Consider the following 72,089-nt stretch of genomic DNA (forward strand, 5'->3'; position numbering starts at 1 on the left):
TGGATCAATCTAGCTACTCACTGGACATGATCCCAGTGCTGGTAAACCATCAAAGCAATGTGCGATGCTCTGTGGCGTGCTAACACCTCAAGCCGTTCAATAGCAAGCTGCAAACAGTCCTGCTCCGAAGTTCCCCCTTGAATGTAGCAGCAGCCCTCAACAGCCCTCTGGGGAAGGGTCTCAGTTCAGAGCACTCCTACCATTGCACAATAACTAATCAAACTCTGCATTAAAACAACATGAACGATTTGGCCTGTGCGTTGCTCAAGCCTCATGCATAAATAATTTTTATTCAAGGCCAGAGGAGCCCTTTCTTCAGACTTGAAATGTGTGAGAATGAATGGCAGTTAATAATTGAAATGTTGAATGCGAGATTTGTTCAAAAACATTAAAATAAATTACCCTCAGAGGCAGTCTGAAGAAGGGTCTCGACCCGAAACATCACCCATTCCTTCTCTCCAGAGATGCTGCCTGTCCCGCTGAGTTACCCCAGCTTTTTGTGTCTATCTTCGGTTTAAACCAGCATCCTTCCTACAGCATTCTGGTAAACCTTTTCTTCACCCTCTTCAAAGTCTCTATATCCTGTGTGTAATGGGGCGACCAGAACTGCATGCAATATTCCAACTGTGGCCGAACCGAAATCTTATAGAGCCGCATCATGACTTCCTGACTTGTACTCAAAGCATGCTGATGGCTGATTCACACAAGGGTACAACTGTTGCCATAATACACCTCATGTGACAAAGACAGCCTCCAAGGGTAATTTAGTTTACAAATAGTAAGATTAAATGAGAACTTACCAGTTCGAAGTTTGATCATTATTTTATGAGGAGTACGCTGAGGGGATACATGAAGAACCCCGCCAGGACACATGCGTGTCATTCTTCAAAGCAGCGGTGTGAAATCACAGATAACTGTAATGACTTAAACATAGTAAGATTAGAGAAAGAAATACCAGTTGAGTATATGATCATGGGTGGGAGCGGAGGGCACGTATTCCCTCAACGTACTCCTCATAAAATAATGATCAAACTTCGAACTGGTAAGTTCTCGTTTAATCTTACTATTTTACTTCGGAGTCACGTGAGTGACTATGTGAAGATTTCAAAGCTCTGCGATTTCATGCCGTGGAAACAAGTCCATGCATCACATCTGCCTTAATGACTGTGGGAGGAATTGTGTCAACATATTTTAGACATGAATCTGACATTGAAATCCATGAATTGATTAACACAAATTATAGCCCCTATTTATGGGGTAATTAAATTACAGAACTTAAATTGTTTCTGCAAATGTTCCAGGTTTAATGACTGGTTTATGATAAAATAGTTGGAATGTTTTTTCCCCTGACCACCCTGCTGCCTTGAGGATTTGGTCCATTGGTACATCCAACTGCATAGCTGCCGATGTAGCTGCAGCCTTGTGGAATGAGATTTAAAATATTAGTATGCACCCCAGCCTGTGTTAGAACCTGTTTCAGCCATCTTGAGATGGTCTGGACCGACACTTTTTTGTGTGGTTGCTTATGGCTGACTAAAAGTGCCTTCTCATTGCCTCTGATGATTTTCGTTTCTCCATATATAATGACAAATGTTTAACTATACAGAGACGATTATCTGTTAGGTAAGACCTAAATTCGATATTGAGGCCCGCTGATCCCTGTCTGTTCTGTTTCACTAATTCATAGATTGAAACGTAATGTTTTCAGATGAAGAAGTCATGTTGTCCAGTCTTAATTTATGTAATGACTGTACCCTTTGTGCCGTGACCAATGCCATTAGCATGACTGCTTTTAATGTCAGTCTATGTAGGGACAGAGCTGTTGCTGGAGACCAATTCCTGAGCATCCTCAGGACAATACTCACATCCCATATTTGGGAGTACCTGGTTCCTGGGGGATTGGTATTAAAAATTCCCCTCATAAGTTTTGTTACCAGTGGGTGAGTCCCAACAGAGTGACGCTCTGTTCCTTGCCATAGATAAGTCGATAAGGCACTTCTGGCGCAGTTGATGGCACTATAACTGACCCCCTCATCATAATGGAGGCCTGCCACGTATTCCAGAACAGACGGGATGTTCATATCTCTGTAGGTGATGCTGTTTTTGTTACAATACATCTCCCACTTCCTGATATAGACCAGATACTGTTTTTTGGTGGACTGTCTTTGGGCCGCCAAAATCATGTTCACTGTTCGGTCCGTCAGTCCCAGCTGTAGTAGTGGTATTTTTAAACTCTACAAATTAATAATTTCAAATAGTTAAAGCATGGGTGGCTATCCCTTGTTACGGGATGAACCAACAAGTCTGGTCTATTCGGGATGGTGATACATGGTTCTAATACCATGTTCATTATCACTGGGAACCAGGGTTGAGTAGGCCAATCTATACTACCAAAATACCAGGTGCAGAGTCCTGCTGTATTTTCCTTAATACCCGACTGATGAGGCAGAAAGGAGGGAATGCATAAATAAACAATTTCCCCCCAATGCAGCAAAAATGCATCTCTCGCCGTTGCCCCAGGGTCTGGTTCCCATGAAACATAATTTGATAACTGGTGATTAAGCCTGGATGCGAATAGATCAATATCTGGTGTTCCATATCATGCTGTAATATCAGCAAATACTTTTTATTCAATATCCATTCGGTGTTTTCATTAAATTTGCGTGACCTGGTGTCTGCCACTAAATTTAGTTTATCTGGTAGGTAAGTAGCTGATATCCAAATATCTCTCTGGATACACCACTGCCAAATTGTATTAGCCAGATTGTCACATGATGTTGATTTGTTTCCACCCATGTGGTTGATATATGCTACCACGGTGGTATTGTCAATCTGTAGTCTAACATGCTGGTGATATGACCCAGTACAATATGACTTTAGGCCATAGAATGCACCCAACATTTCCAGGTAGTTTATGCCCAGTGTTAATAATAATGATGCCTCCTGAGCAGTCCATCTACCTCCACAGCTGGAGATGGAATTGGTGGCACCCCAACCAAGTGCACTGGCATCAGTTTGTAGCACCATAGAAGGGTTGCTGATAATGATTGGATTTAAACAAAGCCAAATGTTATCTATCCACCATTTTAGTTCCATTATAGCTTTGATTGGTAGCTTCATTGGTCTGTCAAAATGACCAGCATTGATTTTGAGTGCTTGTATTTTTGCTCTCTGTAAGTTTTGGTAATGTAGAGGTCCAAATTGTGTGGCTGGAAAAGCAGCCACCATTTTGCCAATTACGTTTGCTACCAATCTGATGGACGGTTTACTGATTCCAATGAGGTTATTGCAAGCCTCTATTAAGTCTATAGCCTTTCCCTTTGGCAAAGTCACCGACATGTGAACTGAGTCAATGGTGAACCCCAAATAGTCCATAGTAGTGGATGGCGTTAATTTAGATTTAACTGGATGGATAATAAACCCCAGTTTTGCAATAACTGTTTTGTGGCTGTTACAGTTTGTTTGGCCAATTCCAAAGTTTTGCCCACAATAAGTATGTCATCTAGATATGCCATGACCAAGTGTTTTCGTTTCCATAGAAACACTAGGGCTGGTTTCAAAATTTTAGTGAACAGCCTGGGGGCTGATGTTAACCCATTTGGCAGCGCTCTATACTGCCAGGGCTGTCCCATCCAGTTGAATTTTAAGTAACATCTGTGGTCACCTCGTAGAGGCACTGAATAGTAAGCATTTTTTAATCGATGCTAGCCATGAAGTAACCTTTGGAAATCAATTGTTTAGCAGTAACAAAGGTTTCCATTTTAAAATGAATATATTGTACAAATGTATTCAATTTGGTCAGATCTATGATGATGCGACAACCACCATCTTTTTTGATTTTGGTAAAGATATTGTACACGAATTCTAGCGGTTCGTGTTGGGATTTTTCAATTACCCCTTTTGCGTAAAGCCGCTCCAGTTCAGCCTGCGCTTCTGATTTTTCTTTACCGGAAAGTACGAACATTCGGTTCGGTATATGTTGAACTGGAGGGCTATACTTGTGTATAATTCTATTGTATATCCCTGGATATTGCTTAAATATAAGTATCGGTAGTTAACATACTCCATGCATCCAGAAAGGAGAGTAATCTCCCCCAAACCTCCATGCTCCCTGCAATTTGTAGGGAACCAGACCCACCTATCTCCATAGTTACCAGTGGCAGGTTTACTTCTTTTTGTAAATCCTTCGTTGATGTTGAGGCGTCGGTGTCTGGGTTTGTGGTTTGGTTGATGTTGGAGGTTTGCGTATCTTCCAAGAAGGCCGGTCTGGGCCATGGCCTAAGAAAGACTCATGTTTGGTGTACTGGACCTTCGAGCTTTCACCAGTCGGTCTTGTTCTACTGGTGGGTGCGTAAGGGTGCTGTCTATGGCCGTGTGTTGCAAAGCAGTGCCAGTGCATCCTGTTGGTCCTGCGACATGTCCTTCTCATCCGCTGTGCGGGTGAAAGCTGTTATCCCCGCTGTTTAGGAGTTTCCATATACAATTATTTATTACAGGAACATTCAGGGATATACAGTTACCCAGTGTCAGGTGTCCTCCAGGTTTTGGCCAGTCTGGTCTGGCTGTATGAAGTTGGACACCATGTCCAGTAGATTTTCACGTTCCTGCACCCCCTGCACACTTGATTTCTGTTCTGCAAACCCCTCTTCAGGATCAGCCCAGAACTGACCCCCAGTACTCCCCTCTGACGAGGGAGAAGCACTGTGCAGCCCTACAAGAGGCTGCTGTGGGTTTTACATAGAGCTCACTGTGACCCAACACCATCTCCCGGAGCCTGTCACATTGGAGCAAATGCTCCACACACCGCTCCATCCGGCTCCAGCGCTCACGGTCGCTGGCCGCCCGCGGCTGCTCAAAGTCGGACTCATCTGAGTCCACGACTTTGATGGTTTTTTGTCTAGCCTTACCGCCCGGCCGCAGAGTGGATCTGGCCGGTGCGGAGGCGACATCGGGCACAGCTGATCCCATTATAAGTGATTCAAGTGCCGCTGGCCGCTGCTGGCCCACCAGCTTTGTTGCAGCCCGTTGGTTTCTCCACCTGTAATCAGCATGGGAAAACACAAAAAGACCGCAGCTCTTACCTGCAGGTCCTGGTTTAAATTGTCGCTACGGGGGAACGTCGTTCCACCCCGCCTCCTGCCGTTTTCGACTTGTCAAAAGTCGACGGCCCCATCTGAATAGTCTCCCGCCCGGCCGTGGTGTTCTGGCCGGCGCGGGACCAAAAGTCGGCACAGCTGATCCCTTACGGGGCTTGTGCCTTCAGTTGCTGCTGGCTCCCGCAACTTCGCGGTCCTCCCCAGCCAGCTTTACTCGCAGTACTTGTGGACACTATTTTGTCCATTTCCCCCCTGTGTAAAAACAGCGCGGGGACAAAAACTACCGCAGAGTAAATCACTTACCTGCAGGTCGCGGTTTCAAACTTACCGCTGCGTGGGAACGCTCCACCCCGCCTGTCGTTTCGCAAGCGTGAAAGCGATATGGCACGCATGCGTCCTGGCGGGGTTCTTCACGTAGTCACTCACGTGACTCCGAAGTAAAATCTCGTATTCACCCTGGCATTCATTCACATTAATTTCAAAAGAATATATGTTTCTATCCACCTGAAAATGACCAGAAACTGAACTGATGTTTGTGCATACCCATTTATCTTCCACACAGAACCATTCCGTCAGCCTAATTATAGCCTTGGTGTAAAGATAATAAAAGACTAAGTTCCTCGGGATACTGTCATGAGAAAAGAAATATGTTACCAAAATTTGAAGACATTTGACCTCCCTAATTATGATCCTCTGACAGGGTTAAAACGGAACTTCTTTCTGCTGTAGATAATCACCGTTGTCTTGTGGAACATCTGACAAAGGGAGGGAATATCTGAGATGCTTAGAAACTGCTGCGGGCTGACAATGCAATGCTTATACCAGCTATTGCTGTAGGCATCTTCATTCTTCATTCTGTCAAGGTCTTTTTCTGGGCAGGTTGCAATCCCTGTAAATTTATATTTACACAATGACAAAATCCTATGTGCAGCAAAAGATGCTTATCCTGTTAGAATTCTGATCTTATCTGGGACTTGAGGGCATATCATGACCTTTCTTCCCACCAATAGCTGCTAAAGGAATTGCAATTTACTATATTCAAACAGAACACAATTTACAAAAGTTTGCAACAGAACATAATTTAGAATACCATGATGACAGTAGAGTTACAGCGCCAGAGACACGGATTCGATCCTGACTACGGATGCTTGTCTGCACGGAGTTTGTACGTTCTCCTCGTGACCTGCGTGGGTTTTTTCTGGGAGCTCCGGTTTCCTTCTACACACCAAAGGCGTACAGGTTTATATGCAAATTGGCTTGGTATAATTGTAAATTGTCCCTGGTGTGCGTAAGATAGCGTTAGTGTGTGGGGACCACTGGTCGGCGCGACTTGGTCGGCTGAAGGGCTTGTTTCCGTGCTGTGTCTCTAAACTAAACTAAACTAAACTAATATTCAAACAGAATGTCTTTTATTGTACTAAATTTGCCACTGTTGGAAACTGTGACCCAAAAAGTTATTTATACGGTTACACAGAATCAAATAGTCAGGCAGCACAATTGAAATTAATTGTATCTATTTTTTTTCATTAAAAAAATATGCCTTGTTGCAGCTTGATGTAGCTTTATTAATATAGTTGCAAATAAATTTACTACTGAAGTAATCTTTATGAGTAAATTAATTACATACTCTTGCTATATGTAACTTGATTTAAAATCGACAAAACTGACGTTGATAAAAAGCATGGAAAAGATTTCTTGGTGTTCACTATTTCGTTTTTCAGTCAGTTCATTATTTTGGGGGCATCAAATGACTTCCAACGTGTCTTCACAAGTGTTGTGTGCCTCAGGAAATGAACACAATCTGAAGGATCAGTGGAATCTTGAAATTTCTGCTGAGGGTGCGGTAGGTGGGACCTGAACTGGGTCACTGCAACGAAAAATAAGAGTAAAAGGTCAACAAAAATATGACTGCACGTGGCTTTAGGAAGAACCCACTTGTGTCTGAAGTTCCCCAATCCTCACTTCCACCTGGATTGTTTGACATTATCAGCATTAAATATATGACATCTCTTCCCTGTTATTTGTATTTGATGCATAAAATATAACATGTCAATGATTTAATTATGCTTTATTGCTACATGTTCCTAGTTACATGTACTAGTTATTTGTTTTTGCATACAATCCGGTAAAATGACACACCAAAGCAGTACGCAAAGAGTCACCATGTTTCTGGCACCGACTAAGTTACATAAAGTTAATCGAACAGTCTTATCTGCCGCATGTGGCGAAAGGCAACACCTCCTCATTCTCGATGGCTCTCCTTACTCCGGCGGCATGGGGCCCTCTGTGCCCTTGGCGATACTGCTCACTCTCAGTGGTCCTCCTCACTCTCGGCGGCACGGGTCCCAATATGGCCTCGGCAACCCTGGTCCACATTCCTCTTGGTGGCCCTTCTCTCTCTCGGCGGCGCGAGTCCCCCTCCGCTCTCAGATAAGGCTGTCAGAGGTTGTGGGATGAAGGCAGTAGAACAGGGTTGAGAGGGAAAGATAGATCAGCCATGATTAAATGGCAGAGTAGACTTGATGGGCCAAATGGCTTAAATCTGCTCAGAGAACCTTTGAATACAACTTATTTTCTATTGTCCTTTACGTATGGATACCTTCTGCTTTTACCTGGACTTACTTACTGTATGTGACTCCATTCCCCATCTGCTATAGAAAGGAAGCTAGTAAACTGGAAAGGATGCATTAAAGATTTGGTTCAGAGATACAGCATGGAAACAGGAGCTTTGACACACAGAGTCTGCACATACCATCAATCACCTATTCACACTAGTTCTATGTTATCCCACTGCAGTTACTCTCATTATATATGAACTGCGGGCACCAGTTTGCACACAGCAAACTGCCACAAACAAAATTTCAATGAGGACTCAGTAAACTGTTTGAGTGATGCTGATCAAAGGAAAAGGGTTGATCTTGATACCAGGGATAATCTGCTTTGCTCTTCTTCAAAATGGTGTATTAAATCTTTCCCAAAGGAGATTCTGGTGAAAGATTGCACAACCAAAAGTACAATACAGTCTTAGTGCTGTACTGGATTGTTTAGTTTAGAGATATAGCATAGAAACAGGTCCTGAAACCACACCAGCAGTTGAACACCAATTCATTCTAGTTCCATGTTATCCCACTTTTGCTTCACTCCCTACACACTAGGGGCAAGTTATAGTGGTCGCACCTCTTTGCGACGTGGGGGGAGATCGGGCCACCTGGAAGAAACCCACATGGTCGCAGATAGAACATCCAAACTCCACATAGACAGCGCCTAAGGCCAGGATGGAACCCGGGTTTCTGACTTGTTATGCAACAGGTCCACCATCTGTGCCACTGTGCCGCCCCTGTCATTTTAGATGTTTAATGCGCAGCTCTGGACTACTAAATTAGCTCCAAACTGTTTACCGTAGAGTTGAGAGAGCTTCAAAGTGAACTATGACTGATAATTTTGGCTAACACTTAACATCTAAGTTTTCCCACAGAGTTCAACGAATGCTGAGCGAGAGAGAGGGAGAGCACGGGCTGGTTTTCTCCTTCCTAATCCGTGGATACTGGCATCAATTGTGGGACCTTGTCTGGAATTTAAAATAATCCCTTTGGAAACTTATCAGTGAACTTGAACAAAAAAATATCACCGGTGGTTCATAAAAGATGGCACCTCTAATTGTCCAGAGGTAATTCTCAGTCTCGTGCATGAATCTGAAAGCCCATGTTTACTCCTAGTAAAATATACTACACCCATCCCTGTACTCATAAACATCTGATAATATCACCGGCCATTTCTTTTAACGAGTTGAGGAAGTCCCAGAACATCCCAGAGACTGCTAGTAATGCTACCACTGTGGCTGTTACAATACCAGAACTTTTAATTGATTTTACTTTGTTCGTGAAACATCTGACCAGATTCCCTGTATATCATTGAAGCCTCAGAGACCTGCTGTGATCTTGGGCACTACCATCCAATGATGTTTCACAACCCAAGTTAGAAACCCCGACGGGAAATGATGTAGCTATGTTCTGATTTTGTTTAGTGGAGTTGAGTTGAGTTGAGTTGGAGCCGAGTTGAGTTGAGCCGAGTTGAGTTGAGCCGAGTTGAGTTGAGTTGAGTTGAGTTGAGCCGAGTTGAGTTGAGTTGAGTTGAGTTGAGGTGTGTTTAGTTCTATTTCTATCCTACACACTAAGAACAATCTACAGGTCAATTAACCTATAAATCTGCACATCTTTAGAATGTGGGAGGAAACGGGAGCAACCAGAGAAAGCACACACGGTCACAGGGAGAACGTACAAACTCCATATAGACAGCACTTGTGGCCAGTATCAAACCCAGGTCCCTGGCGTTGCGAGGCAGCAACTCTACCACTGTGCCAATTCCCTGAATGTTATTGCTGTGATCTTGGGCACTACCCACCATTGAAGTTTCACAACCTAAATTTCCTGCATTAACCCCAGCCTTTTGATTTTCTAATAACAATGCTATCACTTAACCAAGATAATGATAAGCGAGTCTTTAGGATGATTTTTTATGCAAATTCTCTCACTTGGCATGAGTCTACTATTTTAACAATGGAAAACTGAGAATTTGCAAAGATTCAACACTGAGGACTATATCTCCATTTGAAATCTTCACATGAATCTTTCTGCATCCTCTGTTAATCCCATAACTTTTCAAATGGTCTCCCTACTGGGAAAAATAATTAACTTTTATCTACAACTTCAACATTTATAACCAACTATAATTATAACATTTTTTAACTCAGATTCAGATTCAACACACATCAATCAATTACGTTCAAGGTTATAACACTTTATTTGGATCAAAATTAACCCCCTCTTCTCTCTAGCAGGTATAACAACAACCAACAGAGATGAATAGACTTTTGGATACTAGAAAGCCAAGGGAATTATGGCTGGCACGAGTATATTAAAAATTAGTTACAAACTTATTGAGGGCGGACCAGGCATGCACGGGCTGAATGACTCTCTCTTGTTTCCCTTCCTTATATTCCAATAGTCAAGATTCAAGAATGTTTTATTGTCATATGTCCCAAACAGAAAAAATGAAATTCTTACTTGCAGCAGCACAACGGAATATGTAAACATAGTACTCTGCAAACAGTATAATAAATGAAACAATCAAAATGCTGAAGTTACTCAGTGGGACAGGCAGCATCTCTGGAGGGAAAGAATGGGAGACATATCGGGTTGAGACCCTTCTTCAGAAACGTCACCCATTCTTTATAACCATATAACCATATAACCATATAACAATTACAATACTGAAACAAGCCATCTCCGCCCTTCTAGTCCATGCCGAACACTTATTCTCCCCTAGTCCCATCTACCTGCACTCAGACCATAACCATCAATTTCTTTCCCGTCCATATAACTATCCAATTTAGTTTTAAATGATAAAATCTAACCTGCCTCCACCACTTCCACTGGAACCTCATTCCACACAGTTACCACTCTCTGAGTAATGAAGTTCCCCCTCATGTTACCCCCAAACTTCTATCCCTTAATTCTCAAATCATGTCCTCTTGTTTGAATCTTCCCTACTCTCAATGGAAAAAGTTTACCCACGTCAACTCTGTCTATCCCTCTCATCATTTTAAAGATCTCTATCAAGTCCCCCCTTAACCTTCTGCGCTCCAAAGAATAAAGACCTAACTTGTTCAACCTTTCTCTGTAACTTAGGTGCTGAAACCCAGGAAACATTCTAGTAAATCTCCTCTGTACTCTCTCTATGTTGTTGACATCTTTCCTATAATTTGGCGACCAAAATTGTACACCATACTCCACAATTGGCCTCACCAATGTCTTGTACAATTTTAACATTACATTTCAACTTCTATACTCAATGCTCTGATTTATAAAGGCCAGCACACCAAAAGCTTTCTTTACCACCCTATCTACATGAGATTCCACCTTCAGGGAACTATGCACAGTTATTCCTAGATCTCTCTGTTCAACTGCATTCCTCAATTTGCTACCATTTACCATGTACGTCCTATTTTGATTTGTCCTGCCAAGATGTAGCACCTCACACTTATCAGCAATAAACTCCATCTGCCATCTTTCAGCCCACTTTTCCAAATGGCCTAAATCTCTCTGTAGACTTTGAAAATCTACTTCATTATCCATAACACCACCTATCTTAGTATCATCTGCATACTTACTAATCCAATTTACCACACCTTCATCCAGATCACTGATGTATATGACAAACAACAGTGGACCTAACACAGATCCCTGAGGCACCCCACTTGTCAACGACCTCCAACCTGACAAACAACCATCCACCATTACTCTCTGGCATCTCCCATTCAGCCACCGTTTTGCTACTCCACCATTAATACCCAACAATTGAACCTTCTTAACCAACCTTCCATGTGGAACCTTGTTAAAGGGCTTACTGAAGTCCATATAGACAACATTGACTGCTTTACCCTCATCAATTTCCCTAGTAACCTCTTCAAAAAATTCAAGAAGATTAGTCAAACATGACCTTCCAGGCACAAATCCATGTTGACTGTTCCTAATCAGACCCTGTTTATCCAGATGCGTATATATATTATCTCTAAGTATCCTTTCCATTAATTTGTCCACCACTGACGTCAAACTAACCAGTCTATAATTGCCAGGTTTACTCTTAGAACCCTTTTTAAACAATGGAACAACATGCGCAGTACGCCAATCCTCCGGCACCATTCCCATTTCTAATGACATTTGAAATATTTCTGTCATAGCCTCTGCTATTTCTACACTAACTTCCCTCAAAGTCCTAGGGAATATCCTGTCAGGACCTGGAGACTTATCCACTTTTATATTTTTCAAAAGTGTCAGTACTTCCTCTTCTTTGAATCTCATAGTTTCCATAGCTACTCTACTTGTTTCCCTTATCTCACATAATTCAATATCCTTCTCCTTGGTGAATACCGAAGAAAATACATTGTTCAATATCTCCCCCATCTCTTTTGGCTCTGCAGATAGCTGTCCACTCAGACTCTCTAATGGACCAATTTTGTCCCTCGTTATCCTTTTGCTATTAATAGAGCTGTAGAAACCCTTTGGATTTACTTTCACCTTACTTGCCAAAGCAACCTCATATCTTCTTTTAGCTTTTCTAATTTCTTTCTTAAGATTCTTTTTACATTCCTTATACTCCTCAAGCACCTCATGCTGCCTATAATTATTGTAGATCTCTCTCTTTTTCCAAACCAAGTGTCCAATTTCCCTTGTCTATAATACACCCCGATAAATACACCCCTATAATACACCCCGATAAATGCTACAACTTTCCCATTTCTTAGTTCCACCCAAATAGCCTCCCTAGACGGGCCCTCTAATCTATCCTGCCAAAGCACTGCTGTAATATCTTCCCTGACAAGCAATGCAACACCTCTACCTCTTGCCCCTCCAATTCTATCACACCTGAAGCAACAAAATCCTGGAATATTTAGTTTCCAATCACAGCCATCCTGCAACCATGTATCGCTAATCGCCACAGCATCATACTTCCAGGTGTCAATCCAGCTCTAAGCTCATCCACCTTTCTTACAATGCTCCTAGCATTAAATTATACACATTTAAGAAACCCACCACCTCTTATTATCTGTTTATTATCTTTTTCTTCTTTCCCCCCTACATGTTGGGTCAGAGTGCTTCCCTTCTCTCCCTCCTGCCTCACACACTGTCTACTAGCTTTCTCTATTTGAGTCCCTCCCCCCAAACGTTCTAGTGTAAAGTCTCCCCAGTAGCCCTTGCAAATTTCCCCACCAGGATATTGGTACCCTTAAGGTTCAAGTGCAACCCGTGCTTTTTGTACAGGTCACACCTTCCCCAAAAGAGGTCACAATGATCCAGAAACTTGAATCCCTGCCCTCTACACCAGTCGCTCAGCCACGCATTTATCCTCCACCTCACTCCATTCCTATTCTCACTGTCACGTGGCACAGGCAGTAATCCTGAGTTTGTTACTTTTTAGGTAATTCTACTTAACTCTCCTCCTAACTCCCTAAATTTTCCTTTCAGGACCTCTTCTCTTTTTCTACCTATGTCATTGGTACCTATATGAACCATGACCTCAGGCTCCTCTCCCTCCCATTTCAGGATATTTTTCTCTCCAGAGATGCTGCCTGTCCAGCTGAGTTACTCCAGCATTGAAAATATATACATATATACATTGAACTTTTGTTTAGAAAGTACAGGAGCCTGTAATCAGTGTCCACCAGGTTCAGGAATAGTTTCTTCGGAACAATCAACAGGTTTTTGAACAATACTCAGCCTCATGAACTTTGAATTTCTAATGTCTGTCCATGGTTGTACAAAGGATTTTGGTTTTTACACTGGTATCATAAAGTCATAGAGACATACAGCATGGAAACAGGCCCTTTGGCCCATCTCTCATGATCTTATACATTCTATAAGATCACTCCTCATCCACCAAGCACTCAAAGAATTGAAGTCTAAAGGGCCTGTCCCACTTTGGCGAGTTTTCAGCGGACTGCCGGCGACTGTCAAGTTAGCGACACTTGCCTGACAAACCGGGTACTGGAACGGCGACTGTCAGAGTGGAACATTCAAACACACACGCACAAACACATCGCAAAGGCGGGGCCAGTGAAAGCGGGGGAGCACTGTCTAAAATTCACATGGTGCAAAGCCAAGGTGATACAAACACACACCGCGATGAACATGAAGGTTAAAGACGGCTAGCACAGTGTATGGTAAGTCTTTTAAAAGAGGGGGGGGAAGGGGAGAAGGGGGGGAGAAGGGGTAGAGACACTTTTAAGAAGCCATACAACTTTTAATAAGCCAGAGATACACAGCTGTGAAGTTTGTCGGGCATTTAACATTACCAGTCGGTTATCCTTGGTTCTGAAAACTCGTGCTTACGTTTATTTTCCCCAATGAGCCAATGAAAATGCACGGTCAGCAAAGGCGATTAACTAAAACTACCTACGACTACCTCGACTACCCATAACTACATGGCGACCCCACTACAACTGCACCAACGACTACAAGATTATCGATTTTCTCCATGGCGACCAATTTTTGGTTGCAGAAAAATTTTCAACATGTTGAAAACTTTGCGGCGACCATACTGAGGCCGTGACTAGTTCCCAGATTGCGGGAACTCCTCGCGACCATGAAGGAGACTCACCAGAGACCACCAGCGAACATGTGGCGACCAAGTGGCGATCATGTGGCGAGCGCAGAGTCTCCTGCACCCGCCAAAAATGTCGCCTAAGTGGGACAGGACCTTTAGCCTGCTCTACCTCCCACTATAGCTCCGGCTCTTGTTCCTGGCAACATCCCCGTGAAACTTCTCTGCACCCTTTCCAGTTTAACAGCATCTTTCCTATAACAGGGTGACTAAAACTGAACCCTATACTCTAAATGTAGCCTCACGAATGTCTAGTACAACTGTAACATGAACTCCCAACTTCTACACTCAATGCTCTGACTGATGAAGGCCAATGTGTCAAAAGTCTTCTTGACCACAATGGTTATGATTATTAATGTATTGAATCAAAAATATAATAATCTTTGTGTATTGCGTTTACTGGTCTATTAAGCTGCTGCAAGTAGGAATTTAATTATTCATTGTCGATACGTATGACAATTATGCAGTCTTAAGCAGGAAGGGTCTGCCGATGCTGGTTTAAACTGAAGATTGACACAAAATGCTGGAGTAACTCAACGGGACAGGCAGCGTCTCTGGAGAGGAATGGGTGATGTTTCGGGTCGAGACCCTTCTTCAGAAGGAAGAGGGTCTGAAGAAGGGTCTCGACCCGAAATGTCACCCGTTCCTTCTCTACAGAGATGCTGCCTGTCCCGCTGAGTTACTCCAGCATTTTATATCTAATTATGTAGTCTTGTCTCTTGACTTTCTTGGAGCCAAAACCCTTGGGGATTTTCCCTTGCTAATCAGTGGAGCAAAGAATGAAACTGAAACTGGCACCCAAATAGAAAAGACAGTTTGCTGCAAATAGCAGATGCCACGATTTTTCTTGGTCCTCACAGGACACTTGAAAAAAAACCTTCTCCTGCATAACTGCAACACATCATTCACTAAAAAGGCAAAAATGATAAAATGCTATGTACACTGGCCACAAGAATGATGACATAAGAGTAAAAGGAACAGTCAGTAAGTGCAGACAGACATGCTACATGGTAAATCATTTTTAGTTCTGGATTGACCTTAGTGTGGCCCAAGATAACAAGGAAGGTGTTAGACGTGCAATGTATTTATTAATGAACATTAGCTTTATCTTACAACCTACTCCAGATGGTTAAATCCAGCTATTTAGGTGCAAAGCATGAAAGGCAAAGAGATGAAATTAATATATTTTCTTGCACTTTGTAATTTGGAGTCGTCAGTGTCGTGGACCCCAAGTTTGACTCCAGTATGTTTTCAAACTAATGTTTGTGCAGCCTAAATATGCCAGCAGTCAAAGGCATGCCTGTTACAAGGGCTTATCAACATCTTGTACAAAGGTTAAAATGCTCATAACTCTTCACAAGCTTCACCATGAAAGAAAAACATCTGCAGTGAAAGAAATACATTTCATTAACTAGAATGTGTAGGAAGGCGTTGCAGATGCTGGTTTACACCAAAGATAGACATAAAGCTGGAGTAACTCAGCGGGACAGGCAGCATCTCTGGAGAAAAGGAATGGCTGACGTTTCGGGTCGAAACCCTTCTTCAGACTGGAATGATGTCCTCTTGAGTGTTTTGAATCGGAATGCTATATTGAAATAGAATTAGTTTAGATGTAAACTGTGGAGCATTTTTCAATATTCATTGACTTAATATTTAACAGAATCAGATAGGAGCATTTAGGAATAATTTTTAAATGCATTTTGGTTTGTTTAAAGTCAACCGATAAGGTTGCACAAGAGACGGCAGGTGCCAGAATCTGATGTGAAAGATGTGGATGGCGTGAAGATTGCTGGTGAAACCCAGCTATATCACCACTCCTCTATCAGGCCAGATGACCAGTCTCAATCTAAAACATTGACTGCCCATTTCCCTCCACAAATGTTCAAGACTCAAGCATCTTCCATAATGTGTATGTACAGTATTATCTGATTTGATTGGGTAGCAGACCTCCAGCTTTTCACTGTATCTCAGTAATAAACCTGAACCTAAACATAAACAGAAATCTAAAATTCAGAGACCATTAATACAATTTTAATCCTCTGAGAGCTTGTCATACGGTTTATTTGAGTTTATGTGGAAGACTTTGTCCAGATTATGGGAAAGACGGGAGGGTTAAAATGCTGTTATTGGGGTAATGTAAACTGAACATACATATCACCCCCATCATCGCGGTGTCATGAGTTAATACTACAGTTCATGGGATCCATGCAACATCGTGGCAACACTGCAGAAAATGATTTTGCAAGCATATCACACAAGGAGCAGCTTATTAGATCTGACGGGTTGGCCCCATTAATCATTATGCAAAACAATTGCACATTATACATTAACACATCCATTCATACATAGTTTAGTAATAAGTGGCATGCCGGGCTTGAGACGTTCCATTCAGTTGTCATAAGCTTTGTCATTCTTCCATGATAATTTATATTTGGCTCTTTAGACCACATCAAACAACACTGTATAAAACAGTGTTTGATGCAGTCTAAAGAGGAAGACTTTGCATTCCTCAAATTATCAGCCTTTTGTCTAACATATTTTATGGATCTTCATTTACACAGAGAACTTCATCAGTGACCTACTTTACAATGAGATAAAAATAATTCGGCCAATGATAATCAAGATGAATGTATTTGGAGTTGGGATTTAAGGAGGACTTTGGTCCATTTCTCAGGTTTAGGTTTAGATTTATTATTGGCACATGTACTGTGAAAAGCTTTGTTTTGCCTGGTGTCCAAGCAAACCAGACATACCATACAAAAATATGAAGATAGACACAAAATGCTGGAGTAATTCAGTGGAGAGAAGGAATGGGTGACATTTCAGGTCGAGACCCTTCTTCAGACTAGCCAGGGGAAAGGGAAACACTTCTCTTTTATCCTGTCCCCATGTATAAAAGATAGAACAAAGGTGAAGATACAGAGCTCAGAATATAATTCTCAGCATCGTAATAATAATAATAATAATGGATGGGATTTATATAGCGCCTTTCTAGATACTCAAGGCGCTTTACATCGCATTATTCATTCACTCCTCAGTCACACTCGGTGGTGGTGAGCTACTTCTGTAGCCACAGCTGCCCTGGGGCAGACTGACGTAAGCGTGGCTGCTAACCTGCGCCTACGGCCCCTCCGACCACCACCAATCACTCACACACATTCACACACATTCACACGCAGGCAAAGGTGGGTGAAGTGTCTTGCCCAAGGACACAACGACGTAGAGCATCCGTTCCATAGACAAACTCTGATATCCATAATGGGGTAGAGATCAATTGGACAGTATCCTGGCTTGAGGAAGGACCGTTCAGAAACCTAAACCAGAGGAGAACGAACTGTTCCTGAGTCTGGCAATACGTACTTTCAAACTTCTGTACCTTTAACTTTTTTTTAACTTTAGAAATCCAGCACGGAAACAGGTCGTCACAGCCACTGAGTCTTTGCCTAGCGGCAATCACCCCGTACACTAGCACTATCCCATACACGAGAGACAATTTACATATTTTACCAAAGCCAATTAACCAACAAACCTGCACGTCTTTGGAGTGTGAGAGGAAACTGGAACACTGGGACATAACCCACGCGGTCAAAGGGAGAATGTGCATCGGTCGTGAGGATCGAAACCCAGATCTTTGTCGCCGTAAGGCAACAACTCTACCGTTGGAGCAGAATGCTGCAGGTCCAGGATTCGAAGGTATTAGTTATAAGGAGATGTTGGACAAACTTGGATTATTTTCTTCGGAATGTTGGAGGTTGAGGGAAGACTTGAACAAATTTATAAAATGATGAGAAGCATAGATAGAGCAGACAGTCAAAACATCTTTCCCAGGGTGAAAATGTCAAGGACTAGAGGGAACATCTTTAAGCTGAGAGAGGCAAAGTGTAAAGGAGAGGTGTAGGACGAGAGTGTGGTGGGTGGCTGCCAGGGGTGGTGGTGGAGGCGCGGACTCAGTGGGCCGAAAGGCCTGTTTCCGCGCTGTGTCCCTAAAGTCGCAATCTAAAGATATTATTGATTGTCAGATATTTATTTCACAAAATGGGAGATGACTTTCCTATAATACAATGACTTCACGGCAAATTAGTGTCTGCACCGTGTCTGAGGTCTCCTGATTTTGTAAGCCTTTCTTTCTTAGGGCTAATGGAATCAAGGGGTATGGAGAGAAAGCAGGAACTGATTTTGGATGATCAGCCATGATCATATTGAATGGCGGTGCTGGCTCGAAGCACCTATTGTCTATGTTTCTATGTTTCTTTACATAGGTGAAAACGGCTTTTGTTTGATTGTGACACTGTCCGTACACACACACATAGCACGGCCAGCGTGAGCAACACCATGAATTGGAGGAACAGCACTTCATATTCCGCTTGGGGAGTCTGCATCCTGGGGCATGAACATTGAATTCGCACAATTTTGCTAGCCCTTGCTGTCTACTCCCCTTCCTATCTCACCCTCAGCCCTCGGGCTCCTCCTCCTCCTTTTTCCTTTCTTCTCCCCGCCTCCCCCCACCCCCCATCCGTCTGAAGAAGGGTTTCAGCCCGAAACGTCGCCTATTTCCTTCGCTCCATAGATGCTGCTGCACCCGCTGAGTTTCTCCAGCTTTTTTGTGCACCTGAATGAACATTGCTGCAAGCATTTTCCAGTTTTAGCCAGAAAGGTGAAACAAAGACAGCAAATTGGATAAACAAAAGAAAAATCACCACTTGTCAATATTCACAAGGCAGGAATTCAATTGAATAATTGCACTGGGGCAGTGTTGTAACCTATAATGGTATCACATTCTTAGACTCACCCTCAGCTAGTTATTACTCTGAAATGCAAACCATCAAGTTTATTTTAAATAATTAGTAGTGTGTTTTACTATTCATACAACGTGTGATTACACAGTGGAGACAGCATGAGAAAATATGAAATAAAGAACACAGTGATATTAAAATAAGGAAAGTTCCCAGCTCAGCACATTCCTGTTAAATCAACTGCCATTACATATTAAAACACTATATATCATCCCCAAAAGCATCCACCACCCAATGAGCTCACTGCAGTTATCTCGTTCAGGATCAAGACAATCAGACCTTACTTTTACTTTTGCAGTTTAGTTTGAACTAAACTAACCATTCTGGGGTTAGGCATGTGTGTGTGTGTGTGTGTGTGTGTGTGTGTGTGTGTGTGTGTGTGTGTGTGTGTGTGTGTGTGTGTGTGTGTGTGTGTGTGTGTGTGTGTGTGTGTGTGTGTGTGTGTGTGTGTGTGTGTGTGTGTGTGTGTGTGTGTGTGTGTGTGTGTGTGTGTGTGTGTGTGTGTGTGGCTGTGTGTGTGGCTGTGTGTGTGTGTGTGTGTGTGTGTGTGTGTGTGTGTGTGTGTGTGTGTGGCTGTTTGTGTGTGTATGTTTATGTGTTTAGGCACATATGTGTGTGTATGCACATGTTTTTGTGCTTGTGTCTGTGTGTGTGTGTTTTGTGCATCTGTCTGGGGTGTGTTTTGTGCATCTGTCTGGTGTGTGTGTGTTTTGCGCATGTGTATGTGTGTGTGTTTTGTGTGTGTGTGTGTGTGTGATAGAGAGAGAGAGTGCGTATGTGAGTGAGAAGTGTGTGTGTTAGGCATGGGTATGAGGGTATTCGTGCTTGTGTGAATGTGTGTGTGAATGTTTCTGTGGAAGTGCATGTCTGGTGGGTAGAACAAGAATGAATGTGTGTGGGATGGAGAAGGGTTTGGGATGGAGTGAATGATGTGTATATGTAATGTTACTGGGCCTTATCGTCTTTACATTTTCCTCCTCTTCATCACTGGTAGTTCAAGTGAGTTTATTGTCATGTGTCCCTGTATAGGACAATGAAATTCTTGCTTTGCTTAAACACACAGAAAATAGTAGGCATTTACTACAAAACAGAAAATGCATCCATATACCATGATATAAATATATACACACATGAATAAATAAACTGGTAAAGTGCAAATAACAGAAAGTGGTTATTAATAATCAGAGTTTTGTCCGAGCCAGGTTTAATAGCCTGATGGCTGTGGGGAAGTAGCTATTCCTGAACCTGGTTGTTGCAGTCTTCAGGCTCCTGTACCTTCTACCTAAAGGTAGCAGGGAGATGAGTGTATGGCCAGGATGGTGTGGGTCTTTGATGATACTGCCAGCCTTTTTGAGGCAGCGACTGCGATAAATCCCCTCGATAGAAGGAAGGTCAGAGCCGATGATGGACTGGGCAGTGTTTACTACTTTTTGTAGTCTTTTCTTCTCCAGGGCGCTCAAATTGCCGAACCAAGCCACGATGCAACCGGTCAGCATGCTCTCTACTGTGCACATGTAGAAGTTAGAGAGAGTCTTCCTTGACAATCCGACTCTCCGTAATCTTCTCAGGAAGTAGAGGCGCTGATGAACTTTTTTGATAATTGCGTTAGTGTTCTCGGACCAGGAAAGATCTTCAGAGATGTGCACGCCCAGGAATTTGAAGTTCTTGACCCTTTCAACCATCGACCCGTTGATATAAATGTGGCTTTGGGTCCCCATCCTATTCCTTCCAGTCCACAATCAGTTCCTTGGTTTTGCTGGGGTTGAGGGCCAGGTTATTGCGCTGGCACCATATGGACAGCTGCTCGATCTCTCTTCTGTATTCTGACTCATCCCCATCAGTGATACGCCCCACAATAGTGGTGGCATCAGCGAACTTGATGATGGAGTTCGCACTGTGGTTCGCTACGCAGTCATGGGTATAGAGTGAGTACAGCAGGGGGCTGAGCACGCAGCCTTGAGGTGCTCCCGTGCTGATTGTTATCGAGGCTGACACATTTCCACCAATACGAACAGACTGTGGTCTGTGGATGAGGAAGTCGAGGATCCAGCCTTGTAGGAGTATGTGATTGCATTCACGGCCCTGCCACAGCTGCCGAACATCTGTCTCGTCCTCCAGTTGGCATTGCGGAGCTGTTCCTCCAGTTGCTGATTGGAACATCGGAAGGTTTTTGCAGGGATGCAGCCCGCTCCACAGATTTCTTAGAAGGAGGATGCGCAGAGACCCAGTTCTGCGAGTTTGGTAACCAGTTTGGAGGGGATGCTTGTGTTAAATGCCGAGCTGTAATCAATGAATAACAGCCTGACATATGAGTTTTTTTTGTCCAAGTAGTCCAGTGCGGAGTGGAGGGCCAGCGAGATTGCATCCACCGTTGACCTGTTGTGGCGGTACGCAAACTGCAGAGGGTCCAGGTTTTTGTTGAGGTAGGAGTTGATTTGCGCCATGGTCAACCTCTCAAAGCACTTCATCACCACAGGCGTTCGGTGCCACTGGTCGATAGTCATTGAGGCACGTCACCTTACTCTTCTTGGGCACTGGTATAATTGATGCCCTTTTAAAGCAGGTGGGGACCTCAGACCTCAGAAGTGAGAGGTTGAAAATGTCCGTAAAAACTCCCGCCAGTTGGTCCGCACAGGTTTTTAGAACACGACCGGGTATACCATCAAGACCAGATGCTCATCCAAGTAGAGAGGTTAATGCTTATTTTGCTACTCCTCAACATCATTGTTTCCTCTTCCCACATCATCCTTTAGTTCCAGTGGATGAGCAGGCCAAGAGTGTAAGTGCTTTGAAAATTCATTGAAGATTGTGGATGTTTCTGTTGCAATAAATCATTGGGATGATGCTAAGGCTTTGGAGATGGTACAGTTTAGAAATACAGCATTGAAACAGGCCCTTTGGCCCACCGATCCATGCCAACCACCGATCACCAGTTCACACTAGGTCTATGCTATCCCACACGGATCCGCTCCCTACACATGATGGGCAATTTTTACAGAGGCTAATTAACCTACAAGCCTGTACGCTTTTGAGATGTGGGAGGAAACCGGTGGGCCAGAAGGAAACCCATGCAGTCACGGGGAGAACGTGCAAACTCTACACCGACAATGCCCGAGGTCAGGATTGAACCCGAGTCTCTGGTGCCGTGAGGCTGCGGTTCTACCAGCTGTGTCACTGTGGAGGTTTACCCCCACACATGAAGAACTTAACTTATATGAAGAGGATAGAAAGCTGTGCTTCTTCTCCTGATCACAGGGAAATCTAATGGGAGACCAGACAGAATGAGAAGAACGGGCCTCCTCTGCAAAAGGAATTGTAATCAAAGGATTTTAAATAATCAGTAAATATCCCAACAGGGATGAAAGGGAGACTTTGCACAATAAGTCAGCACAGTGACACAGCAGTAGAGTTGCTGCTAACAGCGCCGGAGACCCAGGTTCAATCCTGACTATGGGTGCTGTCTGCACGGAGTTTGTACGCTCTCCCTGAGACCGCATGGGTTTGGGGTTTCACTGGCTTCCTCTCATATTCCAAAGACGTGCAGGTTTGTAGGTTAATTGGCTTCTGTGAAACAAATTGTCCCTAGTGTATGGGATGGAACTAGTGAATGGGTGATCACTGGTCAGCATGGACTCGATTAGCTTGAAGAGCCTGTTTCCATGCTGAATCTCTAAAATCAGGCAGCATCTCTGGAGAAAAAGGATGGTGATGTTTCAGGTCAAGACCCGTCTTCAGACTCAGATGGGTTCAGACCCGTAATGTCACCCATCCTTTCTCTCCAGCGATGTTGTCTGACCCGCTGAGTTACCCCAGCACTTTGTGTCTATCTTCGGTATAGACCAGCATCTGCAGTTCCTTTGGATCTTTCATGGAATGAGTGTGTATATGATGGGCTGATTGCCTCTTCTGAATTGCAAGGTTCCTTAGTTCACTGAAGCTCCCACTGAAGGCAGGATTGACATGGATGGTGATTCTCTGACTCCCACAAGGCAGTTCCCTGTTCTAAGTCTGGCAAATCGGGCTCTGAACTGGAGTGAGACAAACCATTCCGCAACCAGAGTAAATACTATCTTCAAAAAAACCTGCAGAGGAAAACCAAAGTATAGAAAAACAAAAGCTGAATCAACATTACCTGATAGTAACTGTCCCAAAATATAATCACCCATAATGGAACTTAAGCAAAGAAACCACAATTTAACCAAGTGTAGGCGGCATATTTATACCAAATGCATCAAACAGGGAGTTAAAGAAGGCTTGCTTTGTTCACAATGATTCAACAGCGGTCGGTCTTGAGTATTTCTGGCAAAGGTTCAAAATATTTTGTGACTATCAGGAAATCCTTTTACTAATCCATCACAGAAAGCTGAATAAAATTTTTTGCTTCCAGATGAATAAAACGATTTTAAAGTGAGCAGCCTATCAGCTTTCCTACTCTAATAATACCTTTAGAATGACCCAATTCCAAGTTCAGGCAAGCATTATTATGTGGCAAGAAGCAATTGAAAAGTCAATGCAGTCACATGTTTCCATAGCTGTGGAGTCAGTAATTGAATAGACCCTTCTTTTAGTTGTAAATTTGTTTAACTAGAAGATGAGATTACCTTGTCTGCTCACGCTGTAAATCCCATGATTTCAGTTAAGCTTTTAAGAAATGAAACCTCTCTTGGGTATTTTCAGAATGAGTTTGTTTGTCAGTCAGTAAAATCCATGGCAAACAACATCTGTCCTTTTACGCAATTAAACGCTATTTATTTTCTAAAAGCAAATACTTTTTTCTTTCTCTGCCATTGTCTCTCTTTCCTTCACCTTTCCTTTACCTTCACTTCATCAAACACAATGTACTGCTCAATTTTGGCACCCTGTTAATCAGACAAACACAAAAAAAAAATTCAGTGGGAGAGGCAGCATCTCGAGAAAAAGAATAGGTGATGTTTTGGGTCGAGACCCTTCTTCAGACTGAGATTCGGGGAAAGGGGAAAGAGCGATATAGACAGATCTGAGGACAAATGAATGGAACATGGTTAGTTTTATGCAAAAAAAAGAGAGCAATTGCTGGAATAACTCAATGGATGAGACAGCATCTCCAGAGGACATGGATAAGCAATGTTTTGGGTTGGACCCTTCATCAGACTCTTAAGAAGGGTCCCGATATGGATAGGTGACATTTCAGGGCAGGACTTTGGGTTGGGACCCTTCTTCAGGATGTGACCCAAAATGTGCCTATCCAGGTCCTCCAGAGATGCTGCTTGACCCGCTGAGTTACTCCAGCATGTTCTGTCCTTTTTGGAAACCAGCATCCGCAGTTTGCTGTGTCGACGTTAATCTGATGCGTATTGTCCTTAGTTTCTACGTTGCCAAGCTATCTTGCTGTGGAAAGCATGTGATCTACCATCACCTGCATGGTCATTAAATCTTAGTGCTTAAGGAGCAATATTCTGCAGGGAATTTCTGAACAGCTGACACAGCCTTGGGAAAACAGCATCCAGGATGTCCAACCAAATACTGGAGTTATTGTTGCTGGGGAGGTAAACCTCCCAAGATGGAAATGTGCAAGGAACTGAAAAGAAGCAGCACAATCAATTGAAAGATTGCATTGATAACGCAAAGTGCTGGAGTAACTCAGCGGGTCAGGGCAGTGTCACTGGAGAACATGGATAGGCGACACATTGGGTCGGGATCGTTCAATTCAATTCAATTCAATTCAACTTTAATGTCATTGCACAGATACAAGTATGGATACAATGAAATGCAGTTTAGCGTCAGTCTGTAGTAATAGTGCAATATAGAAATAAAAATAAGCAAACAATGTGGACGGAGAGATTGGAGAAATCTATCGGCGGGACTCCGAGTTCAGCAATGTGATAGTGTTGTTGTAGAAGCTGTTCCTCATCCTACTAGTACGAGCCCTGAGGCTCCTGTACCACCTCCCTGATGGGAGGAGGGCAAACAGTCCATGGTTGGGGTGGGAGGGGTCTTTGATGATCTTCCCGGCCCGTCTCAGACACCGTTTTCGGTGGAGGGCATCCATGGCAGGGAGCGGGGCACTGATGATGTACTGAGCGGTTTTCACCACCCGTTGTAGTGCCTTCCTGTCCGTTACAGTGCAGCTGCTGTACCATACCGTGAAGCAGGTGGTCAGGATGCTTTCGATGGTACAGCGGTAAAAGTTGGTCAGGATCTGGGGGGACAGGTGAGCTTTCTTGAGCCTCCTCAGGAAGTAAAGGCGCTGCTGCGCCTTTTTGATCAGCTTGGAGGTGTTGAGGGACCAGGACAGATCCTCCGAGATGTGTACCCCGAGGAATTTGTAGTTGGAGACGCGCTCCACCTCAGTCCCGTTTATATGGATGGGGGTATGTCTGCCCCCTCTGTTCTTCCTGAAGTCAACAATAATTTCCTTCATCTTCTTGGAGTTGAGGACAAGGTTATTGTTGGCACACCAGGTTGTCAGGTGCTGGACCTCATCCCTGTAGGCTGACTCGTCGTTGTCACTGATCAGTCCTACCACTGTGGTGTCGTCGGCAAATTTAATGATGGCGTTGGAGCCATTGTTAGGGATGTAGTCATGGGTAAAGAGGGAGTGGAGGAGAGGGTTGAGCACACAGCCCTGTGGCACACCACTGTTCAGTGTTATAGTGGAGGAGGTGAGGTTATTGACCCTAACAGACTGTGGTCTGTTGGTGAGGAAATCCAGTGTCCAATTGCAGAGGGAGGCGGAGATGCCAAGTCTGCTGAGTTTGGTGATCAAGCTAGCGGGGATGACAGTGTTAAAGGCAGAGCTGAAATTATTGATGTAGGTGTTATTGCTGTCCAGGTGGGTCAGGGCAGAGTGTAGGGCCGCTGATATGGCGTCCTCTGTAGACCTGTTGGTCTGGTAGGCAAACTGATGGGGGGTCCAGTGTGGGGGGGGAGGCAGGCTTTGAGGTGAGCCAAGATCAGCTGCTCAAAGCACTTTGCAATGACAGGGGTGAGTGCCACTGGGCGGAAGTTGTTGAGACTCCCTGTAGCTGACTGTTTGGGCACTGGCACGATGGTTGATGTCTTGAGGTTAGTGGGGACAACACCCTGGGCCAGTGACAGATTAAAAATGTCAGTGAAGACCAGGGATAGTTGTCCAGCACATGCCCTAAGCACCCGGCCAGGGATGCCATCGGGGCCGGCAGCTTTGCGCTCATTCACCTTGCTCAGTGCATCTTGTACAGCAGAGGTGGAGAGGCTGAGGGGTTGTTCATTCGGGGGTGGAGCAACTTTGATGGTTGGAGTTTTGTTGTCCCGGTCAAAGCGAGCATAGAAATGGTTTAGCTCGTCAGGAAGGGAGGCGTTGTCTGGGGGGGGGGGGGTTGTTAACTTTCTGGTAATCTGCAATGGATTTGATTCCTTGCCACATGCGCCTGGGGTCGGAGTTGTTTTGGAAATGCTCCTCAATCCGCCGTTTGTGATTGAGTTTAGCATTCCTAATTCCCTTTTTCAGATTGGCCCTGGATGAGCTGTATCCCTCAGCGTTGCCAGATCTGAAAGCGGCATCGCGAGCCTTCAGCAGGAGTCTGACCTCCCTGCTCATCCACGGCTTCTGGTTAGGGAAGGTCTTAATCTCTTTGTGGGTAGTGACGTTGTCAGTGCAGAATTTTATATAGTCCAAAACGGTTGAGGTGTATGAGTTGATGTCCACTTGGGAGTTAAAGGTGGCCTGGGTGGCAAACAGACTCCAGTCTGTTTGCTGAAACTGTTCCTGTAAAACAGAGACAGCCCCCTCAGGCCAAACCTTCACTGTCCTCACGGTAGGTTTCACACGTCTGATCAGAGGTGTGTATTTGGGGAGCAGGAACAGAGAGAGGTGGTCAGACTGTCCAAGGTGGGGGAGGGGGAGGGCTTTGTAGGCTTCAGTAATATTAGTATATACTAAGTCCAGAATATTGTTTCCTCTGGTTGGGCAGGAAACATGCTGATGGAACCTGGGGAGTACAGTTTTAAGGTTGGAGTGGCTGAAATCACCCGCAACAATAAATGCCCCCTCTGGGTGTGCAGTTAGTTGTTTGTGATAGCAGCTTGCAGCTCTTCCATTGCTAGCCTGGCATTAGCGTCCGGGGGTACATAGACTGCAGTGATAACAGTCGATGTGAATTCTCTGGGCAGATAGAAGGGCCTGCACTTTATCATCAGGTATTCCAGGTCAGCAGAGCAGTGACTACCAATCCTAACAACGTCCGTACACCATGTGTTGTTCACATAAATGCACAGTCCGCTGCCCTTGGTCTTACTGGAGTCCTCCGCTGTTCTGTCGGCCCTGAAGACAGTGCGCCCCTCCAGCTCGATGGCGTTGTCTGGGATGTTGTCGTTGAGCCATGGTTCAGTGAAGACCATGGCATTGCAGTCGGCGATCCGTCTGTGTGTGGTGATCCGCAGCCGTAGTTCGTCGATTTTAGATCTTCTTCAGATCCCAAGAAATGAAAGAAACAACTAATTGCAATATTTCAATGATTATTAAAATAAGTCCAAACTTCACATTTCATCCAATCACCAGATGTGAGTGTTGATGGTGGGACCAGAATTGACAGCCTTTCTAAATTAACCTCGAACAAAATGGCTTGCTGAAGTATTCAGAGAATTGTGAAGCATCTGCAACATTGAGCATAGATATAAATCAGATTGGATTGCAGAAAGATGGAGAATTTCCTTCTCTAATCAAGAATCAAGAATGACGAGTCAAGAGTATTTTATTGTCATATGTCCCACAAAGGAACAATGATGGTTAAGGGAGGCATAGAGGCGCACAGAACCCCAGGTTCAATCGTGACTATGGGTGCTGTCTGTGCAGAGTTTGTACGTTCTCTCTGTGACCGTATGGGTCTTCTTCAAGCGCTACTGTTTACTCCCATATTCCAAAGACATACACGTTTGTAGGTTAATTGGCGTCTGCAACTTGTGGGTAGGATAGAACTAGTGTACAGGTGATCGCTGGTCAGCATGGTCTCAGTGGGCCGAAGGACATGTTTCCAAGTTGTACCTCTGAACTAAGGACATGAAATTCCGACTCGCAGCGGCAACACATTTGCAGTGCTATTAACAGATAACAGCACCCAGATAACTTGCCAGAGAGTGGAATAGCAAATTTGAGTCAAACATCAAGCCCCTTTGTGGAGTTTAGTAGGTGAATATCACTGCTTATTGACTAAACCAATTGGCACAGTAATAGTGTCCAAATATGTGATTTTTTTCATTGGAATTGAGTCTATTCACAGCTGGCTCAAAATAATTCTCTGAACCAGAGTTCTAACAAATAGGTTGGGCCTTGTTAGGGATATGGCAGGAAGCTTGCCGGCATCAAATGTTATCTGCTTAGATTTCAGTAATATTCCTTTACATACTTGAGGACGCCTAAGGTATGGTTCTTGCCAATTTGCATCAAATCTTTCTAGGATTAAATAAATGAATCGTGTCCCCATGGAGGCAAGCTGTGTGCTCCTTATTGTGCAAATAGAAACTGTAGCTGTGTGAAATTCTCACCAGCTTGATTTGAATCTCTTGCACGTAATGAGAGGGGCTTTTCACATGTATCCAGCTGACCAAAAATAATATTGGCTGGAATTGACGACATTCCATTTCCAGTTAGTTTGAGTTTTAATTGCACCCTGGTGTCACATCTAGTTTGCTGTACAGAGTAGGTGGATCATTATTTTGGAATTCACTTTTACACAGTAAAGTGCTCCTACCATAATGTGGGATTATTTTCCCAATAACAGGAAAAATAAAGTTGCAGCCAAGAAACAAGCTGAGTGGAAGTTTTCTCACCTTCCCCGGTCCTGATTATGTGCTGGCTTCACAAGCTCAGTCAATGAAATGCCTGTTTGAGGAAACATTGACGGCGTGGGCACTCTCCACCCATGCATTTTACATGTCACAGTCTTGAATTTCTTTCCTTTCAGCATCTCCCGTATGGTTGGAGAAAAACATCATTTTGCAAACACCAATTGCAACCGCTGCACTGAGAATGTAACGGTAGCAAAAGTATTTCATCCATGTAAACCGGGGTTTCTCAGCTGTCATCTACTTTGCTCTTAGTGCTACTGTAGAATACAGGAAGTCTGGTAAGTTAAATTTGGCTCCTTTTACTTTTGTATCCGGGTTATGGGGAGAAGGCAGGAGAATGGGGTTGTAGGGAAAGATAGATCAGCCATGATTGAATGGCGGATATACTTGATGGGCCGAGTGGCCTAATTCTGCTCCAACAAGTTATGAAACTGGCTAAAGTGATATGGGCTTGAATTTTAACTCTGGGAAAAATACCAGATAATTCTCAGATTCAAGTTTCATTTTTACTAATGCAAGTATATCCTGTGACCTTGCACTCTCCTGTCTAGTCAACAGACTATTCATTAATAAATTACAGTTCACTGAAATACCAATCATGGAATGTGTAGATATGCTAAAATAGAAACAAAAGTAGCATATGTCTTCAATAGCAGTGAGATTGCAACCAAGGGGATTTTTAAATGTGTTACTATTAGCTAAAGTGTTACCTAATCACTTTGAAAACTACTATTAATGCTATAAATCTGTGACCCGCATAAAGGAGACAATAATCTCATGAGAAGAGAGAACAGCATTATCCTTGAAGTCCTGAATTCAATTAGTTACACATCTAGGGGCGGCACAGTGGCGCAGCGGTAGAGTTGCTGCCTTACAGCACCAGAGACCCGGGTTAAGGTTGCTGTCTGTACGGAGTTTGTACGTTCTCCTCGTGACCGTGTGGGTTTTCCCCCGATGCTTTGGTTTCCTCCAAAACTGCAAAGACATACAGGTTAATTTGGTTAATTTAGCTTCTGTAAATTGTAAATTGTCCTTGTTGTGTAGGATTGTGCTAGTGTACGGGGTGATCGCTGGTCGGTGTGGACTCGGTGGGCCAAAGGGACTGTTTCCGCGCTGTATCTCGAAACTGAATAAACCAAAACTAACCTTGCCATGATCACCAGTGCCACCAAGGTCAGCACAATGGCACAGCCATGGTAAAGCTGCTGCCTCACAGCGCCAGAGACCCAGGATCGATCCTGACCTTGGATGCTGTCTGCGTGGAGTTTGCACTTTCACCCTGTTATCGAGTTCTTTGGTTTCGTCCCACGTCAAAAAGACCTGCGGGTTTATTGGTTAACTGGCCTCTGCATGTTTCCCCATAGTGTGTAGGGAGTGGATGAGAAAGTGGGACAACAGAGAGCTAGATTAGGAGACGTAGTATGGGAGATTGACAGATATTTGATTAGTAAGGGTGTTAGGGTTCATGGAGAGAAGGCAGGAGAATGGGGTTGAGAGGGAATGATAGATCAGCCATGATTGTATGTTGGAGTAGACTTGATGGATTGAATGACATAATTCTGCTCCTGTATTTACTTTATGAACTTATGAACTAATGCGAATGGATAATTAATAGTTGGCGTGGACTCGGTGAGCCAAAGACTGCATCTTTCAATTCAAATAAAAACTAATACCTTTTCCTGAATTTTATGTTAGTTTTTGCTTCCCAATTATCTTCTCTTACTTTCTCATCCATATGTCAATATCCTCATTAGTAGTTAGGTGTCAGGCACTTTCCCAAAGAATGTTATTTTGTTTTGTTCCTGCAACCCAAGGAGATGATTCATCGTTACCGCGACAGAGTCATACGGTTGATTCATGCTCCAAGTTGAATGAACACATTTCAGTTGAAACAGCTAGCAGGGGTCACGTTGCCTTTCCATTCCACTGGAAAATTGCAAGGTCAAAATTGCAAGGCCCTCTGCACAGTATTTGATTTAGTTTAGTTTAATTTAGAGATGCAGCATGGAAACAGGCCCTTTGGCCCACCGAGTCCACAACGATCAGCAATCCCCACACACTAACACTATTCTACATACACTAGGGCCAATTTACAATTTTTTACCAAAGCCAATTAATCTACAAACCTGTACAACTTTGGAGTGTGGGAAGAAACTGGAGCAACCAGAGAAACCCCACACAGGTCATGGGGAGAACATACAAACTCCGTACAGATAGCATCCATGGTTAGGATCAAAGCCGGGTCTCTGGCGCTGAAAGGCAGCAACTCTATCACTGCGCCACTATACCACCTCTTTAATTTTGTACTATTCAGCCAATCTTCCTTCAGACCAGCTGTACTGCAGGGCTTAACAATCCATACAATGGCAGGCTGGTCTTGATTAGATTTTAACTGTTTATGGAGACAATGCTGCATCTTGAAATGGACACTTCAATCATTAAATACCGATCAAAAAAATGTGATCTTGAAATACGGACAAAATAAAAATCAGGTATACTTAGTGGATGGACACAGTATGTCCTCTAGGAAGCATTTTGCTCTAAGTGTGTGTGTGTAATAATAACTGGACAGGGGGTGTAGGAAATCATGGTTCTGGCTGAGAAAATAAAATGTAGAAAATGAGTACCTCATGTTTCCAGTCTCAGAACAATTCCTGGTGGGGGCATGATGGTCATAACCACCAGCTGTAGAGAATACCATATCATGGACGTCTGAAGGAAAGAGATTAGAAATAGCTTCCGTTGGCCTCACCAAATCTAGTATAGAGGGGAGGAAGAGAACAGTGAGTCCCTGCTCTTGATTGCTGACAACGGCCACGGTTATATGGATGATTAGTCAAATCAAGAGTCAAGAGAGTTTTATTGTCATATATCCCAGATAGGACAATGAAATTCTTCCTTGCAAATGGATTGTGTCTGAGGTGCAACAATCTCTGTGGTTGAATAGTTTGATGTCATCCATTGGCCTACATCAGGCGTGGCATGGTGGCACAGTGGTAGATTCGGTGCCTTACAGTGTCAGAGACCCGGGTTGGATGCTGACTACGGGCACTGTCTGTACAGAGTATGCACGTTCTACCTGTGACTGCCTGCGATTTCTCCAGGTGATCTGGTGTCCTCCAACATTCCAAAGATGTACAGGTTTGTCAGTTGTGTAGGAAAGAACTGCAGATGCTTGTTTAAATTGAAGGTAGACACAAAATACCGGGGTAACTCAGCGGGACTGGCAACGTCTCTGGAGAGAAGGAATGGGTGACATTTCAGGTCTGAAGAAGGGTCTCGACCCGAGACGTCACCCATTCCTTCTCTCTAAAGATGCTGTCTGTCCCGCTGCCTGTCCAGCATTTTGTGTCTATCTCAGGTTTGTAAGTTAATTGGCTTCTGTAGATAACAGGACAGAGAGAACGGATAACAAGGAAAATGTAGAATATATCATTGTTAGTTGGGAGAAGGTAACAACAAAGCAAACAGAGGTAAAATTGTGACAGTAAGACTGGTGGGGGGGGGGGGGGGGTGGAGTGAGAGGGAAAGCAAGGGCTATTTGAAGTTAGAGAAGTCAATGTTCATACTGCTGGGGTGTAAGTTACCCTAGCGAAATATGAGGTGCTGTTCCCCCAATTAATCTAAACTGTTCCTCTTTCCACAGATGCTCCGTGATCAGCTGAGCGTTTGCATAATTTTTCTGTTCTTGTTTTGGATATCCAACACCAGCAATTTTTGTAATTGTTGGGAAGCATATTGCAGTCTACCAGTGTCCATGAACTCCTAGCATTATCTGTTGGGAAGCATATTGCAGTCTACCAGTGTCCATGAACTCCTAGCATTATCAGACAGAGCTTCTTCAAATCAAGCAGTGGCACTAAGGATTGTGCAGAGAGAGGAAACAGAATCAGATGGGGGGGGGGGGGGGGGGGGGGGGGGGGGACATGTCTAGTTCCCTTCTTTAAATGAATGGAAGTACATAAAGATTTGGCACTGTCAGATGATTCTTCTAACCTATCTCATTCCATGTAGTGTGATATTTATGCACAAAGATGGTCAGAGAAGATCCTATCCCTTTATCCTCATGATTTTAAAGGTGGGCTATTTATCTTCAGCTGATCTATCACCATCAACATCTGCCGATATGTTTCGAGTGAATATATAGATCACAGAAAATAGTACAGTACTGCACAAGAACAGGCTCTCCGGCCCACAATGTTTGTACCGAAGAACATGATGCCACGTTAACCACAAAAAGCTGGAGTAACTCAAGTTGCACTAGCTTCTCATTTTCACCCTACAAACAGCTTACAATGGCCTGTTTCCTTTATCATTGTTGTTTTTTTTGCATATCTTTCATTCATTATTCTTTATCTCTCTACATCACCATCTATATCTCTCCTTTCCCTTATCCCTAACCAGTCTGGAGAATGGTCTCGACCTGAAATGCCACCCAGTGAAGAAGATGGTACTGGTACGAGCGATTGATAGAACATATGCAGCATCTTACTACAGATGTTGAAGGAACGGAGCTTTCTCAAAAAATACAGCTGGCTCTGTCCCTTGTTGTACAGGGCCTCAGCGTTCCTGGACCAGTCAGTACAAGATGCAGTACAGAATGCCACAGTGCCACAGGAGATACTTTTCCCTGTGGCTATCAAACTGTACAACTCCTCCCCCTTCTGTCGTGGGGTAGACTGACTCCCCTCACCCCCCCCCCCCCCCCCCCCCCCCCCCCCCATCCCCATCCCCAATCTTTGCACATCTCCAATCCTTTCCACTCGTCACTTTCTTTAATTTCCTGTTTCATGTATCTTGTGTTTTATGACTGTTGGACGATCAATTTCCCTCGTGGGATAATTAAAGTCATTTTGTATCATATCGTAACAAAATGATGTTACATTCAAAAATCATGTTACTATTTAAACCAATTGTAACACCCAAGACAGACACAAAAAGCTGGAGTAAATCAACAGTCAGGCAACATCTCTGGAGAAAAGGAATAGGTGACATTTCTGGTCAATAGACAATGACAATAGACAATAGGTGCAGGAGTAGGCCATTCGGCCCTTCGAGCCAGCACCACCATTCAATGTGATCATGGCTGATCATACCCAATCAGTACCCCGTTCCTCCCTTCTCCCCATATCCCCTGACTCCGTTATTTTTAAGTCCTATCTAGCTCTCTCTTGAAAGCATCCAGAGAACCCGCCTCCAGCACCCTCTGAGGCAGAGAATTCCACAGACTCACCACTTTCTGTGAGAAAAAGTGTTTCCTCATCTCCGTAATGGCTCACTCCTTGTTCTTAAACTGTGGTTCCTGGGTTTGGACTCCCCCAACATCGGGAACATGTTTCCTGCCTCTAGCGTGTCCAAAGGGTCACATCCATTCTTCAGACTGAGAGTCAGTGGAAAGGAGAACGAGAGATATACAGTGGCTTGCAAAAGTATTCATACCCCTTGAACTTTTCCATATTTTGTCACGTTACAACCACAAACATAAAGGTATTTTATTGGGATTTTATGTGATAGATCAATACAAAGTGGCACATAATTGTGAAGTGGAAGGAAAATGATACATGGTTTTCAAATTTTTTTACAAATAAAAAACTGAAAAGTGTGGCGTGCAAAAGTATTCAGCTCCCCTTTACTCTGATACCCCTAAATAAAATCCAGTGCAACCAATTGCCTTCAGAAGTCACCTAATTAGTAAATAGAGACCACTTGTGTGTAATCTAATCTCAGTATAAATAGAGCTGTTCTGTGAAGGCCTCAGAGGTTTGTTAGAGAACATTAGTGAACAAACAGCATCATGAAGCCCAAGGAACACACAAGACAGGTCAGGGATAAAGTTGTGGAGATGTTTAAAGCAGGGTTAAGTTATAAAAAAATATCCCAAGCTTTGAACATCTCACGGAGCACTGTTCAATCCATCGTCCGAAAATGGAAAGAGTATGGCACAACTGCAAACCTACCAAGACATGGCCGTCCACCTAAACTGACAGGCCGGGCAAGGAGAGCATTGATCAGAGAAGTGTGGCGGAAAACTAACACTGCACATTACCCTGAACACACCATCCCCACTGTGAAACATGGTGGTGTCAACATCATGCTGTGAGGATGCTTTTCTTCAGCAGGGACAGGGAAGCTGGTCAGAGTTGATGGGAAGTTGGATGGAGCCAAATACAGGGCAATCTTGGAAGAAAACCTGTTAGAGTCTGCAAAAGACGAGACTGGGGTGGAGGTTCACCTTCCAGCTGGACAACGACCCTAAACATACAGCCAGAGCTACAATGGAATGGTTTAGATCAAAGCATATTCATGTGTTAGAATGGCCCAGTCAGTCCAGACTTAAATCCAATTGAGAATCTCTGGCAAGACTTGAAAATTGCTGTTCACAGATGCTTTCCATCCAATGTGACTGAGCTTGAGCTATTTTGCAAAGAAGAATGGGCAAAAATGTCAGTCTCTAGATGTGCAAAGCTGGTAGAGACGTACCCCAAAACACTTGCAGCTGTAATTGCAGCGAAAGGTGGTTCTACAAAGTATTGACTCAGGGGGGCTGAATACTTTTGCACGCCACACTTTTCAGTTTTTTATTTGTAAAAAAATTTGAAAACCATGTATCATTTTCCTTCCACTTCACAATTATGCACCACTTTGTGTTGGTCTATCACATAAACTCCCAATAAAATACATTTACGTTTGTGGTTGTAACGTGACAAAATGTGGAAAAGTTCAAGGGGTATGAAAACTTTTGCAAGCCACTGTAGATAGGACAAATGAATGGAAGGTTTTCCAAAAGCAACAATAATCAAGGATAATCAATGGAGATGGTTGGGCTTGGTGATAACGAGTTACACAGAAAGTTTAACTCAGCAGGATGACTAGTTTGACGACCAGGGTGGGGGAGTGATGGAGAGTGAGAGGGGATGCAATGACCACTTGAAGTTGGAGAAATCAATATCATGCCGCTGGGGTGTAAGCTGCCCAAGCAAAATATGAGGTGCTGATCCTCCAATTTACGTTTGGCCTCACTCTGACGAAGGAGGAGGCCGAGGACAGAGGGGTCAGTGTGGGAATGGAAGGGGAGTTAAAGTGTTTGGCAACCAGGATTGCATGTCCCATACCAAGCAGTTCACGTAGTCTGATCAACAACAGGGGAGAAAGAACACAACAATTTTATCCAGAAAATGCATTTAATGTTCTGAGGCTCCCCAAAGCAATGACACAGCCCTTCCTGGAAATAAAATCTTCAATATGCAACTCAAGATGCACTTGGCTTGTTCATTCAATTGACGGCTAAATAATCCAGTTATTTCAAGTTTTGCCCTATGTTCCCTAGAAGACAGCCTAGAGAGAACACATGGTTGGAATTACCATTTCCTGTATGAGGACTGGTAAATATCAAATATCTCCTTCCATACAGTGAAGCTCCCAGCATATTTGCAAAATTGAACAATTGTAATAACTGAAAGAAGGTTCAGGGCACTAGAATATTTTCCTTTCCATGTTGGAGCAGTGAAGTAAGCATAAAAAATCTAGTGTGAAGTGGCGTCTCGACCCAAAATATCATCCATTCCTTCTCTCCAGAGATGCTGCCTGAACTGCTGCGTTACTCCAGCTTTTTGTGTCTAACGTGATAAATCTTGTGCTTTGAATTCATCAATGTTTGTTTAGTTTAGTTTAGTTTAGCTTAGAGATACAGCGTGAAAACAGGCCCGTCAGCCCACCAAGTCCATGCTAACCAGCAATCCCTGCAGACAACACTACACACACTCAGGACAATTTTACAATTCTTACCAAGCCAATTAGTCTACAGACCTGTACGTCTTTGGAGTGTGGGAGGAAACCAGAGCTCTGGGAGTAAACCCTCACAGGTCACTGGGAGAAAGTACAAACTCCATACAGACAACACCCATAGTCAGGATCGATCTCAGGTCTCTGGCGCTGTAAGTCAGCAACTCTACTGCTGCGCCACTGTGCCACCCTTAACGTTCTTTATGTTTCCAATAATTTCTGATTTAAATGCATGGATGGTAGCATTGAATAATAAACAAAATATTCAATGTGCTTGAATGTTTATACAGGGTACAGGCATTCAGACTTTAGAAATGGTCTGGATGGATGGTTTTACTGACACCTTGGGTTCAGAAAGAGAAATGATCCAGATGACTAAATTACAGCATGTGCATAGAATGGTTAATATGATCTTGTGCAGGAAGGATATGCAGATGCAGGTTTACACCGAAGATAAACACAAAATGGTGGAACAGTGGCGCAGTGGGAGAGTTGCGGCCTTACAGCGCCAGAGACCCGGGTTCAATCCTGACTCCGGGTGCCGCTGCATGGAGTTTATACGTTCTCCACATGACCGCATTAATTTTCCATGGGTGCTCTGGTTTCCTCCCACACTCCAAACATGCACAGGTTTGTAGGCTAATTGGCTTTGGTAAAGATTGTAAATTGTCCCTAGTGTGCAGGACAGTGCTCACTCGTGGGTGCAGACTCGGTGGGTTGAAGGGCCTGTTTTCACGCCGTATCTCTAAACTAAACTAAATTAAAGTAAAATGCTGGAGTAACTCAGTGGGTCAGACAGCATCCCCGGAGAAAAGGAATAGGTGATGTTTCGGGATGAGACCCTTCTTCAGACTGAGAGTCATTTGGACCCTTACTGGGGCCTGAATCTTATTGGGGCCAATTGCCTTCCATAATTCACTCTTGAACAATAGTCATTGGGAGAAGGAACTAGCGGATGACCAGCATCTGGGAAACTGTGCCCCAGTACGGAGCCAAACCCCCTGGAAAGGAAATAAATGATGAAAGAAACCGTAAAAATGTAATAATGTGAGACTTGCTATTACTGCTGAATTACACACATGCACCAACAGTGTAGAAACAAAGAACTGCAGAAGTTGTTTAATACACAAAGAGACACAGAGTGCAGGAGTAACCCAGCAGATCAAGCAGCATCATTGGAGAACGTAGATAAGTGAAGTTTCAGTTTGGGACTCTTCTTCTGAGAATTGACCTAAAACATCACCTATGGATGTTCTCTAGAGATGCTGCTTCACTTGCTGAGTTACTCCAGCACTTTGTGGGTTTGGACAGAACAATGAGAAACAACATATTTTGTTCAATCTGCTGATTTCCTCCTTCTCGTGTCACCTTCCCACCCAAACCATGAATACTATCCCTTTCTAATTTCTCCACTTACTTGCCCCATCAAATTCACCCTCTTGTTCCCTAAATATTAATCCTACAAAACCGCTCATTACTTGACTTGCTTTCCCAGCTACCCTGGGATATGGTTCACCCTACCCTTCACTGGTACACACTTTTGAATCCTGCCATCGTCTCCCTCGTGAAAAAGCCACAATCAACTTCAACAGCGGGTGCCTCGGCAGCAGCGGGGCCTCACAGTCAATGAGCGTGAGGAGGGAGGGGGAAGACAATGGGGACCTGGCGTGGGGGAACTGCCATGAGGGATGGTGGGAGAACAAAGGGGGGGCACTCTATTTAGAATCCTCTGCCCAGGGGTTTGTTTGTTCATTTGTTCCGGTGAAGGCGCTATGCACATGGCAGCCAGACAAAAGTTGTATATCTTTTTCTTTTAGTTTTCACTTTTAATTTCAAGTTTCTGTGTACCATGTTGTGCCTTGTGACTGTCGGCAAACCAATTTCCCTCCGGGGATGAATAAAGTTTTATCGTATCCTATCGTATCATATTGTAAACTATCTCCCCATCGTTAACTCCCTTTCCTCCTGAAAGTCTTGAACATATTATTAATGCAACTCTCTCTGTAAATTCTTTCTCTGCCATAACCCACTAACCAAAGAACTCAAACTTCCTGCCATTTCTTCCTGCATCACTTGAAATGGTTCCCTTTCAGTAGCCCTTCTCTGCTGTCCAGATGAGTCGAGATTTCTACTCTTGGTTCCACTCTTCCCTATCCAGTTGAAACCACTGCATCTGGAGCACTGGCCTCTTGGAGATGCTACATCTGGTTCCCAGTTGTTGCATGATCATCAGATTTATGTACTTGAAGATCTATGATGTATTTATCAGTATGTTACTGTGGATTCCCCATGACTGTAGCTCCCAATGTCAATCTAGATCCCCAATGTGACTGCAATCACTGTAGTTTCCCAAATCACTGTATATTTCCATGTTGCTCTAGATCCCCACATCAATGTAGTTCTCCACCTCAGTAGATCTCCCCACATCAAAGTAGTTCTCCTGTTATTATAGATCTTCACATCACTATAGGTGTGTGAAATCACATTTGCAACCTGTACCTTGCAAATTACAATGACAATATATATCTTCTGCCGTTGTATCACTACAGGGTCTAAAGAAGGGTCTTGACCAAAAGCGCCACCCATTCCAGCCATAGAGTCAAGAGTCAAGAGAGTATATTTAATTGTCATTTGGACCCCTGGAGGTCCAAATGAAATGCCGTTTCTGCAGCCATACATTACACACAAATAGACCCCAGACACAACATAATTACATTTTACATAAACATCCATCACATAGCTGTGATGGAAAGCCAAATAAACTAATCTCTCCACTGCACTCTCTCCCCCCCGATGTCAGAGTCAAAGTCAAAGCCCCCGGCTGGCGATGGCGATTGTCCCGCGGCCATTAAAGCCACGCCGGGTGGTGCGAGGTCGCACACTGGGTCTTGATGTTGGAGTCCCCGGCGTGCGCTCGCAAAGTCCCGCATTCCAAGCCGCGCGGGGCAGTGGTGCTAAGCCCCGCTCCAGGAGCTCTTCGACCCCGCAACTCGGGCGGGAGAAGTCGCCGTTGCAGGAGCCCCGAAAAGCGGTCTCCCTCCAGGGATCCGTGGGCTCCCGGTGCCGCCGTCCGCAGACCCGCAGCAGCAGCCTCCGACTCAGCAGCAGCAGCGGCGGCAGCAGCAGCAGCAGTAGCAGCAGCAGCAGCAGCAGCAGCGGCAACGCTCCTCCACCGCTCCACCCGCTCCGGTCTCGGCCAGCTCCGCGACGGTGAGGTGAGTCGGCACCTGAGTCCCCGGCTTCTTCCTGTTGGAGGCCGCTCCTCGTTGCGGCCCCAACGACAGCTGAGACCCGACGAGAAAAGGTCGGGTCTCCAGTGCAGGGAGAGATTCAAAAGTTTCCCCCCACCCCCACCCCCCCACACACACACCCCAACATAAAATAACAAAAAAATAAAAAACACAGACAAAAAATAATAAAAAACGCGGACAATTCTTGCCATAGAGGGAGTGGAGGTTCACCAGAGATTCCTGGGATGACAGGGCTTTATATGAAGAAAGACTGGATAGACTTGGCTTGTACTCGCTGGAATTTAGAAGATTGAGGGGGGATCTTATAGAAACTTACAAAATTCTTAAAATTGTTCCCGATGTTGGGGAAGTCCAGAACAAGGGGTCACAGTTTAAGGATAAGGGGGAAGTCTTTTAGGACTGAGATGAGAAAAACATTTTTCACACAGAGAGTGATGAATCTGTGGAATTCTCTGCCACAGAAGGTAGTTGAGGCCAGTTCATTGACTATATTTAAGAGGGAGTTAGATGTGGCCCTTGTGGCTAAAGGGATCAGGGGTTATGGAGAGAAGGCAGGTACAGGATGCTGAGTTGGATGATCAGCCATGATCATATTGAATGGCGGTGCGGGTTCGAAGGGCCGAATGGCCTACTCCTGCACCCATTTTCTATGTTTCTATGTTTCCTTCTCACGAGAGATACTGCCTGTCCCGTTGAGTTACTCAAGCATTTTGTGTCTACTTTCAGTTGAAACCAACATCTGCAGTTCCTTCCAACACTATAGATCCTACTGTAACTATAGATTGTCACATCACTATAGACCTCCATACCAATGTAGATCTCTATCTCAGTAGATCTGCATGTACCCACATACCCCCCATCACTGTAGACTACCTGCTGTCAGTCCATAAAATTATTATTATACCAAGAAAAAATAAGTTGAGGAGATAATGTGGGAATTAGAGTCATAGTCGCCCAACACAAAAACACGCCCAACACAAAAACAACTTGCCCATGCCAATTAAAATGTATCATCTATACAAGTCCCACCTGTCTGTGTTTAGTCCGTGTCCATCTAAACCTTTCCCATTCATGTACCTGTTCAGATGTATTTTAAATGTTGTTGTAGTGCCTGCCTCAACTATCTCCTCTGGCAGCTCATTCCATATACCCACGACCCTCAGTGTGGAAAAGTTTCCCCCCAGGTTTCTATTAAATCTTTACCTTCTCACCTTAAACCTATGTCTCTTGATTCCTCTATTCCGAGTAAAAGATTCTGTGCATTCATCCCACCTATGATTTTGTACACCTCTATAAGATTACCCCTCGACCTCCTGCGCTCCAAGGAATAAAGACCCAGCCTGCCCAACCTCTAGCTGATACTCAGTCCTCAAGTCCTGGCAACATCATCGTAAATCTACTCCGCACTATTTGCAGCTTAGCTCTTAACTGTTTATCCAAGTTGAATTCCTAAATAATATTAATGAGGTATTAAAATGGTGAAAATACTTTGCTTAACCGCTTGTTAAAATGGAGAAGAGTATCACACAAACGTGTTACGTGATCATTCAGAAGCATTCTGTCATGTACCTTCGGGGCCTTTCGTGCTTTTCTTTCTATAAAAATATTTTCATTGTTTCCTCATCTCAACCCTACTGGCCTTTAACTTCACCACTCCTCCTCCATTCCATAGGGTGCTTTCCGAGATGAAAGGGTACTTATACGAATCTTACACCCCATCACAAGAGGACCAGCTAGTAATACTTCATGTATGGTAACAGTCAGCATGTCAGAACTCAGTCTCGTCCCCTCTTAATGCTTGCCTACACAGGAAGCAACTGAGCTGCTTTTTTTTTTAAAAATCCTGAGGATAGACATAAAGCTGGAGTGACTCAGCGGGACAGGCAGCATCTCTGGAGAGAAGGAATGCATAATGTTTTGGGTCGAGACCCTTCTTCACATCCTACTCAGTTAAATAGCATTGAGATGAAATATGCATTTCTGGTCCAGCCAGGGCAAAAAAAAATATGGAGTTATTTTGTTTATATCAGAGCCATATAGTCATAAAGTCTTACAGTATGAAAATAGGCCCCTCAGCCCAACTTGCCCACACTGACCAACATGTCCCATCTACACTAGTCCCATCTGCCTGTGGTTGTCCCATAACCCTCTAAACCTGTCCTATCCATGAATCTGCCTAAAAGTTTCTTAATCGTGATGATAGTCCATGCCTCAATTTTACACCCACCACTCTTTGTATGAGAAAGTCACCCTTCTGGTTCCTATTATATCTTTCCCCGTTCATCATTTTATCTTCTTTTTAATTTGCCAGGAATGGATTTGTTGTGGGAGTTCTGTGGGAGCCAGACGTCACATGTTACTTCACTCACACAGCAACTTTCTATATGCGAGTCATAACATTCAGCGTTAGCAGGCCTTTCAGCTGTGGGACAATTATAGGAAGTCCACACCACTTGTCACCAAACTTCCACGCACACAACAGTGAGTGCCGAGAGCTTTGTTCTGAGAAACAGAAGCCAATTATAGCACCTCCTCTGTTGTTTCATCTGAGAACAGTTAATTGAACAAAGATTAAATCTGGGACTTTTCCGGACAGTAATTTAAGAACTAATTGCTGAAACCGTTAATGCAGGCAGTTCATTGTGTATATCTTTAGATTTTAATGCTCATTGCAACATTCTCTACTGTACTCACTCACATGCACTACCTCCAATCATTACAGTCGGTGCTCTCAATGTGGCCCCCTCTACATCAACAAGACTAAGTGCAGACTCTTTGCCAAGCACATCCTGAGCTCCTAGTTGTTGGTAATTCTAATTCCCCTTCCCCATTTCCAAACTGACCTGTCTATCCTCGGCCTCCTCCATTGGCAAGATAAAGCCAAACGCAATTGAGTGAAATAGGACCTCTGCACAGAGGTGACCAGTTGGGGAGATATCGGGAAATGTGGTACAATCCTTGGCCAACGAGCCAACCTTTAAGAAATATCCCAAGGGAGTAAGCAGACAGGTTTATTGAGTGATGTCCAGAATTGAGGCGTGTTGGCACTCGAGGCAAGGCTCTCAATAAAGGAACATTCAAAGTTAAAGTTAAGTCAAATATAACAGGATGGCAGCAGCGTGTGGTGACCCTCTGCATGTCAAACCCTGAAGAGGGTGGCACGATGGTGCAGCGGTAGAATTGCTGCCTTACACTGCCAGAGATCCGGGTTCAGTTCGGACTACGGATGCTCTCTGTACGGAGTTTATACATTCTCTCTGTGCCCGTGTGGGTTTTCTCTTGGTGCTCTGGTTTTGTCCCACACTCCAAAGATGTACAGGTTTGCAGGTTAATTGGCTTTGTTAAAAATAATTGTAAATTGTCCACATTGTGTAGGATAATGTTAGTGTATGGGGTGATCACTAGTCAGTGCGGACTCAGTTGGCTGAAGAGTTGTTTCTGCGCTGTATCTTTAAAGTCTAAAGTCTAAAGGACCTCATGTTTCATACGTTTATATATTCAGTCCGAAGAAGAGTCCCAAGAACGACCCAAGTTTGTCTATTTCCCCCCACAGATGCTGCCTGATCCACTGAGTTCTTCCAGCACTTTATTTTTTGCTCAAGATTCCAGCATTTGCAGTCTATTGTTTAGTTGAACTTTCTTTTTGTCACGTACCGAGATACAATGAAAAGCTTTTTGAAGTGTGCAATCCAGTCATTAAAATCCACACATCATTACAACCAAGCCATCCAGTATACTGATAAAGGATAAAGGATATAACGTTTAGTGAAAGATAAAGTCCCTTTAAAGATTGATGGTCTCCAATGAGGTAGATGGGGAGATCACAACCGCTCTGTAGCTGGTGCGAGGACAGTTCAGTTGCCTAATAACAACTGGGAAGGATCCCTATATCTGGAAGTGTGTGTTTTCAAACATCTGTGCCTCTCACCTTATGGGAGAGGGGATAAGAGGGAGTGACTGGGTGTGACTGGTCCTTGCTTATGCTGGTGGCCTTGCTGAGGCTGCATGAAGTGTAGATGGAGTCAATTGGAGTCTCCGGAACCTCATATTTCACCTGGATAGTCCACAGCCCAACAACATGAGCATTGCAGAACATTGAATTCTCCAGTTTCAGGTAACCCACACCCCTTCCGTTCATTTCTCTCTTCTTATTATCTATACAGGTTCTCTCACACACCCCACCTTCCCCACAGCTCCCTATTAACCAAGATTACCAAGATTAACTCCCCTCCCACACTTGTTTCCATATGTCCATTCACACACGCCCTCTACTAGGTACCCTGCTGTTCCCTTCTCCCTACTGTTCCCATCTGTCCACCATGCCCTCCCCTTATCTGGCTCCATTCATCACCTTCCTTTGTTAATCTGGTTCAGCAATCTGCAGCCCTTTGCGGTCTCATGCCGATCACCTCCCAGCCTCTGTCACTGGCTTCAGCCTTCCTTCCCCCTACCTAGTTCCATCTGCCCATCTGCCCATCAACCCCCTCATCATCTAAAACCATCTATCACTTTCCAGCGAAGATAGGCACAAAAAGCTGGAGTAACTGAGCGAGCCAGGCAGCATCCCTGGAGAGAAGGAATGGGCCTGCCGCACCCCTCTCCATCAACACTTTACCATGACTATCTCCCCTTCAACGACACAGTCCTCATTCAGAGTCTTGACTGGCACACCAACACTTTCTTTGTCTCCGCAGATGCTGCTTGAGTCTCTGAATTCCAGCAGCAGTTTGAGTTTTGTTCTCACATTGAATTCTTCTTCGAAATGAGAGCATGTGAGAATGATCTTGACAGTCTAGTTTAGTTTAGTTGAATTTATTATTGTCACGTGTACCGAGGTACAGTGAAAAGCTTTTGTTGCGTGCTATCCAGTCAAAGAAAATATTATATGTGATTAGTGATTACAATCAAGCCGGTCCACACTGTGCCGATAGCGGATAAAAAGCACTACATTTAGTGTAAGATAAAGTCCGATTAAAGATCTTCAATGAGGTAGATGGAAGGTCAAGAGTGTACTCCAGCTATTGAGAGGACGGTTCAGTTGCCTGAAAATAGCTGGGAAGAAACTGCCCATTAATCTGGAGGTATGCTCTTCACACTTATGTACCTCCTGCCTGGTAGGAGAGGAGACAAGAGGGAGTGACAAGGGTGCAATTGGTCTTTGATTACACTAGTGGCCTTGCTGAGGCTGCGTGCTATAGATGGAGTCCATGGAAGGAAGGTTGGTTTGTGTCTAAGATAGACACAAAATATTGGAGTAACAGTCTGAAGAGGGTCTTGACTCAAAAAGTCACCCATTCCTTCTATCTAGAGATGCTGCCTGTCCCACTGAGTTACTCCAACATTTTGTGTCTAACTTCGGTATAAACCAGCATCTGCAGTTCCTTCCTACAACAGGTTGGTTTGTGTTTAAGAAGGAACTGCAGATGCTGGAAGATCAGAGGTAGACAAAAGTGCTAGAGAAAATCAGCGGGTGCAGCAGCATCTATGGAGCGAATGAAATAGGCAAAGTTTCGGGACAAAACCTTTTTTCAGACTGATGTATGGTGGGGGGGGGGGGGGGAGAGAAGAAAGGAGAAAGGAAGAGGAGGAGCCAGAGGGCTGAGGGTCAGCTGAGAAGGGGAGGAGACAGCAAGACTTACCGGAAATTGGAGAAGTCAATGTTTATACCGCTGGGGTGCAGACTACCCAAGCGGAATATGAGGTGCTGCTCCTCCAATTTCCGGTGATGCTCACTCTGCCCATGGAGGAGGCACAGGACAGAAAGGTCGGATTCGGAATGGCCCGGGAGGGGGAGTTGAAGTGCTGAGCCACAGGGAGATCAGGTTGGCTAATGCGGACTTGGTTTGTGTGAGTGGCTGGGCTATGTCCACCTATCTCAATTTCTTGTGGTCTTGAATGGAGCTAAATTAGCACAATTACCATCTCTTGGAACTGATATAGATTCTTAAAAAGTAACAACTTTGCCGTTGATTTGGAGCGAACCCTCAACAAATACACCCCCTGTTATGGCATAATTAGCAGCAGGGAAATATCTCCAAAGTGACAAGCTGAAATCTCAATTAAGATGACCACTCAGTCTCTAAAAACATCAGAGAACTTGGCCATCTTCTTCATTCATTAAAAAAAAGCAAAACTGAGAGTTTCTGAATGCATTTTCCTGGGCTTTTAACATGTAGATTGTCTCTTTGGACAAAAATTCTGTAAAATACAATTCAATTCAAGAAAAATAAATCTGCCCACAATATCCTATCAGTAAGTATATAATGGACGGTTCACAAAAACGCTGGAGAAACTCAGCGGGTGCAGCAGCATCTATGGAGCGAAGAAAATAGGCAACGTTTCGGGCTGAAACCTTCCATCAGTCTGAAGAAGGGTTTCGGCCCGAAACGTTGCCTATTTCGTTCGCTCCATAGATGCAGCTGCACCCGCTGAGTTTCTCCAGCATTTTTGTGTACCTTTGATTTTCCAGCATCTGCAGTTCCTTCTTAAACAGTATATAATGGACACACTGGTGAAAGTTATTAAGTCAGGTTTCTGATATTGGAACATGGCAATCTTCATGTAGATATACAAACAATGCTCCCCAGTGAATTTATTTGATGACAATAACATTTTGGCAGGAGGTATTATATTTCTTTCACTGTCTGAGTTTTATTGTGACTTGAATGTATGGCATTGAAGTGAGCTGAAGCAGGCTGGGGTTGTATTTCTCAAGCCTTGTACTGGAAGAATTGTAACTTTCATTTTGCCATAGCACAGCTTGGAACATGCCTGCATTACTTTATGTTGTGTGAAAGTGCTTGTGTGCACTGGATGTATTCAAGAGAGAGTTAGTTATAGCTCTTAGGGCTAACGGAATCAAGGGATATGGGGAGAAAGCAGGAACGGGGTACTGATTTTGGATGATCAGCCATGATCATATTGAATGGTGGTGCTGACTCAAAGGGCCGAATGGCTTACTCCTGCACCTATTTTCTATGTTTCTATGTGTGCTTTGAATACAAGATGCAACGTGTTGCTTGCAGACAAACAGGACGGGAGAGGGGTGGTGGGGGTGCTGTGGGGAGAGTTGGGGTGGGGGGAATGAGGATGAAGGAATTATATGCCTCTCTCTGTCTGCAGGCGGAATCATACTGTTTTAGAGGAAGAACTGCTGTCCCATATTAGTTTGCTGTGATGTAAAAAGAAGAACCCTATGTGAAATAGCATTTCAATGTTTCATAATCATGGACCATGGTGGTCCATCTGGTATCTACATTAACCCTTTTAATATAACAGGAAATGTCCCAGGCTAGCAAAACAAAACACTGTTTGAAAACTTTTGGATCTATATCAGATTGTGGCAGACTGTGGCAGATGGTGGAAATTCTTGGCAACGTTAAACTTGGCTCAAAGTTATGTTGTTCTTGAACTAAATTCTAACATAAGGGGGAAAGCGGAATAAGACTTTTTTGCTCTGCAGATTATGTCTGAAAAATCTCAGTCCCATTGAAATAAATTACATCTAATCATGTGTACCTTCCAGTGGGCCAGTTGGCCACTCTATCCTCCATTTTGGAAGGGTCTTGCAAGAAGTTCATCAAAAGCCTGAGTCTGTTAACAAAAAAATCTCTTGATTTAAACAAGCAATGAAATTTAAAAAAGCAAAGCATGAGCTAAAGTTGAGATTAATGTTGTGGTGTGCATATGTAGTGAGTTGACTCTCTCTCTCTCTGTGATGTATTTGACCATATGTGCATCACTATGCAGGTGTGAACAGTTTTATCAGAATCTTGAATAACCAGTCCCATCTTCTAGATCTAAACGCAAGCTGCTGGAAGAACTCAGCGGGTCAAGGGATCTGCGGATGGAATGGGCAGGCAATCCTTCGGTTCGGGACACTTTAAGACTCCAGCATCTGCAGTTCCTTGTGTCTCAACCCTCTAGATCTCTCCATTTGTCCCACCTAATTTTCTGGGTGTTGCTACACTAAAGATTCAGAACCCACAGGTAGATATGTACTCCGTTGGTTTTGAGAATGGGATGAAGTAAAAATTGGACATGGCCTGTTGGAACAAAACCTTCAAAAACATGGAGTGACTGTGAACTCACAGAACATAGAACATAGAACAGTAGAGCTTAAGAACTGGTCTGAAGAAGGGTCTCAACCTGATACGTCACCCATTCCTCCTCTCCAGAGATGTTGCCTGTCCCGCTGAGTTACTCCAGCATTTTGAGTCTATCTTTAGTTTGAACCAGCATCTGCAGTTTCTTCCTACACAAGAAATGGCCCTTTGGCCCACAATGTTCGTGCCGACCATGATGCCAAGATCAGTTCTTATCTGCCTACACATAATCAATGTTCCTCCATTCCCTGCATCTCTACATTGCTATCCAAATGTCTCTTTGATGCTACCATCAGATCTGCCTCCACCACCACCCTTGGTAGTGAGTTCCATGCATTCAACACCCTCTGTGTAGAAAACATACTTCTCCTTTAAACTTTGCCCAACACCTTAAAGCTATTCCCTCCAGTATTTCCTTTTTTCCTCCTGAGAAAAAGGTTCTGACTGTCTAACATATCTATGCTGCTTGTAATTTTATATACTTCTATCAGGTCTATCCTGTGCTCATGTTGGCATGGTGAATCTGAAAACTCACAATCTGTTATTGTCATTTCAAAATGCAGCCACAAAATTTAAAAAAGATCCTGAATCTGGTTTGATCTCCACCTCCAGGCGCTGTCTGTGTGGACTTTGCATGTTCTCCCTGTGACTGCATGGGTGCTCCTGTTATTATCATAGTGTGTTAATAATATTAATACAAACAAACTGCAGTAGCAAAAACAAAAGCTCAGGTGCTAAGTCTGAGTAACATGAGTGAGTTTAGTATGAATGTCCAGACTGGGGGGTAAAGCTGCTTGCTACTGATGTAATGGGGGCTCACCCATCAAAGGTATGCCAGTAAAGAGTTGCGTAAAGGTTCACAGGAATGCAAGTCAGAATAGTGTCAGCTCAGTCCGTTCTGAATGAAAAGGCAATGTTTATAAAAGAAAGCCATAAGGAGAGGCTTGTGCAACGTTATAGCTGAGATGAGCAATGTGAAGAGCAAAGCTTAAATAGCATGTCTGAAGCCAGAGGCCAAAGTAGCAATTTCATAAGTTCATAAATTCATAAGTTATAGGAGCAGATTTAGCCCATTCGGCCTATCAAGTCTACTCCGTTATTCAATCATGGCTGATCCATCTCTTGCACTCAACCCCATTCTCCCCCATTCTCCCGCCTTCTCCCCATAACCCCGACACCCATACTAATCAAAATCAAGATATTAAAATTAAGTGAAAATGAATGATCAGTATATTAATACAATAATTGATTCACCTGTTGAGTGCTCAGTTATGGACAGTGATATGTACATCAAGGAGTTAAGCAAACATTAACAAAAATCTCCCTTTTTCTCAGGATATTTGCCAGAAAGCCATTGTATACAGCTAGGCTAGAGGCAATGTGGAGTTTCTTATGTAGCAACAAGGAACTGAGATGCTGGTTTATATATAAGGACACAACGTGCTGTAGTAACTCAACGGGTCAGGCAGCATCTCTGGAGAACATGGATGTGATGTTTTGGATCAGGACACTTCTCCACTCTGTTGAATCTCTACTAGAAAAACATGCAACATCAATGTGGCGGGCCAGCACAGTGGCGCAGCATTAGAGTTGCTGTCTTACAGCGCCAGAGACCCAGGCACGATTCTGACTATGGGTGCAGTCCGTATGTAATCTGTACATTCCCCCTGTGACCGTGTGTGTTTTCTCCGGGTGCTCCAGTTTCCTCCCATATCCCAAAGATGTGTGGGTTGTTAGTTAATTGGCCTCTGTAAATTGCCCCAGGTGTGCAGTGGAAACACTAGTCTGAACAGCAATCAATGGTCAGCGTGCTCGTTTGGCAAAATGGTCTGTGTCCATGCTGTATCTCTAAGCTAAACTGATTACATACTTACAATAATATAAACTTGAATTTTCTGGTGAAATTGGATCAAATTGCATTTTGAAAAATGTCTGAGTAATTTATAGAATGTGATTAGTGTGTTCATATTTTTTTGTGATCTGTGGTCATGGTTACCTCACTGTTTCAAAATAAACTAAGTCTCAAACTATTCGACGCGCCTTGAACCTTGGTAAGTAAATAAAATCTCCAGAAAAAATCTGCAGAAAATTGGAAAAGCATCACCAAAAATACAAATAGTTTGTCTCCCACATGAAATAAGGTGGAATTTTGAGTTTAGTAGTCTAGGCCAATAATTCAGTGGGATGGTGAATATTCTTACTTTGAAGGGTGTCAGACCATGACCACAGTAACGCTCAGCTAGTTACTATTGCAAATTGTTCATATTATTGTACAACATGAAAGGAGGCCTTTTGTCCCACTGAGCCTCTTCTGGCCCCATCAGTCTCATTCCCCCACTTATTTTCTTGTAACCTATTCTCCTCCACATGCCAATCATCTCCCCTCGCACCTACTTTAGGTATTATTAACCTACCTAATGGCACATCTCTTGGATGTGGGAGAAATAAAGAGCACCCATGGAGAAACCAATATGGACAGGTAGAGGATGAGTAATGGTACTGATTGTGGATGATGAGCCATGATCACATTGAATGGCGGTGCTGGCTCGAAGGGCCGAATGGCCTACTCCTGCACTGATTGTCTATTGTCTATTGCCACAGGAAGGAACTGCAGATGTGGGTTTAAACAAAACATAGACACAAAAAGCTGAAGTGACTCTGCTGGTCAGATAGCATCTCTGGAGAAAAGGAATAGGTGACGTTTTGGATTGAGACCCTCTTCAGACCAAGGGAAGGGTCTCGACCCGAAACATCAGCTATTCCTTTCCCCCAGAGATGCTGCCTGACCCGTTGAGTTATTCCAGCTTTTTGTGTCTATCTTAGATAGAAGATGCAAACCAGACACAAACAAACCCAAATATAAAGACGAAACCTTGGTTGCTGGAGCAGTAGTATCTGCCGTGCCCGTGCCACTGATCTGCCAGGTAGCTGAGTTTATTTTAATTTAAGTAGCTAACTGGAAGGCTTTGTAGCTAATTTATTTTATATTTTTATTAACGTAACCCTGTAAACATATTGTGAAGAATCCTGAAATAGTAATTTAAATTGGATTTTAGTTTGTTAACTCAAAATTTAATGTTCAAATAAGACTTCACAATAGGCGGTTCAATAGATGTTCATTAGACATATTCCTGGAAGTGGACACAAGGGACAGCAGATGCTGGAATGTTGCATAGAAAACAAAGTGCTGAAGTAACTCAGAATCTCTGGAAGACATAGATAGAAGATGTTTCAAGTTGGTACTTTTCTTCAGACTCCTGGGATTATTCCTGTGATTAAGGAATTGTTCTATCTGAACAGCTAAATAAATTAAATCTATATTATTTTCAGCTGAGAAGAATGAAGACAGAAGTACAAGTTTGGAGACAATCAGTTTCAACTGAGGGGCATAGGAAGTTTTTCGTTCAGATGGTGGTGAATCAGAATGTTCAACCACAGAGGCTCTATCACTGGGGTATTTAAAGAAGGAACTAAATACATTTTTGAAAGAATTAGGGAATGGATATGACGAGCAATTGCAAGCAGGGCGGTATGGTGGCCGGGCGGTAGAGATGCTGTCTTACAGCGCCAGAGAAACTGGGTTCAATCCTGACAACGGGCGCTGTCTGTACGGAGTTTGTACGTGACCATGTGGGTTTTCTCCGGGTGCTCAGGTCTCCTCCAACACTCCAAAGATGTACACGTTTGTAGGTAAATTGGGTTAGGTGAAAATTGTAAATGGTCTCTAGTGTGTAGGATAGTGCTAGTGTATGAGTATCGCTGGTCAGCGTGGACTCGGTGGGCCGAAGGGCCAGTTTCCATGCTGTATCTTTAAAATAACTAAAAAAAACATGAAGGAATTAATTTAATGTGGCATCTTGTTCGACACAGACAGCGTTGGCCAAAGGGTCTCTACCTGTGTGGTACAGCCATATGTTCAATGTTGCATTAGGGAATTGAGGGAGATTGGGGGCAGTAGAGGCTAGAACCAGAGGGAACAGCCTCAGAATAAAAGGCTGTACCTTCAGAATAGAGACAAAAAAACATTTATTTAGCCAGAGTGTGGTGAATCTGCGGAATTCATTGCCACAGACAGCTGTGGAGGCCAAGTCATTGGGTATTTTCAAAGCAGAAATTGATAGATTCTTGATTAGTGAGAGTGTCAAAAGTTACAGGGAGAAGACTGGGGAATGGGGTTGAGAGGGATATATAGATCAGCCATGATTGGATGGCAGAGTAGACTCAATGGGATGAAAGGCCTAATTCCGCTTCTATGTTTTATGGTCTTATGTATGGGACAGAATTGAGGGGGTAAGTGGCCGACTCCTGCTCCTATTTTCCTGTGTTCTGATGTTTACTTGCAAGCAAAGATCTGAAATACACGTGGTAAATGTTTTAGTCCTGACACTATGCTCCTTTGTAAACGATTCATGTTGGGCTACATCAGGGTCTGGAGTTACTAGGAGATAGACATAAAATGCTGGAGTAACTCAGCAGGACAGGCAGTATCTGTGGAGAGAAGGAATGGGTGACGTTTCAGATTGAAACGTCACCCATTCCTTCTCTCCAGAGATGTTGCCTGTCCTGCTGAGTCACCCCAGCATTTTATGTCTATATTTGGTTTAAACCAGCATCTGCAGTTCCTTCCTACACATTTCCTCTGGAGTTACTAGGTCAGGGTTATATACAGTTCGGAGTTGCCATCAGACTTGAAATCAGTTGTTCAGTTCCACAGGCTCAAAAGATCACTGACATTGGTTGAAGGCTAGAGTTTCCATGCCACTCAACTTCACAACTTACCAAACATAGTAAATGCGATTGTCCAATCACTTCCAGACAACCAAGACTTGCCAAGACATTTCTCTGGCTTGAATTCAATCCTCTGCATTCCTAATGTCACCACACATCAGAAATAATATCAGCTTTAAAAAAAAAGCAAAATGCCACTTAAGACTGGGAACATTGTCAAGGTGTTGCTACATTCTGCTTCTTCGTCTCATGTAAAAAATGTTTTTTGTCTGGAGCAAGTACACGTGAACTTAATACATTTGCAGATTTCAAAATTTATGTTATACGGCAACAAGCATTTAAGACTCTTCATTACACATTTTCTGAGACCTGAGAGTCACTCAGCGGTAATGTAAGAAATAATTTGCAATAGCTCCTTAATATAAACTGACGATATTCATATACAGTATATTAATTTATATATATGGCATGACAGCATGGTTGCGTAGTGGTATAGTTGCAACCTTACGGCGCTTGAAGTGTCAGAGATGCTGTCTGTACGGAGTTTGTAGGTTCTCCCCCTGACTGCGTGGGTTTTCTCCGAGATCATCGGTTTCCTCCCACACTCTTAAGACATACAGGTTTGTATAATTGGCTTGGGTTTGTACACTTGGTATAAGTGTAAATTGTCCCTAGTATGTGTAGGATAGTGTTAATGTGCGGGTATCGCTGGTCGGTGCAGACTCGGTGGGCCATAGGGCCTGTTTCCGCATTGTATCTCTAAGTTAAAAAGATAAAGGTATAAAATTATGCTTTTTTAAAATCTTTTAGTTTTCTATATATTAATTAAGGAATATGTGCTGAGTCTGCATTTAATTGTCCATAGATAGACACAAAATACTGGAGTAACTCAGCAGGACAGACAGCATCTCTGGAGAGAAGGAATGGATGATGTTTCGGGTCCAGTCCAAAGACATGGAAGGGGACTACAGCATTTTGTGTCTGCCTTCAGTGTAAACCAGCATCTGCAGTTCCTTCCTACATATACGGTTAATAAACATATGTGTCACAGAGCAGGAAAGCTGAATAATGACATTGAACTTTTTAGAGGTGCCGGTACGCCATATTACCATCACAATACCTTTGGTTCCCACAGCTCCAAACCTGGGATAGTTCAGCTGTGTGGCATACATCAAACCCTCGACTTCAACAGCTATTAATTTGCAGCCCTAATGCTTGATTCCTGTGTTTACCCTCTTCAGATTCCCCTTTGATTTCTTGGTCACATTTCTTTTAGCTTTGAGAAATGCTCATGGATTAAGGTGCCTTCCAAAGAGTTTCCCTCTCTCCTGTTGTGACAGTCTTTTTTAATTGCTGGCATCCTTTACATTTATCTTGCATCGATTTGTATATTGGTGTCTTCAAACAGCTCTCTGCACCAGTTCAAAATCAATGCACACATCTCTGGTATATCCTGGACTGAAAACTATAGATGCACATAGTTCACTCTGTTTGAATATGACTTGTGAGAGCCATAGTCATACAGCGTGGAATCAATAATTCAATGATACTATATTGTCACATTCACCTGGGTACAGAGAAGTGCTTTGTTTTGTGTACAACCCAGTGAAATCATATTGCAGACCTCACCCAGCAAGTACACATGTGTCGCCACATTTTGGTGCCAATAAAGTTACCAAAGTTACAAAACAGGCCCTTCGGCCCAACTTGCCCACAATGACCAACATGCTCCCATCTGCATTAGTCCTACCTGTCTGTGTTTTGCCCATATCCCACGAAACCTATCCTATCCATGTACCTGTCTAAATGTTTCTTAAACGTTGCGATAGTACCTGCCTCAATGAACTCTTCCGGCAGCTCATTCCATACATCGGCCACGCTTTGTGTAAAAACGTTACCCCTCAGGCTCATATTAAAGGAATAGTTCAGTTGCTATAGCTGAACTGTTTGGTATCAGTGGTAACTGTACTAGAAAATATCTGGGCTATTCATGAAGAGAACATTGACCGGGACACTAAAGAAGATCTGAAGACCCCAGACATTTATTAGTATATATCCACATCTCCAAGAAAGGAGGATGAAGAATATTTGACATCAATTATCCAAGTAAGGGTTTACAACTGACAACTTCTGACTACTCCAGAAGAGAAACTTTCCACTGCACCTACAAAATGAATTGAAGAAGTCATGTGCAGTGACACATACCTGCTCGAGGTTACAATCTTGAGTGAAAGTTAACAAAAAAAACAAACCTAGGCTGAAGGAAGTCAGAGAAACGGAGAGTAAAAATTCCTCCCACAGCTGTCCATTTTACCAAGGCCCCTCCTCCGCTTCAGTTGCCATCAATGATCCTTTTCACCCGCTTTCTGAAACCCGGATATGTACTTGACAAGGTAAATGAGCTTTGCAAACCACCGGCCTGCAACTGAGAGCCCAAGGTTGCTAGTCATCCTGTCAAAGGGCATCTGTTTTCCTGGTGGAATTCAAGAAGGCTTTTCTGGCAGACGGATCTAATTACTTGTTTGTGAGGAAAAGAAAATAGTCTTTCATGCAGCAGAAATGCATCTGTGGTCGAAGATGGCAAAAGACCCAACTCTGTTATTAGATGACATATAATTCTCTTTGCTGTTACAGATCATTGAGGGAAATTAGAAAGGCATGATCCAAAAGTGATTCAGCTGGTTATGACACAGACATTAGGAAAGCCTCATTAAAGATGTGAAAATAAACTATCGTGCTTTATGTGCAAAGTAGGTCACTGCCATTACAAATGATATTCCAAAATGCAATGTTTTTGCATTTGGGCTTGCCTATAACTGTGAAAGTTAATTCACTGTTCGGGCAATTAATAAAAGGCAAGGGCATACTGATAGGAAGCATTTCAGAATGGGAAATATTTTTTTTCTCTGCAGTACATTGACTGAGACACTTGGAAGTGGGCATGGACTACAATTTTCTTGACAATGGATAGGAGGTTAAAATGTGGAGGAATGAACTGCAGATGCCAGTTTAAATCAAAGATAGACACAAAATTCTGGAGTTACTCAGCGGGACAGGTAGCATCGCTGGAGAGAAGGAATGTGTGACATTTCGGGTCGAGACCCTTCTTCAGTCTTGACCTGAAACGTCACCCATTCCTTCTCCTCAGGGATTCTGCCTGTCCGGCTGAGTTACTCCAGCATTTTATGTCTATCTTAATAGGTTAAAATGTTTGGTTCATCAGGCAAGATAGCCACCCAGCTTATTTTCAGTTTTCTTGTAACTCTGGGTAAATAGGGTTGTGAGAAGTTGTCTTTCAGAGGTCTTTCTAGTTCTGCCCATGTATCTCTATTTCCAACATAAAGGGATGAAAACTGCCTCTTATTTCCAAGGTGCATCTCTGCATCTGTGGTCAGTACTACCTGTGGCACCACCCTTGTCTGATCCCTCCTCAATTACAATAGGAAATGAAGCAGAGTTGCTTGTAAGCAATGGTCTGAAATTCATCCAATAGATGCAATATGTAAGTAGGGATTTTACTGCAAGTTCCATGCATTGTATTGCTTAAGGAATGCATGGTTCAAATGCAATTATGTGGAAGGAAGACTGGGTGCTGATGAGGTATACAATGGTTCATAAGTTCAGAAGTTATAGGAGCAGAATTAGGCCTTTTGGCCCCTTGTCCACTCTGCCATCAATCATGACTGGTCTATCTTTCCCTCTCAAGCTCGTTCTCCTTACTGTACAAAACCTAGCTGCAGATTAAAATTTAGAATGAAATGATTTTTAACCACTACTTTGGAAATTATGAGTAGGATTTTCATAGTTACAGAAATGCTAATTATAATCATATATTATATCTAAACCAATATACATCATAAATGATGTGCAACATATTTATTTGACTGACTGATCTTACTGAGAAAGTTGGGTTTGGGAAGATTAAAAAAGTGTAAAACTAAACCACATAATTTTTGCCTTATAAGTTATTATGACCAACACAGCCTATTCATCTCAGGATTTCAAGATCATATCATTAGTAATGGTGCAGTTCTGTGAATGGTAATTTGAGAAATTGTGTATTGTTTGTTTATAAGTATATGATGAAATTACTTAAATCCACCATTGTGTAAGTTAATGTGATAAAAATAACAACTGGCTATTCTCATTTTAAAAGAAAGTAATGTCCCATGCAGCTTCATTTAGAGTAGACAAGGGGAGTCATTTTAATCCAGTTTTCAAGGTAAGAAGCTGATGAGATTGGATACAATGCTGCTTCTACTGTCATAGAGGCACACAGCACGGAAACACACTCTTTGGTCCAACTCATTCATGCCAACCAAAATGTCCCAGCTAAGCTAACTCCCATTTACCATTGATAGACACAAAAAGCTGGAGTAACTCAGCGGGACAGGCAACATCTCTGGAGAGAAGGAATGGGTGACGTTTTGGGTCGAGACCCTTCTTCAGACTGGTAACCCAGACTCCCAATTACCATTGTTTGGCCCATAATCCACTCCTCTCAGTTTTACTCTCTATTACAGACATAAAGCATAGGACATTAAAAAAGACATCACAGGAACAGGCCTTCAGCACATTATGTCTTTGCCGAACATGATGCTAAATTAAACCAATCTTTTCTGCCTGTGCATGATCCATTTCCTTTGATTTCCTGCACCAGACTTTATTTTAGACTTTAGAGATACAGTGCGGAAACAGGACCTTTGTCCCACTGAGTCCGCGCTGACCAGTGATCACCCCATACAGCAACACTATCCTACAATTTACAATTATACTGTAGCCAATTAACCAACAAACCTGTACGTCTTTGGAGTGTGGGAGGAAACCGGAGCACCCGGAGAAAACCCACAGGGAGAACGTACCAACTCTGTACAGACAGAACCCGTGGTGTGGATTGAACCCAGGTAGCAGCTCTACCGCTGTGCCACTGTGCCGCCCAGTTTAAAAGCCTCTAGCGCCTCCATCATATCTGCCTCCACCACTGCCCCAGGCTGGCTGTACATTCCAGGCACCCGCCACCACTTATGTAAAAAACTTGCTCTCTTTGCATCTCTCACCTTCAAGCTTAAAGACATGTGAGATGAATTTTGGGCAGGTATAAACCACCAGTTCTTCAAATCTTTATAAAACTGAGGTGATTTGATCTTGTTTCATGCTTAGTTGCTGCACATCTTGTTTAAGGAAAGAGCAACTTGGGTTCCAGTTCATGATTGCTCAACAGCGACTTCAGTTGAAATAACTTAGATTAATAAAGGATCGAATTGGCCAGATAGTCTGCTGAAGATTCGAGGAACTGATGGGTGTTGTTGCCCCTGGAATCATCTCAGCATGATAACTTCAGGAATGGGAAAGGAATACTGGAGAAGGGGATTTCCAACGCAAAATAAAAAGAGATTTTGGATCAAAGTTAGACAGCTAACTTATCAGCTATAATTTTATTAACAATGTGGTGGACATCAGAAGTCTAGATGATTTGCCTCCATTATACATTGGCAGAACATTTATTGCATCAGGATTATATTCAAATATTTACAATATAATCTAACTGAACATTGAGATGTTTGAGGTAACTGAGGAAGGAATGAGGTTTGTAGCTTTGCAGGTGATTTCTCTCAACCCAGGAAGACAAATTCTCCAGGCACCAGGCCAGCAATGCAGGGACTGACTAGTACAACATCTGTCTAGTGGGCTCTGAAATGCCCTGTTTCTGACCTCTTGACTATATGTTTATGGTTATTCTTTTTAGCTCGTCCCAGCTGATTAATGAAGTGGCACGAGGAGTGGAAGGAAGCCTTGTGGTCCTGTTTACATGAAACTGTTCCAAGAGAATTTGCAGCGGTTGACTGAAGAAAAAAAAAACTAAAGCATCAATAAGCAGGATCAAACACGCCATAACCATCACAAATTGCAAAGTGACCTATTCCTTATCTCTAGAGATGTTGCTTGTCCCGCTGAGTTACTCCGGCATTTTGTGTCTATCCTCAAATTGCAAAATAAAGGCAGTATTTGACGGCATTTTCACTTTTCATCTTGTCTTTGCCTTTTGTTTCAGCGCGGTCCTGACTCATAATTTAATAATGTAAGAGGGAGGAGACATTGACCTAGAATTTCAGTGGCATATCAGCAGTGAACATGAATTTCTCACGTATTGATGTCAATGTTATCATCCAGATGAGACTGAGCTTACAATAAAACATACTTTATTGAAGCCATTCTCAAAACCACATAACACTGCCCAGAACAACTAAGTATCAAGGGATTTGTTCTGGCCTTTTCCTACCTCTAGTTCCCCCATGTCACCCCACCCCCCCCCCCCCCCCCCCCCCCCCCCCCCCCCCCCCCCCCCCCCCCCCACCTCTACTTTCAGTCTGAAGAAGGGTCCCGACCTGAAAGGTCAGCCATCCTTTTACTCCTGAGTTGCTGTCTGGCCCGATGAGTTATTCCAGCACTTTGTATTTATCTTTGGTATAAACCAGCATCTGTATTCCTCAATATTCCATATTCCCAGAGGAACACAGATCATGTGTAGGCAACGGAGATGAGTTTATCTTCGCATTATGTGCAGCACAGACATTATGGGCCAAAGGGCCTTTTCCCTTGTACCCTTCTATGTTCCATGCTCTAATGTTCTATCTATGTTCACACAATAAATACTATCCCATCTGATGTAGGATTGAGTTGTAGCAAGAGATTAATTATTACAGAGAGGCAAATGTAGACCATTCAGTCCATCAGGTCCATATTAGCTGCTAGGGAAGCAATCGCATCAGTCTCAATAATTCTCTCCTTATCTCCCTGTACTTCTGTAACTTTTTCTCTCTCATACATGACCATCAATTCATGATTCCTTTTGCTGTTCACTCACACAAACGTGATCATTTACAAAAAGCAACTAAACTCCCAAATGTCTTTAGGACATAGGAGGGAACTGGAACACCTGGAAGAAACCCATGTGGTCGGAGAGAGTATGTACAAAGTCCACTGAAGCAGCAGCCGAGGTTAGGTTCAAACCAGGGTCCCTGAAGCTACAAGACAGCAGCACTAATCACCATGCTTCCACAGTGGTAACATCAATCATTGTGCAATGCAAGCATGACACCATTGATGTCATATTGAACTGGGCATAATCTACAAAGAAACAGTGGTGGCCATTCACAGATAATGAGAACCTTAAAGAAGAAAGTTGTTGTACTGTTGCTGGACTTAAAAGAATGTTCTATTATTTATAACTACAGTTTCCCGCTTATATCTGTGCTGGGCTTGGAGAGGGTCCAGAGGAGGTTTACAAGAATGATCCCAGGAATAAGTGGGTTAATGGCCACAGTGGCATAGTGGTAGAATTGTTGCCTTACAACACCTACAGAGCCAGAGACTCGGGTTCGACCCCGACTACGGGTGCTGTCTGTACGGAGTTTGTACGATCTTCCTGTTACCGCTTGAGCTATTCCTCCCACACTCCAAAGACATAAAGGTATATATGTTAATTGGCTTAGTGAATGTGTACATTGTCCCTAGCATGTGTAGGATAGTGTTAATGTGCGGATTTCTCCTGTTGGTGTGGACTTGGTGGGCCGAAGGGCCTGGTTCTGTGCTGTATCTTTCTAAAAATAATATTTTATGATGAGCTTTTGATTTCACTGGGTCTGCAATCGCTGGAGTTTAGAAGAATGAGGGCGGACCTCAATGAAACGTACCGAATAGTGAAAGGCTTGGATAGAGTGGATGTGGAGAGGATGTTTCCACTATTGGGAGAGTTGAGGACTAGAGGTCATTGCATCAGAATTAAAGAATGTTCCTTTAGGAAGTAGATGAGAAGGAATGACTTTAGTCAGAGGGTTGTGAATCTGTGGAATTCTTTGCCATAAAAGGCTGTGGAGGCCATCGATGGATATTTTTAAAGCAGAGATAGATAGATTCTTGATTAGTACAAGAGTCATGGGTTATGGGGAGAAGGCAGGAGAATGGGGTTAGGAGGGAAAGATTGAATGACGGAGTGGACTTGATGAGCTGAATGGCCAAATTCTGCTCCTATTACTTCTGACATCTACATTGGAGGATCCATTAAAACAGCTATTATCAAAGCTGTATACTGGAACATCACATGTGTACAAAATCATGAGAGGAATAGATCAGTAAAATGCAGAGACTCTTGAGTAAGGTTTAAAGTGAGGGGGGAAAGATTTAATAGGATTCTGAGGGATAATTGTTTTACACGGTGGTGGGTGTATGGAACGAGCTGCTGGGGGTGGCAGATGAAGCAGGTTATATTGCAACATTTAAGAAACATTTAGACAGGTACATAGATTGGACAGGTTTAGAGGGCTATGGACCAAGCACAGCTGAGTGGGACTAGTGTAGATGGGGCACGATGGTCGGCGTGGGCAAGTTGCGCTGAAAGGCTTGTTTCCACGCTGTCAGACTCTATGATTCTATGACTCTAGACCTGTATTTGACTCTTGGAAATATGCTTCAAAGTTCCACAGTTGTGAACTTCAGAAATCGCACGGCTTTGCTCATAAAAGCATGGAGAATTAATTTATTTCTCCAATGGCATTAGAACAATTGGCAAGGGTCTCACTTGCAGTGGCTTTTTACGCTATGATTTCATGCAAACATTAATTTACAGGGCATCATCTTTGCTGCAATCATCATACTAAACCGTCCACAAATGCCTTTCTAATTTTTAAGAATCGCTTCCACTTCTCAAGTTGAATCAGAGTGGACTGTATTCGTTTGTGAGATGAACTTCTGACCCTATCATCTCTCCATCAGTGCAGAACATCTAATTCAATTTAGAACCATGGCTGCTTCCAAGGGCATAGCAGTTTGGCGTATGTGACCTGGGTTCAATCCTAACCTCCGACCCTTCCTGTGTGGAGTTTGCACATCTATCTATCTATACATAACTAAAATTCTCATTTGTTATCTTCCAGTTTGCTTTGTTTTTACATTTGCGCAAAAATGGTACACAATAGCGACATGCCACCTTGCTAACCATTTTCCTGTGCTTCAAGTGCAACAGGATTGTTCCGATCGGTGGTATATTTTAAAAGTTATTAAGGTTTAAAAATCTTAAAAACTGCACATGTGCAGGTTGGTCTCCTCTCCTGTCAGTCACCGCCGGGCCGGCAACGCCCTTTCCCGCACCATTGATTGGCCGCGTCCGCTGTCAGTAACTGGCACCTGCCCACCTCTGCCGTAGCTGCTGGTGTTCCGGGGCTCTGCCGAGGGTCCCAAGGCCTGGCCACTGAGCCTGGCTCTGAGGGCGCCGATGGCTGATGCTCCTATGGGGCACACAAGAAGGGAGGGGAACGGCAACCTCTACATCCTGTGGAGGTGAGGAGGGAGAGTGGGGGGTTTGAGGGAGAGAAGGCAGTAGGGAGGGAGAGAGAGGGGAAAGTGGGGGAGGTGAGGGGGGAGAGTGGGTGAAGAGGGGGGATAGAGGGAGAGGAGAGGGGTAGAGATGGGAGAGGAGTTGTAGAGGGAGGGAGGGAGTGACTAAGGGTAGGGGAAAGGAGAGGTGAAGGTGGGATTGGGGGAGGGCAAGAGGAGAGGGGAAATAAGAGGGAGGTGAGGTGGTAGAGTGGGGGAGGAGGGGGAATTGAGGGAGGAAGCAGGAGTGGGGGAGGTAGGGAGTGGGGAATAGAGTGAGAGGAGTGCAGTGGGGAAGGTGAGGAGGGATAGTGGGAGGATAGGGGGAGGCGAGGAGTGGAGAGAAGGGGGATAGAGGGATTGGAAGGGGGTAGGGAGGGGAGAGGAGTTATGGAGGGAGGGAGGGAGTGACTAAGTGTAGGGGAAAGGAGAGGGAGGGATTGGGGAGGGGAGGAGAGAGGGGAAAGAAGAGGGAGGATGAAGAGGACGGGGAGGGAATGCCGGGGATGAGGGAAAATGAGCCGCCTCTGCGCACTATGGGTGAGTGGTGGAATATTGCGCTGGGGAACAGGTTGCCTGGGGGGGACCAGGCCTCCCGTGTGACAGGGACCCAACGGGTCCCACTTAGACTAGTTCTCTCTATAACTGGATAGTTCCATCTGTGTTCTCTGGTTTCCCTCCACACTACAAAGATGTTAGGCTTGGTTGGTTAATTGGGAATTATAAATGATCTCCTGTACATATGTGAATAATACAATCTAAGACAGTTGCTTTGAATACGGGGAGAACAAAATTGTGTTAGTGTAAACTGGGAGGCACAATGGTAGAGTTGCTGCCTTACTGCCTTATGAGATTTTTTCGGCAACTTGCCAGTACCAGTCACAGTCGCAGCAGGATGTGGAATATGTGGAATTTCAATATGTGGAAAATTTTCGGCAACCTGCTGCAACTATGATGGGCAGCATCTTGCTGACAGAGAAGGAAATAGGTAACGTTTCGGGTCGAGTCCCTGAGGGTCTCGACCCGAAACATTGCCCATTTCCTTCGCTCCATAGATGCTGCCTCACCCGCTGCGTCACTCCAGCATTTTTGTCTACCTTTGATTTTCCAGCATTTGATTTTCCAGTTCCTTCTTAAACATCGTATACACCTTTATAAGATCACTCCTCAGCTTCCTGCACTCCAAGGAATAAATTCCTAGCTTGCCCAACATTTGCCTATAGCTCAGAACCTCATATCCTGGCAACATCCTGGTAAACTTCCCTGCACTCTTTCCAGCTTAATGACATCTTTCCTATAGCAGGATAACCAAAACTGAACACAATACTCCATATGTGGCCACATCAACATGTTGTACACCAATAACATATCATCCCCTTTTCGATACTCAGTATCCTGGCTGATGAAGGTCAATGCACCAAAATTCTTCTTTACCATCCTATCTATGTGACACCACTTTCAAGGAACAATGTGCCTTTACTCTTGGATACCTCTGCTCTACAGCATTGCCCAGGATCTTACCATTCACTGTGAAGGTCCTGCCCTAGTTTGACTTCCCAAAATGAAAAACCTTACACTTATCTGCATTAAACTTCATTCCTCGGCCAATTTGTCCATTTTCCCAGCTGATCAAGATCCTGTTGTAATTTCAACAACCATCTTCTCTCTCTTCAATACCATCCACTTGCAGTATCATTGCCAAGCCACACACTTAACCGGAAATATAATGTCATTTCTTCATTGTTGCTGTGTAAAATTCCTGGAATTCATTATCTATCATTCTGTGGTAAACCTTCATCAGAAAAAAATGTGATATTTGAGAAAAGAGGATCACCACCACCTTCTTAAAGTCAATTAGAAGTTGACCTTGCCACTGACACCCACATTTTACCAGATGATCCATCATTTTGGTTTAAACAACTGCCAGCCATTGAGTTGGCAGTCAAAGGTCCTGGTTTTATTCTGAAACTAATATGATGAAATCCACACACACTCATTCTATGTGGCAGGGCTATTGGGATAGTGATCTGGAGCTGATTTAATCCACTCCCTGGCCTAAAGGCACAATGGTGCTTGGTATCATCCCAATTTCCATTGGGAGTCATTATTTAGTTTGAGGCAGTAAGGGAAGTTGTGAGCTGTATGAGTGGTGGGACTTGGTGCAGCCAATTCCAAGGCTCTGTGGGGGAGGGAGACAGTCTAGGGTCCTTCTGCTGCTGGACATGGGGGGGGGGGGGGGGGGGGGGGGGCAGGATGTGGTGGAGTGCCCCTGAAAATAAGGGAAGTGATTTCACGCCAGTGGGCCACATGACTGGCAAGGGTGTGAGGTAAAATTTTGATTTGGGGGGTGAATTCAGTAAATTGGATGTATGTATATCCTCCGAGATTGTCGGATGGAGTTTTTTGCACGGTACATGTATTGTATATATCCATTATCTGAATCAAGTCTATTTTGAAATTTAAAAAAAAGGGTGATAGGAATGTTGCCGACTGGCCCACTGCAGACTGCAGGAGTACGTGCTGAGGGATGCACTGAAGCTCGGTGCAGCCAATTCCAAGGCTCTGTGGGGGAGGGTGACTGTCTAGGGTCCTTCCGCTTCTGGACATGGGGGCAGGGTGTGGTGGAGACACCCCTCAAAATAAGGGAAGGGATTCCACGGCAGTGGGCCACATGTCCAGTGGGGTAAAATTGCGAACAATATTGTATGTATGTATAGCCTCCGAGAATGTCGGATGAAGTTTTTTGCACGGTACATGTATTGTATATATGTATTACTTGAATAAAGTCTATTTTGAAATTAATAAAATTATATATGAATGATGGGACATTGGGGGGCATGGCCTGGTGGCAACGGCACTTAAATAGGTATCTTACAAGAATTACCTTCAGCAGCGCTGCAATTCTGCCACTGGCCGTGTGTGCGATTTTGGCGCCTTTGAGGGGGGGGAGGTTAAAACACGTTTTTTTTCGTACCTTGTCCTGGATTATATGTGGTTGGAGTGCAAGCTTTTGCTGAAGAATCGTTCAGACGGGCGTTCTGTGTATTTTTTTTTGTAAATCGCCCGACTCATTCAGCGCTGGAGTCATTTTAAAATCAGCTTCTAAAGCCGTCAACACCGACAACGGGGACGGATTTCAGGTAGGTGACAGGTAAAACAAAGCGGTTTATTTTTATGTATAAAAGTGGTCCTTAAGAAACCTTTAGTTCACATTTTAAGTTGCGAAATGGTGATTTAGTCCCCATACCAACCGGCAGTGTTTTTCATGCAGATATGGGGCTCTAAATCACTGCAAACGGCAACGTTCCAAATGGTCGCGTTACAGAAAAACCCACTCGCAAGTTGATTTAAATGGCCATTAATTTACAGGTATTAAACATTAAATTCCTTCCATTTGGCCTATAAATCCATGATAATGAGATTTAAAAATTATGTTATATTGTGAATTCATGTGTGAATGTTATTTGAACACTTAAGCTATTTAAAAATGTTAATCTTTTCTTAAGAAATTGATAGATGTATAGATCTAGTAATTGAATTTTGTAATTAACTACAATTAGGTAACTAACTAATTATTTGCTTTAATTTCAAGTCATCTAAGTAAGATTGTTTCAGGTTTGTTTCAGAATGCTTCAATCTATAATAACTGAAAATTTATTTTAGTTCTCTTAATTTTTAAGAAAGTTATGGCCATTTGACTGTACTCGATCACAGCTTTTGTGTCAATGTGTCAATGGAAAAGCAATAGAGAACAAGATGCTAATTTCCGAGTATGAAAATGGCCATAACTTTTTTAATACTGAAGATATGAAAGTGAATTAGGTGACAAATTAAACTTCTTTCATGCTTTAACTGATGGGATAAATTACACACTTGATTTTTTAAATCTCAAAATGTTGTAACATTGCTAGCTTAAACAAACAAGTAAGTAAGTAAGTAAATTTTATTTATATAGCACATTTAAATTAACTTGCGTTGAAACCAAAGTGTTTTACATAGAAGAAATTAGGTTTCCATACATCCGTATAAAATAAAAAAGAGAAAAGACACAACACACTATATAGACAATAGACAATAGACAATAGAAAATAGACAATAGGTGCAGGAGTAGGCCATTCGGCCCTTCTAGCCAGCACCGCCATTCAATGTGATCATGGATGATCATCCCCAATCAGTACCCCGTTCCTGCCTTCTCCCCATATCCCCTGACTGCGCTATTTTTAAGAGCCCTATCTAGCTCTCTCTTGAAAGCATCCGGAGAACCTGCCTCTACCGCCATCTGAGGCAGAGAATTCCACAAACTCACCACTTTCTGTGAGAAAAAGTATTTCCTCGTCTCTGTTCTAAATGGCTTACTCCTTATTCTTAAACGGTGGCCCCCTGGTTCTGGACTCACCCAACATCGGGAACATGTTTCCTGTCTCTAGTGTGTCCAAGCCCTTAACAATCTTATGTGCTTCAATGAGATCCCCTCTCATTCTTCTAAACTCCGGAGTGTACAAGCTGAGCTGCTCCATTCTCTCAGCATATAACAGTCCCGCCATCCCGGGAATTAACCTTGTAAACCTACGCTGCACTCCCTCAATAGCAAGAATGTCCTTCCTTAAATTAGGGGACCAAAACTGCACACAATACTCCAGGTGTGGTCTTACTAAGGCTCTGTACACCTGCAGAAGGACCTCTTTGCTCCTATATTCAATTTCTCTTGTTATAAAGGCCAACATGCCATTTGCTTTCTTCACTGCCTGCCGTACCTGCATGCTTATTTTCATAAACTGATGAACAAGGACCCACAGATCCCTTTGTATCTTTGCTCTTATATTTGATTTCTCTTGTTATAAAGCCCAACATGCCATTCGCTTTCTTCTCTGCCTGCTGTACCTGCATGCTTACTTTAATAGACTGATGTACAAGGACCCCCAGATCCCATTGTACTTCCCCTTTTCCCAACTTGACGCCATTTAGATAGTAATCTGCCTTCCTGTTTTTGCTACCAAAGTGGATAACCTCATATTTATCTGCATTAAACTTCATCTGCCATGCATTTGTCCACTCCCCCAACCTGTTCAAGTCACCCTGCTTTCTCATAGCATCCTGCTCATAGTTCACACTGCCACCTAGCTTTGTGTCATCTGCAAATTTGTTAATGTTACTTTGAATCCCTTCATCCAAATCATTGATGTATATTGTAAATAGATGCGGTCCCAGTACCAAGCCTTGTGGTACCCCACTAGTCACTGCCTGCCATTCTGAAAGGGACCCGTTAATCCCTACTCTTTGTTTCCTGTCTGCCAACCACTTCTCTATCCATGTCAGCACTCTACCCCCAATACCATGTGCCCTAATTTTGCCCACTAATAATAATAATAATAAATTTTATGTATGGGCGCCTTTCAAAAGTCTCAAGGACACCTTACAGAATTTAACAAGAGTAAAAAACATATAATCGGAGTAAAATAAATAATAAAGACATCACCAATACACAAATTAAAGACAGAATTCGATCCAAAGACAAAAAAATCAAAAACACAACGTGTTTTAATCTCCTATGTGGGACCTTAAATGCTTTCTGAAAGTCCAGGGCAATGTTAGATTCTATTCATTTGTCCCGCTCCGCCCATCGGTTGATAAAAGCAATCACATTAATTGCCAGAAGATCTATTTTAAATGGAAAGACTCCAACCATCCGACCACACTCCATTGGTACTCTGAAACGATATCATGTTTAAATTTAGAAAAAATCAGGAGTTGAACCCTTGGTTAAATTTGATAAGACTTGGGGAAAGTTTATTCAACATCTTCACACAACATAAATTGCTCCCTCTCTAACCGTTATAAAAACTATATGGTGGAACGGACTTGACGACAAACAGACTTAAATTGTTGACATTTTCAGCTCAGATTCTGTTTTGCTTTTTTTTTTTTTGCTTTTTCTTTAATTTAGGGGGGTTTTGTTTCTTCCTTTTTCCCTTTTTCTTTTGTTTTCTTTTTATATTTGTGTTTTTTTTCTACATATAAGTTTTCTATTAAACATTTAACTGTGTTTACACAGAGACCGGGAGGTCTACATTCAATGTGTATTTTGACACTGGACTCATATTTAGGTTATACCTGTTATTAATGTATTCCTGATTCCTATGTATCAGTATCATTGTTATGTTTATCATTATTCTTTTTGCTTTGTTTTTTTTTGTTGTTTATATTTTGTTTTTTGGAGAAAAAAACAAATAAAAAGATTTTAAAAGAACGAAAGAAAGTCCAGGTACACTACATCCACTGGCTCTCCCTTGTCCATTTTCCTAGTTACATCTTCAAAAAATTACATAAGATTAGTCAAGCATGATTTCCCCTTCGTAAATCCATGCTGACTTGGACCGATCCAGTTACTGCTATTCAAATGTGTGGCTATCTCATCTTTTATAATTGACTCCAGCATCTTCCCCACCACCGATGTCAGGCTAACTGGTCTATATTTCCCCGTTTTCTCTCTCCCGCCTTTCTTAAAAAGTGGGATAACATTAGCTACCCTCCAATCTGCAGGAACTGATCCTGATTCTATAGAACATTGGAAAATTATCACCAATGCATCCACAATTTCTAGAGCCACTTCCTTAAGTACCCTGGGATGCAGACCATCAGGCCCTGGGGATTTAACATGAACTTCCCCCCACAGCAGAATCAGCATTTTCCACTGAGAGGGAAGGCATTAAAAAGTTTAGTCCTCTTCCTCTGTGTTTACCCGAGATCAGGGCCTATTTGAGGCCTCCGCAGTCGCTGCAATGGCGGCCCGTTGTTACAGGCCCTCTCGCTGGATGATGGAGTTCCGGCGTCAGGAGAACACTCTTCAGCGTCTGGAATTGCCGCTTCCTCGCTGGAGACCGCGGCTCCTGAAGTCTACAGGCCGCGCTGGTCGGATCTCCGACACTGGCGATCTCGGCGAGAGATCCCAGGTGTTTGAAAGTCATGGCCTCGGCTCCACGACCACAGCTCTGCGATGTTGGAGTCGTGGTCTCAGCACGGAGCTTACCACACGGCGATCCTTGGTAAGGCATCGCTAGTTCCGTGATGGTGCTTCAGCGCTGTGATGGCGCCGAAGCTGAAGTTCTGGCCGTCAAGGGAATGGATATCAATTCTGGGGGCCACATGAGGGGCTAGGGTACCTGGTAATGATATATCTGTGAACACCACCAAACACATTAAATGTATGTATAGCCGCTGGGAATGTTGGAAAGAGTTTTGTACAGTTCTTGTTTTGTATATATTTTTTATTCCAATTAATGTTTATTTTCGGGGGGGAAAAAAGTATGCTTCGTTAGAGGGCAGGGTCTGGTGGAGACACCCTTCAAACAAGGGAAGGGATATCACCCCAGGGGACCACATGAATGGTAAGGTTGCTTGTATAAGGATAGTTTGTGAACACTACCGAATATGACACTAATGAAAATATAAATGCTGAGAATGTCGGATGAGATTTTGCACTGTTCTTGTTTTATTCAGTTCTACAACATAAGTTCTTCAAAGATTTTTGTTAACTTTGCCAATTTGTTAACAATGAAGGTAAATATCTATTTGTCGAGAAAAGAGGACCACAGTCTAGGATCCATCCGTTGCTGGACATTGAAGGGTAGAGTCCCTCGAGGACACCCCTCAAATAAGATAAGGGATATCACCCCAGGCGGCCACATGGCAAAGGTGTCTGCTTTAAAGATAGGGGCAAACACTACTGAGTATGACACCAATTGATGTACAGACACTGAGAATGTGTGAAGAGTTTTTGCATTACTTTGGTTTTGTATATATTTTTCATTCTGAATAAAGTTTTTTTTTAAATAAAAGAATTGCGTCAGTTCTACAACATAGTTCTTCAAAATGTTCTTTTAATTTTAATAGTGAAAGTAAATATCTGATCATCCATTAAAGTATAAACACTAAACACCTAAAATCCCATAAACCCATTTATACAGGACTGAAAAATTAAAAATGGCTTGGAGAAAATAAGAAACATTTATTGTGTTATTAAAAGTTCACCTTTGATCCACAAATAATAAGAAACCTTTTGGTAAATTCCCTGACATTTAATCAGTTGTGATAAATACCAATAGTGCTGTAAACTATCCCAATCTCAGTTGGATTCTAGGCATTTCCTTTCCTGTTCTTGTTACACCTGCATTTGAATCAAAATGTGTCGTTTTTAACCTAAGCCCACAAGTCTGTTTTGTTTACTGTCATGTCAGAGTCTGCTTCAGTGATATGAAAGAATGTGCTTAATGTAGCGTTAACATGCAGGTCAGCAGGGCAACTCACCATATACTTTCCCACAATCTTTGCTCATTAACAGTGAGCTCTCCATTGTGCAAATGTTGGAGCCTTTCCATAAATGTGGGTAAAGGAATGAGTACGGAATACAGACAGCAGACAACAGTTTTCAAATGATACCATTTTGTAAAAAGAGAGTGATTCAAAGGTTAATATCAGAAAAACCTGTTCTGCTCAGCGCACTTTCTGGTAAACATATGGCTTTCTGCAAAGTCTTTTTCAGACAATAGACATGCATAACGAAGCAATTGTATAAGGGTGGGGTAATGTGTGAGGGGAGTGCTGTAGAAAGCAGCTATATTTACACCTCAGGCGTAGGTACAGTGCAGCACCTATGGATTTTGCATTGGTTATGAAAGGTCTCATGACATAGCAGGTGCTTAAAGTTGAACTAAAATATAGTTAAAGGAACAAAGATAGACGTAAAATGATAAAGTAACCCAACGGGTTAGGCAGCATCTCTGGAGAATATGGATCAGTGATGTTTCGGGTCTGTATCCCGGGGAGCCGCAGTCTGAAGGTGGAGGACCTGCCCGGTTTGCCCGACTCGCCCACCTGAGACCGGGGACTTGCCCGCTGTGGACAGAGCAGACAGGAAACCGAACATCTCAAGAATCAGTCTGGCAAACTCCTACTTACACAGATTTATCCTTTCTTAGGTAAAGGGATCAGACTTGTACATATTTTTTCCAGATGCAATCTCAGGAGGCTCTTTTATAATAGTTATTAGATAAATTAGTTAAATTATTATTGTTATGTGTACCGAGGTACACTGAAAAGCTTTTTGCCACATGCTTTCCAGTCAAAGAAAAGATTATACACGATTGCAATCAAACCGTGTATAGATAAAGGATAAAGGGTACAACATTTAATGCACGGAAGTAAAAAAAAAGATAGTTGAAAGGTCTTCAATGAGGTCGATGGCATCTATTGTAGATAACTCATTTTGCAATAAAGGCAGGCTTATGGAATTTATCTTCCTAATTGTTTGCTGCAGCTGCATGTTAACATACATGGAATTGTGTAGAAGAACACCCAGGCCCCTCTGAACACATTTCAATCTCTCAAACCCACTATACCTTTCTATATTTTTTTACTAAGTGGATGAATTCAAATTTTCCCACATTATATTCCACTTGCCATGTCCTTAACCTTTCACTTAAGTCTCACTTCACTAAAGGCACTCTCCATTCTCCTCACAACCTCTTCTGTTGCCCAGCTTAGTATCATCAACGCACTTAGATATATTACACTTGATCCCCTGATTGAATTCATTGATACCAGTTGTGAGCTTCTGGGAATGCCCTGCCCATCCTTAGATCACCCCAAACCTCCTCTTTGTTTTCTGCCCACTAATCAATCCTCAATATTACCCCAAACACCAAGCACTTTCATTCCATTTAATTTTGAGGCAATTTATCAAAGGCCTTCTGAAAATCTGAACACATTAAGTGGTTCACTATTATTTACATTTGCTGGTCACAATCATTGGCATGAACATCTATTTCTCCAATTCTGGCACCTCCCATTCCCAATCTCCTCTCCTCTTTAACCACCCAGCTCCGTTCTCCCCAACTCCGCCTACCGTCCACAGATGTTTTTTTTATTTCCACACCCTCTGTCACCTAGATCCTTTCCCCTCCTCTGCCTCCTCAATCCACTCATCGCCAAATCTTCCCTATT

At 43.2% G+C, this 72,089-nt stretch overlaps 1 protein-coding gene across 2 annotated transcripts; it reads right to left on the reverse strand.

The window, feature by feature from the left end:
* Nucleotides 1-26,653: 26,653 nt before the first annotated feature.
* On the reverse strand, nt 26,654-56,036 carry LOC129699672 (uncharacterized). 2 transcript variants are annotated; one of them, XM_055639662.1, is made up of 4 exons: nt 54,924-56,036; nt 52,770-52,891; nt 31,480-31,609; nt 26,654-27,473 (listed from the first exon to the last, which is right to left on the reverse strand). In XM_055639662.1, the coding sequence occupies exons 2-4, from the start codon at nt 52,855-52,857 to the stop codon at nt 27,071-27,073; spliced, it is 621 nt and encodes a 206-aa protein (XP_055495637.1). In that variant the 5' UTR covers nt 52,858-52,891; nt 54,924-56,036; the 3' UTR covers nt 26,654-27,070. The 2 variants fall into 2 exon arrangements, 1 of the variants encoding a protein (XP_055495637.1); XR_008723905.1 differs by lacking the exons at nt 26,654-27,473; nt 31,480-31,609 and adding exons at nt 29,007-29,827; nt 47,404-47,478.
* Between the last annotated feature and the right edge of the window lie 16,053 nt (nt 56,037-72,089).

This window comes from Leucoraja erinacea, chromosome 8, assembly GCF_028641065.1.
Source record: "Leucoraja erinacea ecotype New England chromosome 8, Leri_hhj_1, whole genome shotgun sequence".
Classification (NCBI taxonomy): Eukaryota; Metazoa; Chordata; class Chondrichthyes; order Rajiformes; family Rajidae; genus Leucoraja; species Leucoraja erinaceus.

Excerpts from the sequence above, each read along its gene's own strand:
- LOC129699672 (XM_055639662.1), bottom strand. The coding sequence starts at position 52,857 with ATGCAGAGGATTGAATTCAAGCCAGAGAAATGTCTTGGCAAGTCTTGG. Across the intron at positions 31,610-52,769 it reads AATCGCATTTACTATGTTTG|ATTTGGTGAGGCCAACGGAA; the intron begins GTAAGTTGTGAA and ends CCTCTATACTAG. Across the intron at positions 27,474-31,479 it reads TCTGAGACTGGAAACATGAG|AAGATCTAAAATCGACGAAC; the intron begins GTACTCATTTTC and ends TGGGATCTGAAG.